At 37.5% G+C, this 72,089-nt stretch overlaps 2 protein-coding genes and 1 pseudogene across 2 annotated transcripts; all 3 read right to left on the reverse strand.

The window, feature by feature from the left end:
- Positions 1-6,062: 6,062 nt before the first annotated feature.
- LOC117149956 lies at positions 6,063-6,280 on the reverse strand (the record flags this gene model as incomplete). The annotated part of the gene is made up of 1 exon (XM_033316855.1): positions 6,063-6,280. A coding segment is annotated over one exon (204 nt), but the record flags the coding sequence as incomplete, so codon positions are not given.
- An 11,204-nt stretch (positions 6,281-17,484) lies between these two features.
- On the reverse strand, positions 17,485-17,707 carry LOC117149961 (annotated as a pseudogene).
- A 4,281-nt stretch (positions 17,708-21,988) lies between these two features.
- Positions 21,989-22,211, reverse strand: LOC117149962 (the record flags this gene model as incomplete). Its single annotated transcript, XM_033316860.1, has 1 exon — positions 21,989-22,211. A coding segment is annotated over one exon (204 nt), but the record flags the coding sequence as incomplete, so codon positions are not given.
- Between the last annotated feature and the right edge of the window lie 49,878 nt (positions 22,212-72,089).

The following is a 72,089-nucleotide window of genomic DNA, read 5'->3' on the forward strand; positions in this document are numbered from 1 at the left end:
TTATATTAGTTATGAAATATTATTATTATTGTGGTTGTGGCGTTGAATGTTATTAAATATGACCCGTCCAATTGAGAATTGTTTACATTATTATTTCCATTTATTAGAATGGCACCTTATTGAATAATATTTATATTCTTATTTTTTTCTCGTATTTTTGTTCAAATTGGGTTCTCTCCATTTAGTAAGCGGGTAAAACTTAAACTTAAAATACCACAGTTATTAAAAAGTTAATTCTTAAAATTAGATATTTCATAGAAAGTATTTTCGCATTTTGCGACCTGATTGCTTGTTAGTAATTTTCCATCGTTATGTGAAATGGACCTGGCATAATAAATTTCGCATCTATTAGTTATTACAGGGTATTTGATATAAATTATTAAGAGTTCGTTATGAAGTACAATTTTGAATACGCAGATATCCATTAGATCTGCAACAATTACAGGCTTTTGTTGTTGGTGATTTAATATTTCTTTAATGTCCTCATTATTTAACATTTTTGTATTAAATACATCTATTTTTGCCAGTGTAATAGTATCAATAATGTCTTGCAGTTTTGCAATTTTAAATTTTTGGATATTGTTTTCAATTAAGTCGTTAATTTTATTATGTATTGTAATGAAATCATCGTGATCCGGAGTCCCAGCTAACCATTTCCAAAGAGTGCCTAACTCATTTATTCCCCTTTTTGATCTAGTTGATAAAAGCTGTGACAAAATTAATTCTATTAATTGGAGTTCGTAAGTTATTTCTCATTGGGACTGCAGCCGACAAAACTGTGCAGTAGACTAAGCTCATATAATAATATAAGCCAAATTAGGCAGTGGTAGCAGTTGCGATGCCCATAGTGCAAACCGCTGCTCTCGCACGCATTTATCTGTACGGCGCTCATTCCTTGTTTGTTGTTGTTAGCTACCTACGTTTAGCTTGGGCGCTGCATTTCGGCTGCCTGCCCCGCCAATTGCCAATTCGTCGTGTTTCGGAAAAGACTAAGCTTAGGCCCTAGCTGCCTTAAACAATTCGCAAAATAAACAGTGTCGTAATATAAACAAACTTTCTTCGGTTTTATTTATTTTTCGCAACAGCTATTGAAAAAGCTCAATAGCTAAACATTTGGTGACCCCGACGTGATAGTGTTAATTTGCATGCATTAATTAATGCACTTATCCCGTTTATAAATAAATATAAGTACATTAAATCGCAATCGGTTGGACAAGTGAGTGGAGATTTCGGTGATAGTGGCTGTGTTTAAGCGAGCTAGCATTGCATATATACATACATTTCTACATAAATCGTTGCGTGCATTGACCCCGCTTGCATTTTCGGCATCTATTTTGTGCTCATCTTCCCGCTGAACCGAATCAAAGGCGATTTGTTGCTATGCCCGCTGAAGGTGAAAAAAACAGGGTGACCTTTTTAAAGCGCAAAGCCAATGCGCTGTTCAGCAGGTTGCAGAGGCTACAAACGTCGCTGTCTAATGAGACGCTAAGCGGATACGACGAACCCACTCTTACGGTGAGGCTGGAGCAGATTGATGAGCTGCAAAGTGCCTTCAATGTTCTGCATACGGAACTGGAGGAATTGGACTTCGACGAAATTGGCAGTGAAATGAGCGAGTCTTTCGATGAATTCATCGTTGAATTCAAGGCAAGTGTGCGCGCGGAAATAGCCAAACGCAATGTGCATTTCGCGCCGCACTCAACGCTTGCGGAAGGTGTTGTGCCTCACCAGTGTAGTGGTCCTCAAACGCAGCCGCGGCCGAGGCCGATGCCGTTGCCGCCGGTGCAGCTGCCAACGTTTGGCGGAGGCTACGCAAACTGGGCTGATTTTTACTCCGTGTTCACGAGTATAATCGACAGCCATCCGGACCTCTCCAACATTGAGAAATTTCAACATCTGCGGTCATGTTTGAGAGATTCAGCGCTGGAAACTATCCGATCATTGGAGATTTCAAACAGCAATTACGAAGCGGCTTTTGAGTTGCTTCAAAAAAGGTTTGATAATCGGCGTCTCGTTTTTCAGGCGCACATCACCGAGATTCTGGGTTTAAGGGTAGTACGGAATGGTTCAGTGGCATCGCTTCGGGAATTGTCGGACAAATTTAACGCTCACATTCGTGCGTTGAAGGGTTTGGGCACCACTGAGCAAATCGCTGGCTGCATCATAGTGCAAGTGCTGCTGCAAAAGCTGGATGCGGCGAGTCAAGCTAAGTGGGAGGAGCGCTTGGAGGATCCGGTCATTGCCAACCTTATTCCGTCGTGGGAATCGATGGCTGCATTCCTGGAACAGCGATGTAGGACTTTGGAGGCCGTGGATTCCGCCATGGCAACCTATGCGCCAAGCGTTCAGGTGGGCAGAAATCGCTCGACGCTAGTTGCTACCACCCAAAATTCTCTTGGTTGCATGCTTTGCCATAGTGCAGAGCATGCCATATATTATTGCCCGCAATTTAGAGACTTAGCGCCAGTAGATCGTCTGCGCGAGGCAAAGAGACTAGCCCTATGCCTAAATTGCCTAAAGGCAGGTCATCAGCTACGGCAATGCAGCTCGAGCCGCTGCCGCACCTGTGGAATCAGGCATCATACGCTGCTCCATCTAGATGGTCGGCCTTCCTCGCAGCCACGTGTTCCGGTGTCTTCAAGCTCCCACACTGAGCCTTCTGCCCCGCTTTCGAATTCTTCTACTCTAATTGCCCAGGATCTCGGTAGTGACCTTGTGCTGCTAGCCACTGCAACCGTTCTAGTGCAGAATCGATCGGGACTGTTCGTTCCCTGCAGGGCCTTGTTAGATTCTGGCTCTCAACTGCACTTGGTCACCTCTCGGTTTGCAAATCAACTGCAACTTAAGAGGTCGAGGTCGTCCGGCTCCGTCGCTGGAATCGGGGATTCCAATTTCGCGACTGATGGATTCTCGGTAGGAATTGCGATTCGGTCTGTCACTTCGGACTTCTCAACGAGCATAACAGCAGTTATCGCTCCCAATATCACGGATCGCCAGCCAAGTTCTAATGTGGACATTGGGGACTGGAAGATTCCAGAAAACCTGCAGCTCGCCGACCCGGAATTTCATAAAGCTCAGCGTGTTGACATGTTAATAGGAGCTAGCCTGTTTTATGAGCTGCTGTGCGTAGGTCAGATAAAGTTGTTGCCAGGACTGCCGCTGCTTCAAAAAACTCGTCTGGGCTGGATTGTGTCTGGAGGCTGCGCGCGCCCTTGCGGTAGTGCCTTAATAGCTTCACGCGTTCCTTCTTCAGCCAGCAAGGAAAACATATTTGTGGCAAATAGGGTTGCTGCCATTCAGGAGCTGACAGATGTCACGGCTTGGCGTTATGTTCCAACAGCGTTAAATCCGGCTGACATCTTATCCAGAGGATCCCTGCCGTCTGAGATTAGCGAATCGCCACTCTGGTCGCATGGATCCGCCTATCTTACGGAGCCTGAAAGAGATTGGCCAACAGCTGTTTGTCCTGACAAACCGGTGCTTGAGCTTCGTCGAAGTGTGTTCATCGTAAAGTCGCCGTACGTGGATGTAATTGCTAGCTCCAAATTTGCAAATTCTTACCCCTCACTGCAACGAGTATTTGCATACATTTAAAAATTTTGTAATGGAATTTGTCATCCTGGGCTCACCGTCGCACACATTCAAGAGGGTACTCATATGATGCTGTGGTTGGCGCGCATTTATGGGAGGACCTGCAGTCCCTAAAAACGCTGGGAAGAGTTTCCTCGTCTAGGCCCATATCATCGCTCTCGCCGTTCCTGGATCAATTTTGACTTCTTAGAGTAGGCGGTCGCCTCCGGAATTCGTCATTGGACTTTGATGGCCGCCACCCGAAAATCCTTCCAAGGTCCCATCCAGTGACTCTAGCAATTATCTCGCATTACCATGAAAGCAATCTTCATGCCGGACCTCGAGCTCTTCTGGGTGCAATTCGATCCCAATATTGGCCTATTGGGGGGAGGAAGACGGTTACCAAGGCCGTGAACAGGTGCATCAGATGTTTTCGGATTAAGCCGCGGCTGATAGAGCACATAATGGCGGACCTTCCCAAGGAGCGCTTGGAATGATCTCACGCTTTTGAGGTTGCTGGTATAGACTTCTGTGGACCCTTCTTTCACAAGTCGGATAGTCGCAACAAGCCCGCGGTTAAATGCTACGTCTGCGTATTTATATGCTTTGCAACCAAGGCAGTGCACCTGGAGCTGATCAAGGATCTCTCGACAGTTCCCATTTCAGAGAACCCTGCCGATCTGGATGTCCTCACTCCGGCGCATTTTCTCAATGGTGGTCCGCCTTCGTCGTTTGACGAGCCAGATACAACGGGCCTAAACTATAATAGGCTTGAATCTTGGCAGCGCATCTCCTTTCTTCAGCAAATATTTTGGTCGCGATGGAAGGAAGAATACTTGACGTTGCTCCAGCAGCGTTCCAAGTGGCGCACCCCAAAGCCTGGCGTAGCCGTTGACAACGTCGTTCTTGTTAAGGACGAGAATCTACCCCCAATGAGATGGCCTTTGGCGTGAGTCATGCAGTTGATTCCTGGCAGAGACGGCGTCGCTCGAGTTGCAGAATTGAGGACCGCGTCTGGAGTAATAAGGCGGGCAGTGAACAAGCTGTGCCTGCTTCCCCTTGAGGACTCTGTTGGAAGCCAAGCTTCCAATGGGGGGAGGATGTTGGGTCATGCAGCCGCCAAAACTGTGCAGTAGACTAAGCTCATATTCTTTAATATTATAAGCCAAATTAGGCAGTGGTAGCAGTTGCGATGCCCATAGTGCAAACCGCTGCTCTCGCACGCATTTATCTGTACGGCGCTCATTCTTTGTTTGTTGTTGTTAGCTACCTACGTTTAGCTTGGGCGCTGCATTTCGGCTGCCTGCCCCGCCAATTGCCAATTCGTCGTGTTTCGGAAAAGACTTAGCCTAGGAACTAGCTGCCTTAAACAATTCGCAAAATAAACAGTGTCGTAATATAAACAAACTTTCTTCGGTTTTATTTATTTTTCGCAACAGCTATTGAAAAAGCTCAATAGCTAAACAGTGACCTTTTATGTATCCTGATTCTAGGTTTATTATTTCTTTATAAAAACTTAAATTAGTTACGTGGAATAAGTCGGTATATGATTCATAAGTAATAACAACCTTTTTGTCTTTGAACTGGAAAAATTCGTATATTTCTTTTATATCTTGCTGATAATTTAGAATCAAATCGTGTGTTTATCTTAACATAAATTTCGCCGCCAATGTAATAGTTTTTTAATGTGTTACGTTTCTGGTTATGGTAATTGAAGTCTTTTTTCTGTTTGTCTATTAGTTTGTCTATGTTGTCAAGTCTAGTTTGTTCGTAAGCTTCGGGGTTGGTTGATACTGTTCTACCAAAGAACAATTCAAGTGGTCTTCTTTTTGTTACGGGATGAATGGTGTACACTGCTGTTTCTAGTTATTATGAAAAGTTTCTGTGGGTTCCATCTTTTTTGATACATCTCATTATTTCAGAGAGTGTCGAATGGAATCTTTTGACCTGACCGTTTACAGTGCTTTTGTGAGGTGGTGTTTGAAAAATGTCTATATTGAGTTGGTCTTTGAGCATAAAAGTTATGGAATGCGAATTTAAAGATTTTTCGTTGTAGAGGGTACGATTCGGATTCTTAATTCATATTGGGTTGCGTAAAGACGGTACAAAAAAGGTCGCTATATTCCCTCGACTCAATTACCACAATTTGTCTGTGTCCCACAAAAAAAAAAGAACAGAGAACACAGCGGCGAATAAACGGCTAAAACTACCTGCATTAAAATAAATAAAAAAGGCCAAAGATGCAGGAGGGAGAAGGAAAAAGGGCCAGAGGACAGGCCAAATTTGTTGATAAAGGGATAAAGAGAAGCAACAGATAAAGAAACAGTCGGGGATGCGTAGGAAACCAACTACAAATTTGAATGATTAATTCCCTTTCCAGCGAACTCCTCAACTGGTTATTGCTATATGCAGTACTGTTTTGTTACGAAATTCGATCAATAATATAGGAAATTTAAAAAGGGTATATACTACTAAACCACTATTCTCCGGGTGTCCACACCTCGAATCAGGCCAACGTATGGTGGTGCTTTTGGTCGGGATAGTTCTCTAAGAACTGAATGGATCGCGATGTGGCGGCGGTAATGGTTGACGATACGTCCATAAACCGATATTTCTTCTCATCGCGATAGAGTAAGGGGTAGCAAATGATGCCGTAGTAGAAGACGAGGCAGAGAAAGATAACGGTGAAGATGATGGCGATGACATTTTTAATTTATTTCGAATTTACGATTGAGCACGAACGCGGGTCGAAATCAGTTCGTTGCCACGAGAACGGGACACAGACGCAAAACAGAGACTCGAGAATCACACAAAGCAACAAGAAAACAAGACAAAAACCTTTGATGTCTTCATTATTTAAAATTTGTGTGTTGAATAAATCAATTTTTGGCTAGTGTGATAGTATCAATAATGTTTTGTAAGTCAAATGTTAATAAACGTAAACGATGTTTTCGTAACGGCAATTCTTTAAACAGTTTGGAGTTAATAATAAATTGTTGTTTATTGTTTTCAATTAAATCATTTATTTTATTCTGCATTTTAATGAATTCATGGTGATCCGGAGTTCCAGCTAACCATTTCGAAAAAGGTGCCTAACTCATTTATTCCCCTTTTTGATCTAGTTGGTATCAGTTGTGACAAAATTAATTCTAGTATCTGTATTTCGTAAGTAATTTCCCATTGTGTCCGTATAATTCTTCTTTTCTTACACATCCTGATTCTAGATCGATTATTTCTTTATAAAAATTTAAATTAGTTACGTGGGATAAGTCGGCAAATAATTCATAAGTAAGGATATCCTTTTTGTCTTTCAACAGGAAAAATTCGTGATTGGAGTAATCAATTATTTCTGAAGTGGTTATCATTACAAATGAAATAAATTTTCTGTAATTATAAAAGAAATATAATATTTTTTAAAACCTAATATTGTCTTTGTAAATAATTCTGTTTATACTATTGATTATTATTTTGGTAGGTAGGTTTTCCTTAGAAACCTGTTTCTTATAACTTGTTTTTAGTTTATTTCATAAAATGCTTGCCCTACATTATATTCTTTTTCCTTATTAACCTCAATATGTGTTTCTAACATTTTTTCTTGATTATTTTTTAAAATATTTTGTCTTTTATGTTCAATTTTATTATATAGGGTATTAAAAGGTTTTTGATTTGTTGTAGAATGAATGCTCTGATTGAATTCTTTTGCAACATTAATAATTATTTCTGAATATTCAATGAGACTAAATTCTTCTTTTATGCAACGAGCTAATTCTGTTAATGTAGAATGTGCCCTTTCAACTTGTCCGTTCGAGGTACTGTGACTGGGGTCTGCGAAATGTAGAGTTAAACCACATCTTTGTACAAAGGATTTAAATTGAGTAGATGTATTCTATTAATTTCATGAATACATTTGGCCAATAATAAAATTCATTGATTTGTTTATAATTTTCGTCTAGTCCTCTTTGGGCACGACAATGTTTTCTTCTATTATGATAGCCTTATCTTCATTATTCTCTACGTCCTGCAGTTCGACACCAACAGCAGTTGGCACACTCCGATTGGGAGCATTTTTTGGTGTTACCACCAAAGTAGGCCGCTATCCGTCAAGGAGACGGTCCTCAATTTGTCTTGCGACATTTCCCGCAGTCAAGGCCTGCGGTATTGTAGTATGTGCCTATGCAATATTAACAACAATTAAATAAAATAGCATATTAACATATGGCAGCACTTTGTTGCAGATGTAACATGATCGCCCACTTGAAGGCCAAAAAGTATAAGTGCATTGCCCACTCGAAGGCCACAAAGTATAAGTGCATGGTCAGCATTCCCACGCCGACCAAATGCATATTACATACGTACATACTTAGCTCGCTCTCCCGATAAGTCTAGATATATAAGATATACATAAGAACGCCGCTCCGCCGCTGGCGTACCCGGCAGCGCAGTTACGCGGATTAGCCTAAGTCCAAATATATTCAAAACTATAAAAGCAGACACTCTGTAGACGTTGAGCTGGCAGAACCATTTCTGCCTACTCTAAAATCAAAAGAATAAATTGAATAAATATAAGTCAGCCCGACGGCTGCATTCAACCTAAAACGGACTTGTGTTATTAATTGGAGTTCATCATTACATGGCGACCGTGACATTCGTGCAACGTTGGACGAATTGACCAAAGCTGGTGAAGACAAAGGAATACTGGACTGGAAGAAGACCCATCACAAGGAATAATTAAATGGAACTGCAAAAACCAAGGAAAAATCTGAGTGAGTAGAGTTCTATTGAGTATGGGCAAACACCGTGGCGGTTTGAAAACAAAGCTGAATAAACGTATAGCCCACGTGAGGTGGCTAATATACGGTCAGCAAACGCCACCGGTTTGCTCGAAAGCTCTAAAGCTACAAGCAGAGCTAGACCATTTGCTGCAATATTAGCAAGAATTAAAGACCCATAAACTCGAGAAAACTCACTCAGATAATATTAAAAATATAACCACAATTAATGAAGTTCCAAAATACCAGGCATGTCCAGCACCAGCAACAGCATTAACAAAACTAAAGAAGTCCTGCCCCACTGGCTGCGAAGGAATCTGGAGTCCTCACTGCTTGGGGACTTGTGAGCAGCCATCGACATCGTCAGCGACCAAACAATAGACAGTAGCGAGGGAGTGTCAGCGTGCCACCCCCGGCGACGCCCAGCTGACACCTGATGAGCATCAGCAGCAGCAGAAAATTAAATATATATACCATAATAAATATAAAATATAAATATAAGAAAAATTGTAAGAAATATTGTAAAACGGAGCGTATACTATTATGCCCTGTTATCCCAATATGGCCCGTGAAGCCATAGCTAGAAACAGGCAGGCAACAATGTAAAATACAATTTTTTTTTAAATCTTGCGAACATTGAAGAAAAAATTTTATAAATAAAAAATTTCATACATAAATGTCTATAGAGACAAATGGAATAAGTAAAAGTAAAAATATAAAAATATATATATGATAGAAGATTCCTTGCCAAGATATAAAATTAGTATAACCAAAATGGGTCTAATAGACACTAAAACTGTGGATTCTACAGCCAATGTCATAAATAAAGTTGAAGTCCAAAATGCAGATTTGTTCTGGATAACCATAATACTAATTGTAATCGCATTAATTATGGTATCCAATGCATTAATAAAAATATACAAATTGCATAACAAGTGTCTTAAGAAAAGATACCGTAGCACTGCTAACGGTTTAGATAATATTTAAGGAGGATCTTGAAGAGAATCAATTACGAATGAAAATAGGAGGAAAATTTTATGAGAAAATAATAATAAATAAAAAAAAACGTAATATTGAATTTATCTAAAAAAAAATACAAATGCATAAATTAGAAGATATGAGTATACCACAGCATGGACTGGGAAAAGCTTGTTGATCAGATAAAAAATCCAAATGAAAACTTCAGAAAATCTTATAAATGCTTAACGCAAAACAGATCAATACAAGCTGTAACAATTAATAAGAATGCCCAAGTCCTGGTAAATAGTTATAATGAAGTCAGAGAGCTGATCCAACAAAATACATAGAATTTGGACAGCAAACAGTGTGCTAAAGCTTTGGTGACATTAAGAGAAAAATTAATATTCATAAAAAATAAATTCAGTCTCCAGATAGAAATTCCAACCATAGTAAACACACCGCTAAGAATAAATTTAGATGAAGACAGCACTAACTCTGATGAAGAAGATATGACTAGAGTCAAAGAAGATATTAAAGAGGAAGATCTTCACGATCTAACTTTACCAGCAAAATTAATGCTGAGGGACGAGGATAAAACGAATAACGCAGCTGACTCCGAAAATAAAGTAACGATGGCAGAACAAGCAGCAGCCATTAGGTCGTACATCAAGGAAGTCGCTTGCACAGTGCCAGAATTTGATGGACAAAAGATCCATTTACAAAGATTCATAAAGGCAATCAAATTGGTAGACCTAGCTAAAGGACCATATGAAGACATTGCAATTGAGGTCATTAAGTCAAAAATAATTGGAACAACTTTGAACTCAGTTGAAAATGAAACAACGATTCCGGCAATTATAAACAAATTGCAGAAAGTAGTCGTAGGTGAAACATCCAGTAATGTCAAGGCAAAACTAGCAACAGTTCAGCAAAGAGGTAAAACTGCAATGCAATTTACCGCTGAAGTTGATAGGCTGAGAAAGCTACTAGAAGCTTCCTTTATCTATGAGGGTTTACCTCTCGAACATGCCACTGGTCTAAGCACTAAAGAGGCAATAGACACAATGATAAATCGTGCTGAGCACGAAAGTATAAAAACAGTACTGGAAGCAGGGACTTGCACCACTATGGATGCAGCGATAAGCGCATACATAAGAACGAGTGCAAGAGTTACCGGTGACATCAATAAAGTGATGTACTTTAGAGGTAACAGATCCAACAGAGGATACGGAAATGCCAATAGAGGTGGAAACCGAGGTAGAGGCTTCAATAACAATAGTAATAGAGGCAACTACAATAACGGTTACCAAAATAACGGTTACCAGAATAACGGTTATCAAAACCGCTATAATGGAAATAATAATAACCGCTATAATGGCTATAACAGAGGCCGCAATAATGGAAATAGAGGCCGTAATAACAATCAGAACAACTATAACGGAAATAATGCAAATGTACGAGTAATCCAAGATCAGGGAAACTCGCAACAGCCTTTAGGTACTCAGTAAAAGAAGATCGAAGAGTATACACCATCAATTATAATCTCAACATATTTTCTACTTTCATTCATGCCGAAACAGGCGTAAAACTATTTTTTCTTCTTGATACAGGTGCAGATATCTCTATTCTCAAAGAGAACTCTGACAAATTTTCTAATATTCAAATAACTAATGAAATAAACATTCAAGGCATAAGCCATCAGAAAATTCAGTCGCGAGGACAGACTTTTATTGAGATACAGACAGGTAAATACATTATCCCACACGACTTTCATTTAGTAGATAAAAATTTTCCCATACCGTGTGATGGAATAATAGGAATAGATTTCATTAAAAAATATAATTGCCAAATTGATTTAAACCCAGAAGAAGATTGGTTTATAATTAGACCAAACAATTTGAAATTTCCAATTTATATTCCCATAACATAAAGCTCTGGTATTAACACAACTTTATTACCAGCAAGATCCCAAGTTGTCCGAAGATTAATAGTATCATCCAAAGATGATAACATTTTAATTCCAAACCAGGAAATTCAAACTGGTATTAATGTTGCAAATACAATCGCAACATCAAGTAATACAGTTGTCCGAATTTTAAATACGACAGATTCTGACCAATTAGTTAATATGGACACATTAAAATATGAGCCACTTTCGAACTACAATGTAGTTCAGGTAAATAGTGAAAACAGAAATAAAACTGTCTTATCTCAATTAAAGAAAAATTTCCCCGAATTGTTCAAATCACAATTAGAAAATATATGCAGCGAATATATAGATATATTTGCATTAGAATCAGAACCAATAACGGTTAATAATTTTTATAAACAACAGTTGAGATTAAAAGATGATGAACCAGTATACACGAAAAATTATAGAAGTCCTCATAGTCAAGTAGAAGAAATACAAGCCCATGTTCAGAAATTAATAAAAGATAAAATAGTCGAACCATCAGTTTCACAGTACAATAGCCCTTTGCTATTAGTACCTAAAAAGTCAAGCCCAAATTCATATAAAAAGAAATGGAGATTAGTAATAGACTATCGCCAAATTAATAAGAAACTTTTAGCTGACAAATTTCCACTACCGAGAATAGATGATATTTTGGACCAACTTGGTCGAGCAAAATATTTCTCCTGCCTTGATTTAATGTCAGGTTTTCATCAAATCGAACTAGATGAAGGCTCGAGAGATATAACATCTTTCTCAACCAGCAATGGCTCCTATCATTTCACGCGATTGCCATTTGGCTTAAAAATATCGCCTAATTCATTCCAAAGAATGATGACTATAGCATTCTCCGGAATAGAACCGTCTCAGGCAATCCTTTATATGGATGACTTAATAGTCATAAGTTGTTCTGAAAAACATATGCTTAAAAACATCACTGAAGTTTTTGGTAAATGCAGGGAATACAACCTAAAGTTACATCCTGAAAAATGTTCATTTTTCATGCATGAAGTCACATTTTTGGGACATAAATGCACAGACAAAGGAATTTTGCCGGATGACAAAAAATATGATGTCATTCAGAACTAGCCAGTTCCACATGATGCGGACAGCGCTAGATGTTTTGTAGCATTTTGCAATTACTACAGACGTTTTATGAAAAATTTCGCCGACTATTCGCGGCACATAACAAGATTATGTAAAAAGATTGTTCCATTCAAGTGGACAGATGAATGTCAAAAAGCATTCATACATTTAAAATCTCAGCTAATTAACCCAACACTCTTGCAGTACTCAGACTTCAGCAAAGAATTTTGCATAATAACAGATGCAAGCAAGCAAGCGTGTGGCGCAGTTTTAACTCAAAACCATAATGGCTATCAACTCCCAGTTGCTTATGCATCAAGAGCTTTTACGAAAGGTGTAGGAGAGTACAAAAGAACAAGAGTTAGCAGCAATTCATTAGGCAATAGTACATTTTAGACCATACATTTACGGAAAGCACTTCACTGTGAAAACAGACCATAGACCATTGACATATTTATTCTCGATGGTGAACCCCAGTTCTAAATTAACAAGAATAAGGCTTGAATTAGAGGAATATAATTTTACGGTAGAGTATCTAAAGGGCAAAGACAATCACGTAGCTGATGCGTTATCAAGAATAACCATCAAAGAGCTAAAAGAAATAATTGGAAATATATTAAAAGTCACTACAAGATTTCAAAGTAGACAAAAATCCTGCGCAGGAAAAGAAAAATTGGATTTGCACAAACAAACCAAAGAAAAAGCTTCAGAGCCCAACGTATACGAAGTCATAACAAATGACGAGGTACGAAAAGTAGTGACATTGCAATTGAATGACACGATATGTTTATTTAAACATGGAAAGAAAATCATTGCAAGATATGATGTTGGTGATCTTTATACTAATGGAATTCTTGATTTAGATCAATTTTTCCAAAGGCTTGAATTGCAAGCCGGTATATATGATATCAGCCAAATCAAAATGGCACCGTGGAAGAAAATCTTTGAACACGTTTCAATAGATGAATTTAAAAATATGGGCAATAAAATATTAAAGAATTTAAAAGTAGCGCTACTTATCCCGGTGACCCAAATAAATAATGAAAAAGAAAAAGAAGTTATATTGTCTACACTACATGATGATCCAATACAAGGAGGGCATACAGGCATTATAAAATCCTTGGCCAAGGTCAGAAGACATTACTATTGGAAAAATATGAGTAAATACATAAAAGAGTACGTAAGAAAATGTCAAAAATGCCAAAAAGCAAAAACAACAAAGCATATAAAGACCCCAATGACTATAACCGACACACCAGAACATGCTTTCGATAGAGTTGTCGTGGACACAATTGGTCCACTACCTAAGTCAGAAAATGGTAACGAGTACGCAGTCACTCTCATATGTGATTTAACCAAGTACTTAGTTGCCATACCAATAGCAAATAAAAGCGCAAAAACAGTCGCAAAAGCTATATTTGAATCTTTTATTCTAAAGTACGGTCCAATGAAGACGTTCATAACGGACATGGGAACAGAGTATAAGAATTCAATAATTACTGACCTATGTAAATATTTGAAAATAAAAAATATAACATCAGCTCATCACCACCAGACAGTTGGAGTAGTAGAAAGAAGTCATAGAACTTTAAACGAGTATATACGATCCTACATATCGGCGGACAAAACCGATTGGGACGTATGGCTTCAATACTTCGTATACTGCTTCAACACTACCCCATCTATGGTACATAATTATTGTCCATATGAATTAGTTTTCGGTAGAACAAGTAATTTACCAAAACATTTTAATAAACTACATAGCATAGAACCAATATATAACATAGATGATTACGCTAAGGAGAGTAAATATAGGTTAGGAGTAGCATATGGTCGAGCAAGAAAACTGCTTGAAGCACATAAAGAGAAAAATAAGGAAAATTATGACTTAAAAGTAAATGACATAGAGTTAGAAGTAGGAGATAAAGTTTTACTAAGAAATGAGGTAGGTCATAAATTAGACTTTAAATACACAGGGCCCTATAAGATAGATAGCATAGGAGATAATAACAATATTACGATACTTACTAATAAAAATAAGAGGCAAGTAGTTCATAAAGATAGATTAAAGAAATTTCATTCATGATTGATTTTAAACTTATATTTTCCTTAATCATTATTACAAAATTTTCCATACACTATGTATATTTTTATCTTTGCATTACAAAATCAACTTTTATATTAATAATACTATTGTTGTTCAAACAAAAACACAAACAAAATTAAAAAAAAAAATTTAAAATAAAATAATTTGCATTTAATAATTAAAATAACTTCACTAGGTTACGTTATTTTTCAAAAGGAGGGAGATGTAGTATGTGCCTATGCAATATTAACAACAATTAAATAAAATAGCATATTAACATATGGCAGCACTTTGTTGCTATGTTTATGTTTATGTTTATGTTTATGCACGCAGTAAGGCCCAGGGCAGATGTAACATGATCGCCCACTTGAAGGCCAAAAAGTATAAGTGCATTGCCCACTCGAAGGCCACAAAGTATAAGTGCATGGTCAGCATTCCCACGCCGACAAAATGCATATTACATACGTACATACTTAGCTCGCTCTCCCGATAAGTCTAGATATATAAGATATACATAAGAACGCTGCTCCGCTGCTGGCGTACCCGGCAGCGCAGTTACGCGGATTAGCCTAAGTCCAAATATATTCAAAACTGTAAAAGCAGACACTCTGTAGACGTTGAGCTGGCAGAACCATTTCTGCCTACTCTAAAATCAAAAGAATAAATTGAATAAATATAAGTCAGCCCGACGGCTGCATTCAACCTAAAACGGACTTGTGTTATTAATTGGAGTTCATCATTACAGTATTTCAATATTTGTAGGTCTATTGTTCATATTTCCCACGAGTTGGAGAGAAATAAACTGTCCACCCGGGCAGAGATCCGCAGTACCCGGGTAAGGCTAACAATACCGGGCGGAAGCCACTTGCCCGGACTCTCCGTTAGCGACTGGGCTAGTTGTTTCCCGGGCCCACAGCCTGGCAGACTCTCCGGCCCGGATATGTGGAAATTTTTGAGAGTTGCCAGCTCCAGCCCAACTACGATTAGCCAGCACTCTTAGCAGAGACATGACCTTACTAAGAGCCTATTTCCAGCCGCCCTCGAGTGAAGAGTGTAGTTGCCCTTCCAGTAGTGTGTCACAATTACGGCGCGTTCCACCGTTGGTGGCGCGTTGATCCCCTTGTGATACCTACTGGCATGGCGGCCAATATTAGACACATTAAAAAAATTAATGAGAAGAAAATAGATAAAATAAATGAAGGCCGACAGGAATTAGACATTGACACTAATTAAAGAGAAGGTCCTCTACAAAAATTATAAATTCATTTTAAACCAACCAAAAATGTAGAACAGACAGACTCTGACCACTATTACAAAACACAATTCAAAAAAGAAATGAAAAATAATTAACTCTCAATTTTACAGGCTCCTGGTACCTGATAACACCACTGCTTATACTAATCACAGCGGTTCATGGACAGCGAATTCAAATTAATAATATTGACACCAACCGCGGATATCTCATTTTTTTGATAAGCCACCAAGATACCATCCTCCTTTGAACATCATTGCTTAAAAATCAATTTAACTGAAATAGACATCGTGGTTGACTAGTTTGAGCAAAGACTACGAACCGATTACCATGCAAATTAAATGCATTTTTTATTATTTAAAATTTATTCGGAGATAGACTTTTTCACTTCTATTAATAGACACTTTATTGGTAGCTTATCTTTGGCTTGAAGCTTTTACGATCTCGTCCCGATGCAGACTGTTCTTTTAATTATTAATCCTGATCCAAAATTAACCTCGGCCTTTTGATTCGAGCTTTTTGAACTTTTATGTTTAGGATAAAAGTTTTATGCTGAAGTTATTTCAAAGCATAGTGAAATTTAAATATGAGCAGCCTAAGTGTTGGCGACAAGTACAAGGGCAAAAATTGGAGTTTAATATTTGTTTATTAACTGGGGCAGATTGCTATATTTACGGGTTGGATAACTCTCCCCCTTCTAAAATGACGCGCCCCGCTTAATTTCGCTTAAACGTTATCTTAATTCTGTTAAAAATTCTTTTTCAGTATTTAGATTTTTGAGTTCTGGCCGCTTTTGTTTGGTTACAATTATAGTATTTCTAAATTTTATTATTAATGTAGTAAACAAATACAAAATGATTCAAATTAGTTATATTACTAACATAATTGGAGTTCGTAAGTTATTTCTCATTGTGACCTTTTATGTATCCTGATTCTAGGTCGATTATTTCTTTATAAAAACTTAAATTAGTTACGTGGAATAAGTCGGTATATGATTCATAAGTAATAACAACCTTTTTGTCTTTGAACTGGAAAAATTCGTATATTTCTTTTATATCTTGCTGATAATTTAGAATCAAATCGTGTGTTTATCTTAACATAAATTTCGCCGCCAATGTTATAGTTTCTTAATGTGTTACGTTTCTGGTTATGGTAATTGAAGTCTTTTTTCTGTTTGTCTATTAGTTTGTCTATGTTCTCAAGTCTAGTTTGTTCGAAAGCTTCGGGTTTGGTTGATACTGTTCTACCAAAGAACACTTCAAGTGGTCTTCTTTTTGTTACGGGATGAATGGTGTAGTTATATTCGTACACTGCTGTTTCTAGTTATTAAGAAAAGTTTCTGTGGGTTCCATCTTTTTTGATACATCTCATTATTTTAGAGAGTGTCGAATGCAAATAAATAAACGGCTAAAACTACCTGCATTAAAATAAATAAAAAAGGCCAAAGATGCAGGAGGGAGAAGGAAAAAGGGCCAGAGGACAGGCCAAATTTGTTGATAAGGGGATAAAGAGAAGCAACAGATAAAGAAACAGTCGGGGATGCGTAGTTAACCAACTAGAAATTTGAATGATTAATTCCCTTTCCAGCGAACTCCTCAACTGGTTATTGCTATATGCAGTACTGTTTTGTTACGAAATTCGATCAATAATATAGGAAATATAAAAAGGGTATATAGAGATAAAATTCGACATATTTTTTGTTAAGATTTAGGACCTAAATCTGTAGTCATACTAATGGATTTTCGTTTCTGGCTGCCATTTAAGTCTTTTTCGCGTTACTAAATAGAAGTACTACTAAACCACTATTCTCCGGGTGTCCACACCTCGAATCAGGCCAACGTATGGTGGTGCTTTTGGTCGGGATAGTTCTCTATGGACTGAATGGATCGCGATGTGGCGGCGGTAATGGTTGACGATACGTCCATAAACCGATATTTCTTCTCATCGCGATAGAGTAAGGGGTAGCAAATGATGCCTTAGTAGAAGACGAGGCAGAGAAAGATAACGGTGAAGATGATGGCGATGACATTTTTAATTTATTTCGAATTTACGATTGAGCACGAACGCGGGTCGAAATCAGTTCGTTGGAGTAAGGACATCCTTTTTGTCTTTCAACAGGAAAAAATCGTGATTGGAGTAATCAATTATTTCTGAAGTGGTTATCATTACAAATTAAATAAATTTTCTGTAATTATAAAAGAAATATAATATATTTTAAAACTTAATATCGTCTTTGTAAATAATTCTGTTTCTACTATTGATTATTATTTTGGTAGGTAGGTTTTCCTTAACAACCTGTTTCTTATAACTTGTTTTTAGTTTATTTCATAAACTGCTTGCCCTACATTATATTCTTTTTCCTTATTAACCTCAATATGTGTTTCTAACATTTTTATTTTTTTTTTTTTTATTATTTTTTAAAATATTTTGTCTTTTATGTTCAATTTTATTATATAGGGTATCAAAAGGTTTTTGATTTGTTGTAGAATGAATGCTCTGATTGAATTCTTTTGCAACATTAATAATTATTTCTGAATATTCAATGAGACTAAATTTTTCTTTTATGCAACGAGCTAATTCTGTTAATGTAGAATGTGCCCTTTCAACTTGTCCGTTCGAGGTACTGTGTCTGGGGTCTGCGAAATGTAGAGTTAAACCACATCTTTGTACAAAGGATTTAAATTGAGTAGATATATTCCATTAATTTCATGAATACATTTGGCCAATAATAAAATTCATTGATTTGTTTATGATTTTCGTCTAGTCCTCTTTGAGCACGACAATGTTTTCTTCTATTATGATAGCCTTATCTTCATTATTCTCTACGTCCTGCAGTTCGACACCAACAGCCGTTGGCACACTCCGATTGGGAGCATTTTTTGGTGTTACCACCAAAGTAGGCCGCTATCCGTCAAGGAGACGGTCCTCAAATTGTCTTGCGACATTTCCCGCAGTCAAGGCCTGCGGTATTTCAATATTTGTAGGTCTTTTGTTCATATTTCCCACGAGTTGGAGAGAAATAAACTGTCCACCCGGGCAGAGATCCGCAGTACCCGGGTAAGGCTAACAATACCGGGCGGAAGCCACTTGCCCGGACTCTCCGTTAGCGACTGGGCTAGTTGTTTCCCGGGCCCACAGCCTGGCAGACTCTCCGGCCCGGATATGTGGAAATTTTTGAGAGTTGCCAGCTCCAGCCCAACTACGATTAGCCAGCACTCTTAGCAGAGACTTGACCTTACTAAGAGCCTATTTCCAACCGCCCTCGAGTGGAGAGTGTAGTTGCCCTTCCAGATACCCTTGTGATACCTACTGGCATGGCGGCCAATATTAGACACATTAAAAAAATTAATGAGAAGAAAATAGATAAAATAAATGAAGGCCGACAGGAATTAGACATTGACACTAATTAAAGAGAAGGTCCTCTACAAAAATTAGAAATTCATTTTAAACCAACCAAAAATGTAGAACAGACAGACTCTGACCACTATTACAAAACACAATTCAAAAAAAAAATGAAAAATAATTAACTCTCAATTTTACAGACTCCTGGTACCTGATAACACCACTGCTTATACTAATCACAGCGGTTCATGGACAGCGAATTCAAATTAATAATATTGACACCAACCACGGATATCTAATTTTTTTTGATAAGCCACCAAGATACCATCCTCCTTTGAACATCATTGCTTAAAAATCAATTTAACTGAAATAGACATCGTGGTTGACTAGTTTGTGCAAAGACTACGAACCGATTACCATGCAAATTAAATGCATTTTTTATTATTTAAAATTTATTCGGAGATAGACTTTTTCACTTCTATTAATAGACACTTTATTGGTAGCTTATCTTTGGCTTGAAGCTTTTACGATCTCGTCCCGATGCAGACTGTTCTTTTAATTATTAATCCTGATCCAAAATTAACCTCGGCCTTTTGATTCGAGCTTTTTGAACTTTTATGTTTAGGATAAAAGTTTTATGCTGAAGTTATTTCAAAGCATAGTGAAATTTAAATATGAGCGGCCTAAGTGTTGGCGACAAGTACAAGGGCAAAAATTGGAGTTTAATATTTGTTTATTAACTGGGGCAGATTGCTATATTTACGGGTTGGATAACTCTCCCCCTTCTAAAATGACGCGCCCCGCTTAATTTCGTTTAAAAGTTATCTTAATTCTGTTAAAAATTCTTTTTCAGTATTTAGATTTTTGAGTTCTGGCCGCTTTTGTTTGGTTACAATTATAGTTTTTCTGAATTTTATTATTAATGTAGTAAACAAATACAACATGATTCAAATTAGTAATATAAATGAAATTGATATTTTCCAATTGTAAATTTCAATAAATGGGTTTAAAATATTATTGTTGTCAAGAGTAAGTTCTGAGTTGTTGGATTTTATGTAATCTGATATTTCCAGATTCTTAAAGTGGTTGGTGGGTATGTACTCAAGTATTTTTTTTTCTATATTAGTTATGAAATATTATTTATTGTGGTTGCGGCGTTGAATGTTATCAAATATGACCCGTCCAATTGAGAATTGTTTACATTATTATTTCCATTTATTAGAATGGCACCTTATTGAATAATATTTATATTCTAATTTTTTCTCGTATTTTTGTTCAATTTGGGTTCTCTCCATTTAGTAAGCGGGTAAAACTTAAACTTAAAATACCACAGTTATTAAAAAGTTAATTCTTAAAATTAGATATTTCATAGAAAGTATTTTCGCATTTTGCGACCTGATTGCTTATTAGTAATTTTTCATCGTTATGTGAAATGGACCTGGCATAATAAATTTCGCATCTATTAGTTATTACAGGGTATTTTATATAAATTATTAAGAGTTCGTTATGTAGTACAATTTTGAATACGCAGATATCCATTAGATCTGCAACTATTACAGGCTTTTGTTGTTGGTGATTTAATATTTCTTTAATGTCTTCATTATTTAACATTTTTGTATTAAATACATCTATTTTTGCCAGTGTAATAGTATCAATAATGTTTTGCACTTTTGCAATTTTAAATTTTTGGTTATTGTTTTCAATTAAGTCGTTAATTTTATTATGTATTGTAATGAAATCATCGTGATCCGGAGTTCCAGCTAACCATTTCCAAAGAGTGCCTAACTCATTTATTCCCCTTTTTGATCTAGTTGATAAAAGCTGTGACAAAATTAATTCTATTAATTGGAGTTCGTAAGTTATTTCTCATTGTGACCTTTTATGTATCCTGATTCTAGGTCGATTATTTCTTTATAAAAACTTAAATTAGTTACGTGGAATAAATCGGTATATGATTCATAAGTAATAACAACCTTTTTGTCTTTGAACTGTTAAAATTCGTATATTTCTTTTATATCTTGCTGATAATTTATAATCAAATCGTGTGTTTATCTTAACATAAATTTCGCCGCCAATGTTATAGTTTTTTAATGTGTTACGTTTCTGTTACGTTTATCTTAACATAAATTTCGCCGCCAATGTTATAGTTTTTTAATGTGTTACGTTTCTGGTTATGGTAATTGAAGTCTTTTTTCTGTTTGTCTATTAGTTTGTCTATGTTGTCAAGTCTAGTTTGTTCGAAAGCTTCGGGTTTGGTTGATACTGTTCTACCAAAGAACACTTCAAGTGGTCGTCTTTTTGTTGCGGGATGAATGGTGTAGTTATATTCTTACACTGCTCTTTCTAGTTATTAAGAAAAGTTTCTGTGGATTCCATCTTTTTTGATACATCTCATGATTTCAGAGAGTGTCGAATGCAATCTTTTGACCTGACCGTTTACAGTGCTTTTGTGAGGTGGTGTTTGAAAAATGTCTATATTGAGTTGGTCTTTGAGCATAAAAGTTATGGAATGTGAATTTAAAGATTTTTCGTTGTAGAGGGTACGATTCGGATTCTTAATTCATATTGGGTTGCGTAAAGACGGTACAAAAAAGGTCGCTATATTCCCTCGACTCAATTACCACAATTTGGCTGTGTCCCACAAAAAAAAAAAAAAGAACAGAGAACACAGCTGTGAATAAACGGCTAAAACTACCTGCATTAAAATAAATAAAAAAGGCCAAAGATGCAGGAGGGAGAAGGAAGAAGGGCCAGAGGACAGGCCAAATTTGTTGATAAAGGGATAAAGAGAAGCAACAGATAAAGAAACAGTCGGGGATGCGTAGGAAACCAACTACAAATTTTAATGATTAATTCCCTTTCCAGCGAACTCCTCAACTGGTTATTGATATATGCAGTACTGTTTTGTTACGAAATTCGATCAATAATATAGGAAATTTAAAAAGGGTATATACTACTAAACCACTATTCTCCGGGTGTCCACACCTCGAATCAGGCCAACGTATGATGGTGCTTTTGGTTGGGATAGTTCTCTATGAACTGAATGGATCGTGATGTGGCGGCGGTAATGGTTGACGATACGTCCATAAACCGATATTTCTTCTCATCGCGATAGAGTAAGGGGTAGCAAATGATGCCGTAGTAGAAGACGAGGCAGAGAAAGATAACGGTGAAGATGATGGCGATGACATTTTTAATTTATTTCAAATTTACGATTGAGCACGAACGCGGGTCGAAATCAATTCGTTGCCACGAGAACGGGACGCAGACGCAAAACAGAGACTCGAGAATCACACAAAGCTACAAGAAAACAAGACAAAAACCTTTGATGTCTTCATTATTTAAAATTTGTGTGTTGAATAAATCAATTTTTGGCTAGTGTGATAGTATCAATAATGTTTTGTAAGTCAAATGTTAATAAACGTAAACGATGTTTTCGTAACGGCAATTCTTTAAACAATTTGGAGTTAATAATAAATTGTTGTTTATTGTTTTAAATTAAATCATTTATTTTATTCTGCATTTTAATGAATTCATGGTGATCCGGAGTTCCAGCTAACCATTTCGAAAAAGGTGCCTAACTCATTTATTCCTCTTTTTGATTTAGTTGGTATCAGTTGTGACAAAATTAATTCTAGTATCTGTATTTCGTAAGTAATTTCCCATTGTGCCCGTATATTTCTTCTTTTCTTACACATCCTGATTCTAGATCGATTATTTCTTTATAAAAATTTAAATTAGTTACGTGGGATAAGTCGGCAAATAATTCATAAGTAAGGACATCCTTTTTGTCTTTCAACAGGAAAAAATCGTGATTGGAGTAATCAATTATTTCTGAAGTGGTTATCATTACAAATGAAATAAATTTTCTGTAATTATAAAAGAAATATAATATATTTTAAAACTTAATATCGTCTTTGTAAATAATTCTGTTTCTACTATTGATTATTATTTTGGTAGGTAGGTTTTCCTTAACAACCTGTTTCTTATAACTTGTTTTTAGTTTATTTCATAAACTGCTTGCCCTACATTATATTCTTTTTCCTTATTAACCTCAATATGTGTTTCTAACATTTTTATTTTTTTTTTTTTTTATTATTTTTTAAAATATTTTGTCTTTTATGTTCAATTTTATTATATAGGGTATCAAAAGGTTTTTGATTTGTTTTTGCAACATTAATAATTATTTCTGAATATTCAATGAGACTAAATTCTTCTTTTATGCAACGAGCTAATTCTTTTAATGTAGAATGTGCCCTTTCAACTTGTCCGTTCGAGGTACTGTGTCTGGGGTCTGCGAAATGTAGAGTTAAACCACATCTTTGTACAAAGGATTTAAATTGAGTAGATAAATTCCATTAATTTCATGAATACATTTGGCCAATAATAAAATTCATTGATTTGTTTATAATTTTCGTCTAGTCCTCTTTGAGCACGACAATGTTTTCTTCTATTATGATAGCCTTATCTTCATTATTCTCTACGTCCTGCAGTTCGACACCAACAGCAGTTGGCACACTCCGATTGGGAGCATTTTTTGGTGTTACCACCAAAGTAGTCGGCTATCCGTCAAGGAGACGGTCCTTAAATTGTCTTGCGACATTTCCCGCAGTCAAGGCCTGCGGTATTTCAATATTTGTAGGTCTATTGTTCATATTTCCCACGAGTTGAAGAGAAATAAACTGTCCACCCGGGCAGAGATCCGCAGTACCCGGGTAAGGCTAACAATACCGGGCGGAAGCCACTTGCCCGGACTCTCCGTTAGGGACTGGGCTAGTTGTTTCCCGGGCCCACAGCCTGGCAGACTCTCCGGCCCGGATATGTGGAAATTTTTGAGAGTTGCCAGCTCCAGCCCAACTACGATTAGCCAGCACTCTTAGCAGAGACATGACCTTACTAAGAGCCTATTTCCAGCCGCCCTCGAGTGGAGAGTGTAGTTGCCCTTCCAGTAGTGTGTCACAATTACGGCGCGTTCCACCGTTGGTGGCGCGTTGATCCCCTTGTGATACCTACTGGCATGGCGGCCAATATTAGACACATTAAAAAATTAATGAGAAGAAAATAGATAAAATAAATGAAGGCCGACAGGAATTAGACATTGACACTAATTAAAGAGAAGGTCCTCTACAAGAATTAGAAATTCATTTTAAACCAACCAAAAATGTAGAACAGACAGACTCTGACCACTATTATAAAACACAATTCAAAAAACAAATGAAAAATAATTAACTCTCAATTTTACAGGCTCCTGGTACCTGATAACACCACTGCTTATACTAATCACAGCGGTTCATGGACAGCGAATTCAAATTAATAATATTGACACCAACCACGGATATCTCATTTTTTTTGATAAGCCACCAAGATACCATCCTCCTTTTAACATCATTGCTTAAAAATCAATTTAACTGAAATAGACATCGTGGTTGACTAGTTTGAGCAAAGACTACGAACCGATTACCATGCAAATTAAATGCATTTTTTATTATTTAAAATTTATTCGGAGATAGACTTTTTCACTTCTATTAATAGACACTTTATTGGTAGCTTATCTTTGGCTTGAAGCTTTTACGATCTCGTCCCGATTCAGACTGTTCTTATAATTATTAATCCTGATCCAAAATTAACCTCGGCCTTTTGATTCGAGCTTTTTGAACTTTTATGTTTAGGATAAAAGTTTTATGCTGAAGTTATTTCAAAGCATAGTGCAATTTAAATATGAGCAGCCTAATTGTTGGCGACAAGTACAAGGGCAAAAATTGGAGTTTAATATTTGTTTATTAACTGGGGCAGATTGCTATATTTACGGGTTGGATAACTCTCCCCCTTCTAAAATAACGCGCCCCGCTTAATTTCGCTTAATCGTTATCTCAATTCTGTTAAAAATTCTTTTTCAGTATTTAGATTTTTGAGTTCTGGCCGCTTTTGTTTGGTTACAATTATAGTTTTTCTGAATTTTATTATTAATGTAGTAAACAAATACAAAATGATTCAAATTAGTAATATAAATGAAATTGATATTTTCCAATTGTAAATTTCAATAAATGGGTTTAAAATATTATTGTTGTCAAGAGTAAGTTCTGAGTTGTTGGATTTTATGTAATCTGATATTTCCAGATTCTTAAAGTGGTTGGTGGGTATGTACTCAAGTATTTTTTTTTCTATATTAGTTATGAAATATTATTTATTGTGGTTGCGGCGTTGAATGTTATCAAATATGACCCGTCCAATTGAGAATTGTTTACATTATTATTTCCATTTATTAGAATGGCACCTTATTGAATAATATTTATATTCTAATTTTTTCTCGTATTTTTGTTCAATTTGGGTTCTCTCCATTTAGTAAGCGGGTAAAACTTAAACTTAAAATACAACAGTTATTAAAAAGTTAATTCTTAAAATTAGATATTTCATAGAAAGTATTTTCGCATTTTGCGACCTGATTGCTTATTAGTAATTTTCCATCGTTATGTGAAATGGACCTGGCATAATAAATTTCGCATCTATTAGTTATTACAGGGTATTTTATATAAATTATTAAGAGTTCGTTATGTAGTACAATTTTGAATACGCAGATATCCATTAGATCTGCAACAATTACAGGCTTTTGTTGTTGGTGATTTAATATTTCTTTAATGTCTTCATTATTTAACATTTTTGTATTAAATACATCTATTTTTGGCAGTGTAATAGTATCAATAATGTTTTTCAGTTTTGCAATTTTAAATTTTTGGTTATTGTTTTCAATTAAGTCGTTAATTGGGGATAGTATCCAAGTTTCGTAATAGCGTTGAAGAGATGGCATAAGGTCAGAACCGCACACGGTGGGAGTCCAGGTGATTTTTTGGGATTAAGATCTTTTATGATAGATGCTATCTCACTTTGGCTGAATGTTACTGGATTTATAGGGGGCAAGCTTTTAGTTACTACAGGGAGGACAAATGAGTTGCTAGCAGGATTTGGTTGGAATACTTTCTGAAGGTGATCGGCGAACGCATTAGCTCTATCTTCGTCGCTGCGTATCCAGCTTTCAGAGGGACCTCGCAGTGGAACGACTGTTTCTGCCGGTGGCTGAATGCTTTTGTGTGCTTTCCACAAAGGGTTCCTTTTGCTGGTGGGCGATAGTTGTTTGATATATAGATGCTGGGCGTTGGCTTCCTCAAGCTTAAGTGCCCTGGTTAGTTTACGTGTTGCTATTTTTAGATGTTCTTTAGCCGTTGTGGATCTATGATTCTGCCATTCTCTTCTTAGTCTTCGTTTTTCAAGTACTAGCTGTTCGATTTCACGATTTGTCTTGCTATGATTTGTCATTTTGTGTGTGTCTGGAGGTGTAGAGGCCTTGGCTGCAGCAACAAGTGTTTCCTCTATCGATTTAACCAGGCGATCAACATCCTCGTCGGTTAATACTGTTTGAGTTGGTTCCATGTGAGTACAAACATATTTCGCGTACCTTGCCCAGTTGGTCCTGTTGCCTGTCAGCCTGTAGGGCCGCTCAGTTATATGTGGTCGGTGCCAGAGAGTAAGTAGAACTGGAGAGTGATCAGATGATAGTTCTGCAAGTGACTCGGCCGTAATATTATTTCTTGGAATCTTTCTTGTTATTGCGAAGTCAATGAGATCCGGTAGCTTATTTGGATCTGCTGGCCAGTATGTAGGCCTACCCGGAGTCACTTAATCGAGCTTGTTTCGCGGCTTAATGAGCGCGTTGTAAAGTTGTTTGCCCTTTGGGGTCAGAAGACGTGATCCCCAGTGCGTATGCTTGGCATTGTAGTCACCGGCCGCTATGAATCGCTCACCGAGTGAGTTGAAAAATTCCGAGAATTGGTCCTCAGAAACTACAAAACGAGGTGGGCAGTAGACTGCGGCCAGAGTGACGGGGCCGCTGCTGGATTGCATGCTTATGGAAGTGGATTGCAGGTAGTCCATTTCAGTTCTGTTATAAAGGTGGTGTTTAATGCGACTTCTGATAAGTATACCAGTGCCCCCATGGGCTTTGCCGTCCGGATGGTTTGTGGCGTAGAATAAGTATCCTGGGGTATGGAAGTTGTGCTTGTCTGTTAGATGTGTCTCGGAGAGGAGCATGACGTCAATATTTTTTTCGAATAAGAACTGGGCAAGTTCGTTTTTATGCCGTGAAACGCCATTCGCGTTCCACATAGATATTTGAAGTGGAGACATTATATTTATTGGGATGACAGAAGAAGCTGTATCAGCAAATTTTGGTTTCGCATAAGCTCTGGCATTGTGGTTTGCATGAATGTCATAAACTCTTTTAGGGTTTGCTGGAGTGAGATCATCATCGTTTCAATGCCAGTTGATATATGCTGCGTTTGTTCGTTCAAGGTAGTTATTTTCTGTTCTTCCCGAGTAGAAGTCGACTTTTGTGTTCACGGATTTAATTCCCGATTTTAAGGCACTAGCGAAGGAAACGCTAGGACTGGTACGATGTGTAGGGGGGGGTGCAGTGTAGGACGGGCCCGATTGTGGCGGAGTGTGAGCGATGTGGGTGGTCTGAGCGCGTATTGATTCTCCGCGTTTGTTAAGGCGGTTCTTTAGTTCCTTGTATACTACACAGCCACGCCAGTTCCCTGTGTGACTTTCAACGCAGTTGCTGCACATTTTAACAGAGATGTCTTCCTTGTTCTTATGGCAGTTCGCTGTGCTATGAGCTTCACTACAGACTACGCAAATAGATTTCAGCGTACAGTACGCCTTAGTGTGGCCATATTCTTGGCAGTTAGTGCACTGCACTGGGCGATTGCGCTTGTGTGGCTCTTCCACTGTGATACGCCGATGCAGTAGGAGCTGTAACTTGTAGATTGGATGAACTTCATTTTTTTTCAGTGTCTGGCGCTCTGGCTCCAACTCGATTTTGAACATTGGTTGTGGTTCCTTATTTTTGTTTAATAAGTTCATGACCATTTTTGCACTAAAGTTCTTTTCCTTGAGCGCTTCTACGATTTCAGTGATCGAAACAGTTGCCTCAATCCCTTTGAGAACAACCTGTAGGCCCCTTGCGCTTATTAGTTGGTATGTATAAAAGTTTTTTCCTGCTTCATCCAAGAATTTGGTTAGTAGACGATGGCTATCCTCGGTTTCAGTTTGAACCTTTGTTTCATTTATGTTCCTTCCCTTTTCTTAAAATGAGTTTTCTCCTATAAGTGTGTGTTTAGCTATTGAGCTTTTTCAATAGCTGTTGCGAATAATAAAAAACCGAAGAAAGTTTGCTTTTATAACGACAGTTTTTATTTTGCGAATAGTTATTCCTTTACGATAGCGATAATTGAAGGCGTAAGTTTGGTCTTTTCCGAAACACGAAGAATTGGCAACTGGCGGGGCAGGCAGCCGAAATGCAGCGCCCAAGCTAAACGTAGGTAGCTAACAACAACAAACAAGGAATAAGCGCCGTACAGATAAATGCGTGCGAGAGCAGCGGTTTGCACTATGGGCATCGCAACTGCTACCACTGCCTAATTTGGCTTATAATATTAAAGAATATGAGCTTAGTCTACTGCACAGTTTTGCCGGCTGCATGACCCAACATCCTATCCCCATCGGAAGCTTGGCTTCCAACAGAGTCCTCAAGGGGAAGCAGACACAGCTTGTCCACTGCCCGACATATTACTCCAGACGCGGTCCTCAAATCTGCAACTCGAGCGACGCCGTCTCTGCCAGGAATCAACTGCATGACTCTCGCCAAAGGCCATCTCAAAGCGTGAGATTCTTCCAAGCGCTCCTTGGGAAGGTCTGCCATTATGTGCTCTATCAGCCGCGGCTTACTCCGAAAACATCTGATGCACCTGTTCACGGCCTTGGTAACCGTCTTCCTCCCCCCAATAGGCCAATATTGGGATCGAATTGCACCCAGAAGAGCTCGAGGTCCGGCATGAAGATTGCTTTCAAGGTAATGCGAGATAATTGCTAGAGTCACCGGATGGGACCTTGGAAGGATTTTCGGGTGGCGGCCATCAAAGTCCAATGACGAATTCCGGAGGCGACCGCCTACTCTAAGAAGTCCAAATTGATCCAGGAACGGCGAGAGCGATGATATGGGACTAGACGAGGAAACTCTTCCCAGCGTTTTTAGGGACTGCAGGTCCTCCCATAAATGCGCGCGCTGCACCAACCGCAGCATCATATGAGTACCCTCTTGAATGTGTGCGACGGTGAGCCCAGGATGACGAATTCCATTACAAAATTTGCAAATGTATGCAAATACTCGTTGCAGTGAGGGGTAAGAATTTGCAAATTTGGAGCTAGCAATTACATCCACGTACGGCGACTTTACGATGAACACACTTCGACGAAGCTCAAGCACCGGTTTGTAAGGACAAACAGCTGTTGGCCAATCTCTTTCAGGCTCCGTAAGATAGGCGGATCCATGCGACCAGAGTGGCGATTCGCTAATCTCAGACGGCAGGGATCCTCTGGATAAGATGTCAGCCGGATTTAACGCTGTTGGAACATAACGCCAAGCCGTGACATCTGTCAGCTCCTGAATGGCAGCAACCCTATTTGCCACAACTATGTTTTCTTGCTGGCTGAAGAAGGAACGCGTGAAGCTATTAAGGCGCTACCGCAAGGGCGCGCGCAGCCTCCAGACACAACCCAGCCCAGGCGAGTTTTTTGAAGCAGGGGCAGTCCTGGCAACAACTTTATCTGACCTACGCACAGCAGCTCATAAAACAGGCTAGCTCCTATTAACATGTCAACACGCTGAGCTTTATGAAATTCCGGGTCGGCGAGCTGCAGGTTTTCTGGAATCTTCCAGTCCCCAATGTCCACATTAGAACTTGGCTGGCGATCCGTGATATTGGGAGCGATAACTGCTGTTATGCTCGTTGAGAAGTCCGAAGTGACAGACCGAATCGCAATTCCTACCGAGAATCCATCAGTCGCGAAATTGGAATCCCCGATTCCAGCGACGGAGCCGGACGACCTCGACCTCTTAAGTTGCAGTTGATTTGCAAACCGAGAGGTGACCAAGTGCAGTTGAGAGCCAGAATCTAACAAGGCCCTGCAGGGAACGAACAGTCCCGATCGATTCTGCACTAGAACGGTTGCAGTGGCTAGCAGCACAAGGTCACTACCGAGATCGCAGACGATCTACTGGCGCTAAGTCTCTAAATTGCGGGCAATAATATATGGCATGCTCTGCACTATGGCAAAGCATGCAACCAAGAGAATTTTGGGTGGTAGCAACTAGCGTCGAGCGATTTCTGCCCACCTGAACGCTTGGCGCATAGGTTGCCATGGCGCAATCCACGGCCTCCAAAGTCCTACATCGCTGTTCCAGGAATGCAGCCATCGATTCCCACGACGGAATAAGGTTGGCAACGACCGGATCCTCCAAGCGCTCCTCCCACTTAGCTTGACTCGCCGCATCCAGCTTTTGCAGTAGCACTTGCACTATGATGCAGCCAGCGATTTGCTCAGTGGTGCCCAAACCCTTCAACGCACGAATGTGAGCGTTAAATTTGTCCGACAATTCCCGAAGCGATGCCACTGAACCATTCCGTACTACCCTTAAACCCAGAATCTCGGTGATGTGCGCCTGAAAAACGAGACGCCGATTATCAAACCTTTTTTGAAGCAACTCTAAAGCCGCTTCGTAATTGCTGTTTGAAATCTCCAATGATCGGATAGTTTCCAGCGCTGAATCTCTCAAACATGACCGCAGATGTTGAAATTTCTCAATGTTGGAGAGGTCCGGATGGCTGTCGATTATACTCGTGAACACGGAGTAAAAATCAGCCCAGTTTGCGTAGCCTCCGCCAAACGTTGGCAGCTGCACCGGCGGCAACGGCATCGGCCTCGGCCATGGCTGCGTTTGAGGACCACTACACTGGTGAGGCACAACACCTTCCGCAAGCGTTGAGTGCGGCGCGAAATGCACATTGCGTTTGGCTATTTCCGCGCGCACACTTGCCTTGAATTCAACGATGAATTCATCGAAAGACTCGCTCATTTCACTGCCAATTTCGTCGAAGTCCAATTCCTCCAGTTCTGTATGCAGAACATTGAAGGCACTTTGCAGCTCATCAATCTGCTCCAGCCTCACCGTAAGAGTGGGTTCGTCGTATCCGCTTAGCGTCTCATTAGACAGCGACGTTTGTAGCCTCTGCAACCTGCTGAACAGCGCATTGGCTTTGCGCTTTAAAAAGGTCACCCTGTTTTTTTCACCTTCAGCGGGCATAGCAACAAATCGCCTTTGATTCGGTTCAGCGGGAAGATGAGCACAAAATAGATGCCGAAAATGCAAGCGGGGTCAATGCACGCAACGATTTATGTAGAAATGTATGTATATATGCAATTCTAGCTCGCTTAAACACAGCCACTATCACCGAAATCTCCACTCACTTGTCCAACCGATTGCGATTTAAGGTATTTATATTTATTTATAAACGGGATAAGTGCATTAATTAATGCATGCAAATTAACACGATCACGTCGGGATCACCAAAGGTTTAGCTATTGAGCTTTTTCAATAGCTGTTGCGAATAATAAAAAACCGAAGAAAGTTTGCTTTTATAACGACAGTTTTTATTTTGCGAATAGTTATTCCTTTACGATAGCGATAATTGAAGGCGTAAGTTTGGTCTTTTCCGAAACACGAAGAATTGGCAACTGGCGGGGCAGGCAGCCGAAATGCAGCGCCCAAGCTAAACGTAGGTAGCTAACAACAACAAACAAGGAATGAGCGCCGTACAGATAAATGCGTGCGAGAGCAGCGGTTTGCACTATGGGCATCGCAACTGCTACCACTGCCTAATTTGGCTTATAATATTAAAGAATATGAGCTTAGTCTACTGCACAGTTTTGCCGGCTGCATGACCCAACAGTGTGGCTATTTTGTTCACTAATGCACTTGAGCTTTTTTCGCGAATGTATATTGGAGGAGGCTTGACCTTCTTAGGTGACTTTGCCGGTTGTATACTTTCATCAGTAGAATTTGCCAGCAGCTCAAATCTGTTGGTGTTTTCTGGCGTTTTGTTAGTGAGCATGTTAGCATTGTCGCGTGTAATTTTTGATTTGTTTTCGGTTTGTTGACTTTTGTAATTTTGAGGGCTAAGTTTTCTTTTTATTGTTATGTAGCGATCCATTCCAGTCTGTATGGTGGACCCGGCGTTCTTGTTTACGTTTTGGCTTGCTGGCTCAGTAGGAGCAAATGCTTGCGTCGACGAAATTGAGCGAGCTGACGATACCGTTCCAGTTGTTGTTGTGATTGCAGTTGCAGTGGTTGTTGTTGTCACAGTACTAGTCACCGTAGGTAAGCGTAAAGAAATTTCGCAAGTGTTTGGAGATTGGGGGTTTTGTGACAGTAGTGAGGGAGAGCAAGAACGCGCTCTTTCTTGAGTTGTTGGCAATGGTAAACTTGTCGGGTTATGGGTGATTGACCGCTCGCTGTCTGCAGAAGTCACGGAGACATAAGGGAAGTACGCGTTGTTTCGTTGCAATGAGAGCTGGCGATTGTCTTGCTCGCGTTGTCGCTGAACGCGAGAGTCTTTCTGGCTCATAGTGTAAAACTACTTGCTTATACTATTTCAAACACAGAATATGTATTCGAGCGATGGTGCATCGCACAGAGCGTCTCTTTCGCTTTCGATTTATTTGTTTGTATTATATTAATAACCATTCACTTCACTAAAAACAACCGATTTTATACGGAGCTCGATGAAAACACGTCTTCACACGTCAGCGACCATATATCGTGTGCCCTAGTAAATAATGCCGAAAAGTTGTTGTGGCCCAAAATGTGGCGAGTAATTCCTTTTCGATAGCACTGTAATTTAATTCGTGATCGTTAAATGTTCGACTAATAAAATATATACGATTCCCGTTTTGAGAAAGGACAGCCCCGAGGGCCAACTTACTTGCGCCTGTGGTTAAAACTAATTTATTTTTAAAATCAGGTAATTGTAAAATTGGGTCTCGAATTATCAAAGCCTTAAGTTTTTCGATTGCCTCTATGTACTCAAGTTTTTGCGTATCTATCTTTGCTCCTTTTTTAAGCAGCTGGTCATGGGTTTGGCTATGTCTGCGTATTTTGGAATAAATTTGCGATAATAAGCTGTTAATCCGACGAAAGCTCTAACCTCTTACTTTTTTCGTAATTTGGTATGGTACTGTGGCTTTAACTTTAAAATGATTTTGTTTAATACCATCAGGACTTACTTTGTGACTAAGAAAGTTAGCTTCCTTTTTTTAAGAACTTACATTTGTGTAGTTACAATTTTAAATTTGCTTCTGAAAGCTTTGAAAAAACTAATTGTATTGAATTCAAATACAATAATATATATATAATATTATATATATTAATATATATATATATAATATTAAATAATAATATAATCCAGATGTTTTTTAAGCAGCGGTCGAAGTATATTATTCATTCACCTTTGAAAAGTAGCGGGTGCTAAATGGCATTCGAACTTTTTCGTAATGACCGCTTTTGGTGGAGAATGCAGTTTTAGGAATTGATTCCTCGTACGTTTCTATGTGGTGAAATCCTTTTGCCAGATCGATTGTTGTAAAATATTGTCATTTACCCAGCTTACCAAGAATTTTGTCCATATTTGGAATTGGATATCTGTCAGGTAAGGTTATTTCATTTAGCTTTCTATAATCAATTACTACCCTATAATTCATTATGCCAGAAGCATCTGTTTTTTTTTGGTACAACCCAAGTAGGACTACTGTATGGTGAATTACTTTCCCTAATTATTAATCCCTGATTCCTGAACTTGGTTTTCTTCTTCAATTTCGTGTGTTTGCGCAAGTGTTTATTGTTTCGAATAAATTTAATGGTATTTGTAAAAGTTAATTTGTCTCCTAAATTATATTCAAGATTTCTAAATTTAATTAATAAGCCATTAAACTTTAAAGATTCCTCCTGATGTAGGTAATCTAATCGAAACTGTGAAAAATCTAATTTTTTTATAGATTTGCAATTGGTTATGATGTCTTTTGGATATAAAATGGTTCGGTTTTTTTTTGAAAATACTATTTCTGGGTAACAAGGTAATAGGGCATCTGCAAAACTTGTCAACAAAGGTACTTGGGGTCGCACCAGCGTCCGGTGCTAAGCATACGTTGCATCTGCACAACATAAAAGTGCAGACGTAGCTTATGCCCAATTTCCGTGAGAATAGGATAGCAGCACCGACGCCAACAGCATAGGTGGGCAGGCGAATTTAGGTAGGTACAAAGTTGTAAAGCTAAAATCAGTTCGGTTTTCGCTATTAATTAATAAAGATTATTATTTTTATATTAATTGAAACTTTCTTTTGTTTCTTTTGATTTAACTTATATATATTTTATATGGTCCGAAACGCTTCCTTCTGCCTGTTACATACTTTTCAATGAATCAAGTATACCTTTTAACTCGGCCATAAAAACTCACCTGACTTCAGGACGTCGAGTTATAAGTGTTCATAGAAACAGCAACTTTCTTTTATTTATATAGATAATTACTTTTGGGGTCTGTTTAATATTTTTATGTTTTTCTTTTTCGTTTTCTAGTTGAAGTTCTTCAAGGCCTAAATGCGCAACTGGATCAAGTGGATGTTCAACAAATTATAAGAGTTCTACGAAGTACCCATTCAGTGTATATTAAACAGATCGATGAACTTATTTACGAATCTAAACATGAACTGATGGAAGCTATGGCAAACATCAAATTTTTACACTTATTAATGCAACCATGTTCAGAACTAGATTTATCTGAAAGCCCAACTTTTGTCTCACAACTTATTCCCCGAACAATTCACTTGATACGATTTATTTGGTTAAACTCTGAGCAATACAACCGCCGTGATTTAATAACTGGTATATTTAGGAACTTAAGTAATCAGATTATACGATTTTGTACTGAAATGGTAAATGTTGAAAAAATTTTATCAGGAAGTTCAAGGTTTGGAATCAAAATTTGTAATATGTGTATAGATTGTTGCCTAACTTATAAAGGAATATATGATATGATGTCAAAAACACATGTAAATATAAATATACAAATAGGTTGGAGCCTTGACAATGCAATGATTTTTAATCATGTTGATGCCTTTATGGAGCGTCTCAATGATGTTATTGACATATGTGAATCAATGATGGTTTTCGGAAGACTTGACGAATCAGAGAGTATACCTAAACCCCAATTCGGGGGTACTAGTGGTACAGAATTTGAAGCTACAGCCGACAACGTTGAAAATGAATTTTTGCTGACTCTTACGGCACTATGTACGGATTCCAAAGAGATTATTTTAAATGTTCACAAAAACGAGTGGTACGAGGAAGTAATTAAATATCGCCGAACAGTGCAAAGTATGGAAGAAACAGTTCAGCGATTAATGTCCAATGTTTTTCAACATATATGTAATGTTGAGGAAGCACTAGAGTCCTTAAATGTCATGATATTTTATTCATATCGTAGTACCATAAGAAAGACGTTTCTAAGGCAGGTGTCAAGTGCTTGGGTTTTTTTTTCAAATGAGATAGATAGTTCAGTTCACATGTTAATGGATCGTTCTAGAATGCATGAGTCATGGGTCCCTTATTACGCATCTCGTGCTCTAGGATATCGAATCCATTTGGATCGATTAGTTTGGCTTTGTAACAGATTACACTCTTCAGATTGGTTGCCCAGTGTGAGTGAAGCGTCTGTAGTTTTAAAAAAATTTGAAAGTGTTCGCAGAGAATTCGATAAAGAAGTAAAAAAATCATTTGACGAATGGCAAAAAAACTGCTGCAGTTTGCTTTTAAACCAAAAACTGGATAGATTCCTTCTTATAAGAAGTAAAAAAAAGAAGGGCTTAATTGAATGTAATATTGACAGAACCATATTAACCATATGTGAACAGGCACAACACTTTGAGCGGCTTGGGCTTGGAGTACCAGGAATAGTTCGAAAAATATATGAAAAACATGAAACACTACGGTTTGTGTACAATAGTGTGGTACAAGTCTGTCTAAACTACAATCATATACTGTCTGCGCTTTCTGAGCAGGAACGAAAGCTTTTTCGAGCCCTAATTCAAGCGTGCGATCGGAAGATAGCACCAGGAGTTTTTAAATTAACTTACGGCGGCGAGCTAAGCGACGCATACATAGCAGATTGCGCAAAACATACAAACAAACTGCAAGAAACTATGGATATTTACAAGCGAGCAAATCAAAATATTGCTCGGTTGTGCGAAAAAATTTGTGATACCCCCATGCTAAAATTTAATTTTTCTGGAGCTGTAACTATTTCAATATTCGAACATCACCTGTCAAGTTATTTAAGACGTGTTAGCAATATTCTTCGAGCACTTTACAGCACAATTACGGACCTTATTTTTGCAGTTTTTAAAGAATTTCAGGCAGTAATAGAAGATGTAAGTGTAAACTCATAAAAAACTTAATTTCATGAAATATTATACGCTTTAACGAAGTTCTTTGGCCCAGATAGTACCTCAGTCGTGGCCAGGGAGCCAATAATAAATGTGTATATAGAGGGAGTGGAACCTGTAGTCAGAAATTTGCGAATGAGCGTATGTTATGGTTGATACCGAATGAATCAGCTCACATCTGCGGCGATAGTAGAAGGAGATATTTCGTATTATCCTTCTGAAGGATTGGCTCGATCGCGCCACCTGGTCGAGCTTGTGTGTTTTTCAACAAGCGACTGTCCGCGCTGAAATTAAATCAATGAGTCCCTGGCGTTCGGCGGCGGTATAATTATGTCGAAGCGATCTCAAGCGGTGGGAAAAGGCGCGAGGAGTGTGGGATTTCTTCTCTATGGCATGCACATGCAAGGAGGGTCACAGAGGGGAAAAGAGGCTCCAGTTCGTCAAGCTCTGACCAATCGTGCAGGTTTCACGTGCCAAGTTAGGTTTCATGCAAAAATAGAAAAGAGGAGGAGGGGGGATGCAGGGAGGAATGAAAATGCGAGTACACTGCGAAACATGTGGCTTGCTACTTGCGCCGAGTTCCACGGGGACTGCGGCCTTGACCCAGGGTAGTTACAACGCAAATGAAAATATGTTTCTGATATTTCAATAAGCTTAATTTGGAAAAAAAAATACACAGAAAACATTATTATTTCTGAATATTTAATCATATTTGCGTTATATCGATGCAACCACCCCCTTTGGATGTCTCGTAGATCAGCGTAAGCTAGCGATGATTAAAGACGGAATCCGATTCTGTGTTTTGCAACACACTAATCGGTTAGGCAGGCTTGCATTAGCGTTAACGCTATAAAACATTCCGTAGTCCATTTCTAGAGAGCGAACACATGGTAAATCGAAGAGAGCAGAGAGCAGCCTTCATCTTTCAGATTCTGATTCGCGACATGATCGGTGGCTTGGCGCTGCTGGTAACAGAAGTCTCCAGCCAACACTTTTGCAAATATATTAGTTCGCACACATTGCGCTTGAGTTAGCGATTTCAAAGAAAATTATGGTGAAACCCTTTTGTGACGATCAGATATTGTATGGCCTTCCACCTGAGCTGCTTTCCGTACAGCGTATCGGCCGTTTCTTTTTACCTTAGTTACTTCATATGGCCCGAGAAAACTGCTGGCTAGTTTTTTGCCAGTCACAAACTGAGTTTGTTTAATAGCCACCAGATATCCTTCTTTATATGTACGCTCGTCCTTGCGTTTGCAATCATAGCCGTCTTTATACTTATGCTGCGCCTGCTGAATATGAGTTTTTACCTCCTTGCGTAATTCAGCTCTCTCGGTGGTCAGCAACTTGGCCAGGTGCTCGCGCTCTGCCTGCAGACGCTTGAACTCCTCTGGGTTGCGATTGCTCTTTTAAACCAGCGCATTGGCCTTGACCTTGCACTCGGCCTCATTGCTCAACGCCTGTAGTTCCTCCTTGGCGGCCTTTGCTTCCTCGGCGTCGCGCAGCGCGTCCTTGACTTGAGGTTGCAGCTGAGTGACGGCTTGGTTGATGACGAAATGGGCATTCAGTGTAGTTTTTGGCTGGCTTGTACTCTGCTATCATTGACTCGATCATCGGCTTGTACTGTGGAGAAGCATCTATGTTACTACCAGTCTCAACAATATTGTACATACTTAGCTCTTTTGATTCAGCGCATTCCGGCCGTTCTGACGCCTTTGTAAAGGGACAATTTGAAGATATATGACCGCTGCCTGTACATTTACAACACTTTGTTTCTGCCTTGCAGTCTTTTCTCATGTGTTCATTAGAGCCGCAGTTGTAGCAACGAATACTTTTTCCATCGGTTATATTTTTTCTGCCACTATATAAGCGATAATAGATTCAACATCGACTTGTAAAAGCGATGCAATTTTTTTCATTGTTAGCATGTGCGTCAACTTTGCATGTACATTGGCACTTTTCGACGCGCGCTTAAATTCGCCAATAAGGGCAATCTTAAGTTGCTCATATGTGCTCAACAACTCTGACTCCAGAAACAACTTGGCCATTTTAACCATTTTTCCTCGTGCCTGCATATATCGTTGTTTTTCCGTAAGCTCATACGCATCTGCATTCTGCTCAAAATTTTCTAGCCAAACCTTCACTGGTCTCAATGATTCTCAAAGATGTTATTGATATATGTAAATCAATGATGGTTTTCGGAAGACTTGACGAATCAGAGAGTATACCTAAACCCCTATTCGGGGGTACTAGTGGTACAGAATTTGAAGATACAGTTGAAAATAAATTTTTGCTGACTCTTACGGCACTATGTACGGATTCCAAAGATATTATTTTAAATGTTCACAAAATCGAGTGGTACAATGAAGTAATTAAATATCGCCGAACAGTGCACAGTATGGAAGAAACAGTTCAGCGATTAATGTCCAATGTTTTTCAACATATATGTAATGTTGAGGAAGCACTAGAGTCCTTAAATGTCATGATATTTTATTCATATCGTAGTACCATAAGAAACACGTTTCAAAGGCAGGTCTCAAGTGCTTGGGTTTTTTCTTCCACTGAGATAGATAGTTCAGTTCACATGTTAATGGATCGTTCTGGAATGCATGAGTCATGGGTCCCTTATTACGCATCTCGTGCTCTAGGATATCGAATCCATTTGGATCGATTAGTTTGTTTAATTTAATTTTTCTGGAGCTGTAACTATTTCCATATTCGAACATCACCTGTCAAGTTATTTAAGACGTGTTAGCAATATTCTTCGAGCATTTTACAGCACAATTACGGACCTTATTTTATCAGTTTTTAAAGAATTTTAGGCAGTAATAGAAGATGTAAGTTTAAACTCATAAAAAACTTAATTTCATGAAATATTATACGCTTTAACGAAGTTCTTTGGCCCAGATAGTACCTCAGTCGTGGCCAGGGAGCCAATAAAAAATGTGTATATAGAGGGAGTGGAACCTGTAGTCAGAAATTTGCGAATGAGCGTATGTTATGGTTGATACCGAATGAATCAGCTCACATCTGCGGCGATAGTAGAAGGAGATATTTCGTATTATCCTTCTGAAGGATTGGCTCGATCGCGCCACCTGGTCGAGCTTGTGTGTTTTTCAACAAGCGACTGTCCGCGCTGAAATTAAATCAATGAGTCCCTGGCGTTCGGCGGCGGTATAATTATGTCGAAGCGATCTCAAGCGGTGGGAAAAGGCGCGAGGAGTGTGGGATTTCTTCTCTATGGTATGCACATGCAAGGAGGGTCACAGAGGGGAAAAGAGGCTCCAGTTCGTCAAGCTCTGACCAATCGTGCAGGTTTCACGTGCCAAGTTAGGTTTCATGCAAAAATAGAAAAGAGGAGGAGGGGGGATGCAGGGAGGAATGAAAATGCGAGTACACTGCGAAACATGTGGCTTGCTACTTGCGCCGAGTTCCACGGGGACTGCGGCCTTGACCCAGGGTAGTTACAACGCAAATGAAAATATGTTTCTGATATTTCAATAAGCTTAATTTGGAAAAAAAAATACACAGAAAACATTATTATTTCTGAATATTTAATCATATTTGCGTTATATCGATGCAACCACCCCCTTTGGATGTCTCGTAGATCAGCGTAAGCTAGCGATGATTAAAGACGGAATCCGATTCTGTGTTTTGCAAAACACTAATCGGTTAGGCAGGCTTGCATTAGCGTTAACGCTATAAAACATTCCGTAGTCCATTTCTAGAGAGCGAACACATGGTAAATCGAAGAGAGCAGAGAGCAGCCTTCATCTTTCAGATTCTGATTCGCGACATGATCGGTGGCTTGGCGCTGCTGGTAACAGAAGTCTCCAGCCAACACTTTTGCAAATATATTAGTTCGCACACATTGCGCTTGAGTTAGCGATTTCAAAGAAAATTATGGTGAAACCCTTTTGTGACGATCAGATATTGTATGGCCTTCCACCTGAGCTGCTTTCCGTACAGCGTATCGGCCGTTTCTTTTTACCTTAGTTACTTCATATGGCCCGAGAAAACTGCTGGCTAGTTTTTTGCCAGTCACAAACTGAGTTTGTTTAATAGCCACCAGATATCCTTCTTTATATGTACGCTCGTCCTTGCGTTTGCAATCATAGCCGTCTTTATACTTATGCTGCGCCTGCTGAATATGAGTTTTTACCTCCTTGCGTAATTCAGCTCTCTCGGTGGTCAGCAACTTGGCCAGGTGCTCGCGCTCTGCCTGCAGACGCTTGAACTCCTCTGGGTTGCGATTGCTCTTTTAAACCAGCGCATTGGCCTTGACCTTGCACTCGGCCTCATTGCTCAACGCCTGTAGTTCCTCCTTGGCGGCCTTTGCTTCCTCGGCGTCGCGCAGCGCGTCCTTGACTTGAGGTTGCAGCTGAGTGACGGCTTGGTTGATGACGAAATGGGCATTCAGTGTAGTTTTTGGCTGGCTTGTACTCTGCTATCATTGACTCGATCATCGGCTTGTACTGTGGAGAAGCATCTATGTTACTACCAGTCTCAACAATATTGTACATACTTAGCTCTTTTGATTCAGCGCATTCCGGCCGTTCTGACGCCTTTGTAAAGGGACAATTTGAAGATATATGACCGCTGCCTGTACATTTACAACACTTTGTTTCTGCCTTGCAGTCTTTTCTCATGTGTTCATTAGAGCCGCAGTTGTAGCAACGAATACTTTTTCCATCGGTTATATTTTTTCTGCCACTATATAAGCGATAATAGATTCAACATCGACTTGTAAAAGCGATGCAATTTTTTTCATTGTTAGCATGTGCGTCAACTTTGCATGTACATTGGCACTTTTCGACGCGCGCTTAAATTCGCCAATAAGGGCAATCTTAAGTTGCTCATATGTGCTCAACAACTCTGACTCCAGAAACAACTTGGCCATTTTAACCATTTTTCCTCGTGCCTGCATATATCGTTGTTTTTCCGTAAGCTCATACGCATCTGCATTCTGCTCAAAATTTTCTAGCCAAACCTTCACTGGTCTCAATGATTCTCAAAGATGTTATTGATATATGTAAATCAATGATGGTTTTCGGAAGACTTGACGAATCAGAGAGTATACCTAAACCCCTATTCGGGGGTACTAGTGGTACAGAATTTGAAGATACAGTTGAAAATAAATTTTTGCTGACTCTTACGGCACTATGTACGGATTCCAAAGATATTATTTTAAATGTTCACAAAATCGAGTGGTACAATGAAGTAATTAAATATCGCCGAACAGTGCACAGTATGGAAGAAACAGTTCAGCGATTAATGTCCAATGTTTTTCAACATATATGTAATGTTGAGGAAGCACTAGAGTCCTTAAATGTCATGATATTTTATTCATATCGTAGTACCATAAGAAACACGTTTCAAAGGCAGGTCTCAAGTGCTTGGGTTTTTTCTTCCACTGAGATAGATAGTTCAGTTCACATGTTAATGGATCGTTCTGGAATGCATGAGTCATGGGTCCCTTATTACGCATCTCGTGCTCTAGGATATCGAATCCATTTGGATCGATTAGTTTGTTTAATTTAATTTTTCTGGAGCTGTAACTATTTCCATATTCGAACATCACCTGTCAAGTTATTTAAGACGTGTTAGCAATATTCTTCGAGCATTTTACAGCACAATTACGGACCTTATTTTATCAGTTTTTAAAGAATTTTAGGCAGTAATAGAAGATGTAAGTTTAAACTCATAAAAAACTTAATTTCATGAAATATTATACGCTTTAACGAAGTTCTTTGGCCCAGATAGTACCTCAGTCGTGGTCAGGCAACCAATACTAAAATGTGTATATAGATGGAGTGGAACCTGTAGTCAGAAATTTGCGAATGAGCGTATGTGATGGTTGATACCGAATGAACCAGCTAACATCTGCGGCGATAGTAGCAGCAGATATTTTGTATTATCCTTCTGAAGGGTTGGCTCGATCGCGCCACCTGGCCGAGCGTGGGTCCCTGCGAATGAGTCCCTGGCGTTCGGCGGCGGTATAATTATGTCGAAGCGATCTTAAACGGTGGGAAAAGGCGCGAGGAGTGTGGGATTCCTTCTCTATGGTATGCACATGCAAGGAGGGTCTCAGAGGGGAAAAGAGTCTCCAGTTCGTCAAGCTCTGACCAAGCGTGCATGTTTCGCGTGCCAAGATAGGTTTCATGCAAAAATAGAAAAGAGGAGGAGGGGGGATACAGGGAGGAATGAAAATGCGAGTACACTGCGAAACATGTGGCTTGCTACACGCGCCGAGTTCCACGGGGACTGCGTCCCTGACACAGGGTAATTACAACTCAAAGGAAAATACGTTTCTGATATTTTCAATAAGCTTAATTTGGAAAAAACAATAGGCAACAAACATTATTATTTCTGAATATTTAATCATATTAGCGTTATATCGATTCAACCACCCCCTTGTAACGTGTAACGAATTTAAGTGATGGAAGACTAGAGTACCTGTACCTGTACACGCTTTAGAGGCCGGCTCTTGCTCATGGCGTTGGGTGTGGTGGTCTTGCTTGTATTTCGTTACATGTAATAATGAATAAGACCAAGAAATTGAGTATAGAGCTAGTATACAAAATTAAAGGAAGCAAATTAATACATTCGGAAGCGGGCAGTTCTAGAACAGGAGGAAAAGTTTGAGAATTTTGTCGCCTGCGAAACACCGGTGGAATCGTGCTCGCGTATTGCCCTACCCTACCTACTTTCCTTAAGAGCATGGCTCTAGTGGTCCCTTCAGTACCCTACGTCCGGAGAAACATCAGCCGAGTTAGTATTTAGGTTTTTTTGGAAATTCATATTTTCAATATTCAATGTTGCCTAATAATTAATTACAATAATTATATCTAAAAATAAGTACATACTAAAGGAAGCAAGTAAATATGGAAATACAAACTAGAGTAATTCAAAAGAATCTAAAGCAAGCTCTTTCTTAGTTGCGAGATCAGAAAAGGAAGGTTTAAGTCGTTATTCGAGACCATTACAATTAAAGATTTAAAGTTACTAGCGGCTAAATACATTTAAGGGAAGGAACAAAGCATTCATTTAAATCTTCCATAATATTTAGAGTGTGTTCTCTCTATAATCTTGTTACATGAATTATTTTTTTATTGTTTTAAAGAATTCTTAAAGAGAAGAAAAAATAATTTTCTTTGAGAGTAAGCCGCGAGTAAATTCGGTTAGATTTTCTCCTTTCTTTTTTTTTTTATATTTCAAACGGCTGCTCTCGCCACTCCATTAGGATTAATTGTTTATTAGCAGTGTGTATAAAGATAGATGATACTTGGCACACAATAAAAAAAAGATGACCTTCAGTAAAATTTTATCGGTATACTCCTCGGCGAAAGACCGATCTCCCGGCGCAGATGAGCTGAAACGAAAGTGTGGCATTTTCCGCAACTACTTCGAGAAAGTATAATTTCGGATCACACGACGGCGAACAAACTCTCATGAATTCTTACTCGAAAATTCGAAGGAGCACTCTCAGAAAATGAACTCTTCTAAAGAAATGATTAGCTTATGTTAGCTTACCTACTATATAAAAAGTTTAAGTACTAATGGGAATTCAATTTAAATGCAAGAAAAATTACAAAACGGCATGACTGAGTCTCCTAATTGAGTACACATTTTTATAGCTTATTGTTAAACTTAAAAGACAAAAAAAATTTAACTTCTTTCTCTCTCTAAGTTCAAGATGGCGGTTCGGGAATTAATACATTCGAGTACACGTTAGCTCAGATATCTAGCGTTTTCCCGCATAAATTCAGAATTAAGATCAACTTAAACTCTATATAGTTCTTAATTTTTTTTAGGTCCATTTTGGCCTACTAATCGCGCTATAAATGTAACTTCAGTTTGTGCACTGTGCATTCTGGACTAAATCCCGCTAAATTTTCCGCGGCTTTAACCTCACTTTCGGAGTTGTTGCCTTTTGCCTATTTATTTAAACAATCATGCTAGGGTCCCGGTTTACGGCGGTTGCAGTCCTGCTACTGCGACTGGTCCTTCGCTCCTCCTCGCTGGGAAGGCGCTCCACTTCACGGCCTGGCGTAGTTATCGTCTTTCCTTCTGCCCGCCGGTGGCGGCCCTGTAGAACCGTGGGACCAGGGCAGTGATGCGGATACGTAAAAGGTGCCAAGCGAAGACTCCTGCCTTCAATTTCAGCTGTGATTGTATTTACCGCATCTAACCACAGTTCACCTTTTTCTGAAGTTTACTGACCTGTGATTGACCCAGTCGAAACTGGGGTCTGGCGACATGGCGGCGGCGAGATGTCTGCGCCAAACGACGATCTTTTCGGCTTAAAAAATATTTCGTTTTTATTGCCGTGAAACACGCGCCGGACTTATCTCGCGCACCAATATTGTCGAAGAAACGCAGTTACAACTTTTCAAAACGCACTTTCGCAACTTGACTCATCGACTGTTCTATTCGAAAAGAAAGCAAACAGGAAACACACGCCGAGGCGTAGGCCATCGGCGGCAATCACGATCAGCTGAACCACACTTTTTTCCCGATAACCGAATTATCCCAAACTTATCGGGTGCAGCTTATAAGGGTTGCATCCCGTCTGGTATATTCCAGCTACTTCATATTGCATCTGGTATGACCTTACATTGGTGTGTCACAGCTGACCGCAAGCCCACTATCGATTATTCATCGAGATTGTATTACCCACTGCTTTAGTCGCCTCTACACCCTTTGGATGTCACGTAGATCAGCGTAAGCTAGCGATGATTAAAGACGGAATCCGATTCTATGTTTTGCAACACACTAATCGATTAGTCAGGCTTGCATTAGCGTTAACGCTATAAATCATTCCGTAGTCCATTTCTAGAGAGCGAACACATGGTAAATCGAAGAGAGCAGAGAGCAGCCTTCATCTTCATCTTTCAGATTATGATTCTCGACATGATCGGTGGCTTAACGCTGCTGGTAACAGAAGTCTCCAGACACCACGGTTGCAAATATATTAGTTCGTGCACATTCCCCTTGAGTTAGCGATTTCCCAAAGAAAATTTTGGTGAAACCCTTTTGTGACGATCAAATTCCGATTCGTTGAGCCAAAGCTTGAAAAGTTTTCTTTTTCTCGCTATGCAATTTAACTAAACGAGGAAGTATCCATTATTATATATGTCGGAGCACAATTATTATTCTCCATTTCGCGCAGCGAGTTTCGAACGCACCGAAGTTCTACACACAATTAATTTGTGTCACTCACATCTTCTCCGTGCTAACCTTCGAACCACACTCGGCGACAGCGACCACACGCTGCCGCCGCGCTGTAACGGGAGATGCCAAAGCTACAAAAATACAGCCGACCAATAGCAACGCAGTATGCAATAATGTAATATGACGAAATACCAATGATTTCCCCGAAATGATGAAATTACTGTACTTCTGGAATATTCTAACACATAATTCAATATGATGACATACCAATGATTTCACACTCTCTATGCTTGTCCTATTTTCTTATATCTACTTGCGCTCACGACAATACCCTTTGCGATGATTATCGATCATCGAATATCGATAACTATGGGCCATCCTGATCACTGTCTTCTGACCCAGATGACCATAGATCTTCATTTGTAGACGCATACTTCCATAGCTTCATATTTTCTGCACATGTTGCAGTTATTGAAGGGCCTTCCACCTGAGCTGCTTTCCGTACATCGTATTGGTCTTTTCTTTTTACCTTAGTTACTTCATAAATCCCGAGAAAACTGCTATCTGGTTTTTTGCCAGTCACAAACTGAGTTCGTTTAATAGTCACCAGATCTCCTTCTTTATATGTACGCTCGCCCTTGCGTTTGCAATCATAGCCGTCTTTATACTCTTGCTGCGCCTGCTGAATATGTGTTTTTACCTCCAGCTCTCTCGGCGGTCAGCAACTTGGCCAGGTGCTCGCGCTCTGAACTCCTCTGGGTTGCGATTGCTCTTCTCCACCAGCGCATTAACACGCTGCCACCACTTGATTGCTTCGGTGCGGAGCGAGGTGTTCTCCGCATTAATCTCCTCGATCTTCGATGTCAGTTCCTTGTTGCTGCATTGCAGCGGGAACAGTTCCTTTTCCACGCTGCTGATACGATCAGTGAGTTCGGCGACGCGAAGAGTTACAACGTTACGCTCCTCTTAAGCAGCACGTCGCGCCCTCTCTGAGCTGGCCAAATCTTCAGTTAGCTGTAATACCTCTGCCTCCAGGGCCTTGACCTTGCACTCGGCCTCATTGTTCAACGCCTGTAGTTCCTCCTTGGCGGCTTTTGCTTCCTCGGCGTCGCGTAGCGCGTCCTTGACTTGTGCTTGCAGCTGAGTGACGGCTTGGTTGATGACGAAATGGGCATTCCATTTTTTTCATTGTTAGCATTTTCATTGTATTCGTACATGCTTTCGTCGCTCTTCTTCTTCCTGTCCGGACATACGACGACTACACAACTTTGCCTTACTCCGGACACGACAACTTTTGGCTTTAAGATCTTTTAACTACACAACTTTCAACTCGCTGCTCTACTTCGACTCTCTCTATGCTTGTCCTATTTTCTTATATCTACTTGCGCTCACGACGCTACCCTTCGCGATGATTATCGATCATCGCATAACGATAACTATCGTTACATATATATAAGAATATATTAATTAAAGTACACAATTCGTGCTAAGAACATATACGTTCAATATAGAACTATACCTATTATCGAATTAACATATATGCGCATTTTGCTATTTTAACTTGAAATAAAAATATACAAAATTAAAATGTATTGTATAAATATTTTTGAAATTACTCCTATAAAGTAGACCATTTGTATAGTATGGGCCAATGCAGAACAAATTTTCAATCGCGTTGACCATGGCATGGTGGGCAATTTTCACCTCCACTGACATCTTATGGTGTGCACTGAGAGAAACTCCCTATCTATCCTACTATCTTTTCGAGTGAACACGCATAGAATTTTAATACGTATAGTTATGTAGATATAGATTCGCTGACGAGAATGCGTGCGTGTTCAGCGGTAGGGAATACCACCAGCTTAACGTTGTTCGTTATAAGAATAATTATAAATAATATCTTAAGAATTATGGCGCTCAACTTGGGGCCTCGAAGAGATGGCCAAGGAAAGTTACAAACAAATAACATCATGTTTAATGGGGCGTCCGCATTGTAGAGCTCCACAAAAAAAGAAATAGTTATGCAACTCCTATACTATCCCATTACCATTATCACCTTTCTACCTTCACTAATCATTTCAATCATTCCTTCGCATTGTATTGAAAGCCTCCCTTTTTTATTGGTATATTGTCCTTTGCTTTGGATTCAGAACAGCGAGAATATAAGATTGGCTCATCTGACCGCAATATACAAAATGATAGCATATCCCTCTGAAGGATGTTATCCAGACCAACATAAAGCTACTCCAGGAGCTTGCCAAAGTAAGAAAGCTACGCTGAGTGTTGCCTCTTCAATTTCTCTTTTTCTATTCTTTCTATGTCTCTTTCAAATAATATTAAAGCAATTGGTCGAAGAACTCTTGGTTAAGCATGAAGTTAAAGAAACTCCGTTAATTACACAATATGAAATATACTTTAGAAGTTATATTTTACGTGTACATAGCCAAATAAAGGATGCTGTCGCTAATTCTTCTTTGCGCTCACCTTCCCGCTTGAACCGAATTTCTAGTCGCTATTTTTGCCGGTTTGTTGTTGTTGATTTTGATATGACTGCTGGAAATTATGGAAACGTTACCGCTGATGTAAGCGCAAGGCGGCTGCAATATAAAATGAGATGAAACGATTAACGGATTGTTTGCCAAGTATTGCGTTAACTTCGTTTGATAATTACGTTCTTCATGTAAGGTTGGAGCTACAACAAACATTTAAAAAAATCTCAACGAGCTCGAAGAACTTGATTTTGATAAAATCACAATAAATAATATCAAAATAATGACATTCTCGTAATACTTAAATCCTCTATTCGCACTTAACTTTTGCTGACGGCAGTGCTCCGTATGCCCCCTCCGTTAACATGCCCCCTCTCTCCGGCCACTCATTACTGCAAACGAAGATCGCCAATACGAACTCGTACGAAGACTCATTTGGGAGAAGCATATAAGCTTTGTAATAAAGAGATTTATTCTCATTCCATACCCCAAAGCTGCTCAGTTGTTATACTAGATACTAGATTAGGTATACTAGATTCGTTGAAAAGTATGTAACAGACAGAAGAAAGCGTTTCCGACTGTATAAGGTATATATATTCTTGATCGGTATCAATAGCCGAGTAGATCTGGTCCATGTCCGTCTGTTCGCATGAACGTCGAGATTTCACGAACTATATAAGCTAGAAGGTTCAGATTAAGCATACAGATTCTTGAGACGTAGACGACGCGCAAGTTTGTTTATCCATCTCTCTCTAATGCCACTAAACCCCAAAGAACTGCCACGCTCACACTTCTGAAAAATGTGTGCAAGTTATCCAACCCATGAACATAGCTCCCTTCCACAATTTATAAACAAATTCCAATTCTCAATCTCGTCGGAATTGCCCTTGTCTTTGTTTTTGTCATTGCCTTTGCCAGCACTCAGCTACCCGCTAACATAAGCAACCCAAAACTTAACGTAAACACAGCTTCCGCTTGGAGACCAAGCCACGGCCGACTTATTGCGTATCAATCAAAAATTGCATCGATCAGCATAATTGAATTTCACAATGCAGTGGAAAATTTCTAGCATAAAGCTTTTATCGAAAGTTCGGTAATTTTCCGAAAGAAAAGCTTCTGGCCGAGGTTGATTGGATTAGGACTTAGAATTTGAAGATCAGTCTGAATCGGGAGTCTGAATCGGGAGTCTGAATCGGGAGTCTGAATCGGGAGTCTGAAAGAATCGGGACGAGATCGTCAACAGCTCGAAGTTAAACATAAGTTACCAAGTGTCTCGTAATAGTATAAGTGAAAAAGTTTATCACCAAATAAATGTTAAATAATAAAAAATAAAATTTATTTTTTAAATAAATAAAGAGTAACAATTTTAATTGGCGCCCAACGTGGGGCGGCGTATTCAAAAGTTCTAAATAAATATTAACGATAATAAGTTAAAAATAAAACGGAACTCGCGCCGCCAACAATCCATATTTTTAGTGGAAAAATTAAAACATCCACAACAATACAACGACGCCTAACTAATGTGAAAGTGATCGTGATAAAAAACTTAATTGGAAATCAATAAATGCAATAATCCAATTAAGTATTTAACATAAAAAGGTGGACTGAATACTTAATACAAATTACGAGAACATAATAAATAATAATAAACATAACATAAACATAACATAATAATAAAGATTCAGAACTCAACTACGAAACCAAAGAAATTCAAACAAATTCAATTTCAAAATTCAAATTCAAAAATAAAAAGGCTATATAAAAAATTGAAGGAAGACCCCAATAAATAATTATCAAGACGACCCAATTGAAGGAAGACTCCAAAAAAGAATTATAAGGAACAACCAATTGAAGGAAGACACCAAAAAAGAATTACTAAGAACAACCAATTGAAGGAAGACCCCTACCCTCCACCAACTACGCTGAAGGAAGAACTCCCACGGAAAGTATCGTGAGCAGATAAAAACAACTTTAAGTCTTTAAATAAAATTTAAAAAATTAAGATTAAGATACAGAGAATACTACTTTGAAATTAAATATTACAATATCAATTTAATTTAAAACAATCTGGAAGATTTGATAAATAGTTTTGATAATTTAAATTTAAAAATGGCAACCGGAGGTTCAGTATCAACCCTTTCGGGCGGGATATCCAGCGCCAGTAATCTGACAATGGAATTAATAAACAGATTAATAAATGTACAGTTGAGTGAAGTAACCAGAAAACTTGAAGGGTTAGAAGAGCAGTTAGCCGCTAACAAAAATGAGGTAGAAGACTATAAGATCCAAACAATAGACCGAACCATAAAATGCGAAACTACATTAGAAGTAATTAAATCCTTACCAAAGTTCACAGGAGAAATAACCCAATATGTAGGCTGGAGAGAAGCGGCGGAAACCGCAATGAGTCTATATAAAATTGAAAGTGAACAATATTTTATCCCTTTAACAATTTTACGTAATAAAATCATGGGAGCAGCACATGATGCTCTAACCAACCATGGTACCGTTTTAAACTTTCAAGCGATTCTTTCTAGATTGGATTTTATCTATAGCGATAAAAGACCAATCCATATACTCGAAACAGAATTAAGCATCTTAAGACAGGGACGCATGACCATTAACGAATTCTACAACGAAGTAAATAAGAAAATGACGTTACTTATAAATAAAACTATAATGACTTATGGAAAGGACAGCCTAATAACCAAGGAAACAAATAAAACAATTAGGAGCAACGCGCTAAGAATTTTTATTTCTGGATTAAACGGTTCAATCTCAGAAACACTCTTCTCTCTCAACCCACCAGATTTGCCAAATGCTTTGGCAAAGTGTCAGGAATTAGAGTCTAACAACTTTAGAGCTCAATTTACAAATAGGTATAATGGATTTAGGAGTGAAAACAGAAATCAAGGAAACAACCTTAGATTTGCCCCTAGACAGATTAATAATACACCAAATAGGATAAATAATAATTGGCCGCAAAACGGGAACTTCGGAGCGAATAACAATTGGAATTTTAATAATAATTCCAAAGTTCAACCACCACCACACCACAACTTCGGAACGAATAACAATTGGAATTTTAATAATAATTCCAAAGTTCAACCACCACCAGAACCTATGGAAGTAGACGACTCCATAAGAGTTCAAAATCGTCCGTTTAAAAATTATAATCATCCTAGGAATAATAACAACCAGTGGAGTTATAATAATAACCGACACAATTTTAATAATAATTTCCAAAGAAATAATTATAATCAATACCCAGCGCAAAAACAAAACACAAGCGCAGGTCTTGTAAATCAGTCCGAAACACACCCCCCGATAAAACGGGAATCAACGGGAACAGTCAACCAGCCAGCTCATAAAACAATGAGAGTAAATAATATCAACGAGAACCATTTTTTAGATCAGCACCTTACAGAGGGATGCCTCATATCACAAGGGTAGACAGAAAAACTAAAAGACAATTCAAAATATTAATAGACACAGGAGCCACCGCGTGTTATATAAAAAAGGGTATTTATGAGAATAAAAGGGAATTATCAATACACAAAAGAGTATCTACAGTTCATGGATATTCAATCATAAAATATTATCATTTGATAAATATATTTGGGGAACAACATTTATTCTATTAAATTGAGGGTTTAGAATCTGATCTATTAATTGGATTCAATTTGTTAAGAAAGATTGGAGCTAAATTAGATATCGAGAAAGGAATCATGGAGTATAAGGGAAATAAAGAGAAACTCCAATATTTTGATGAGGATCAAAACGATTTGTGTTTAATTGAGGAAAAAAATATTCTTCCATTAAAAGAATATATAATTAAAAAATATTTAGATGAGCAAAAGATATATAAAACCGAAACAGTAATTGCTGAAGGCAGTTTATATAGTTTGGGATCAAAAAATCCTGAGCACGCCAGCGTAGATTTATCCGCTAATAAACAATATATCAGTTTGGGATCAAAAAATCCTGAGCACGCCAGCGTAGATTTATCCGCTAATAAACAATATATCAGTTTGGGATCAAAAAATCCTGAGCACGCCAGCGTAGATTTATCCGCTAATAAAAAATATATCAGTTTGGGATTAAAAAATCCTGAACAAGCCGACGATGTTAATTCCGTCAGTCTTAAATCAAATAGCTTGGAATCCACAAATACCGAGCACGCAGTCGTTGAGTTTTCCGACAAAGAAAAAATTCATAACCTAAATATTATTTCAAATCAAATAAAAGAATTTGAAAATAAAGTTATGAATAAAATTGAAAAGGAGCATTCTAAAATAAATACGCAAATTCCTTTTCGTACCGATATTCGAGGAGAAATAAATACAGTCAATGACAGAGCAATTTATAGCAAACAATATCCTTATGCCATGTCGGTCTCAGATTTCGTTAATAATGAAATCGATAGAATGTTAAAAGAACAAATTATAAGACCAAGTAGAAGCCCCTACAATTCACCAGTTTTAGTAGTGCCTAAAAAAGGTCAAAACGAAGATGGATCTCCAAAACATCGATTAGTTATTGACTACAAAAAATTAAATGAAAGCACAATACCTGACAGATATCCGATGCAAGATCCGTCTGTAATATTATCTAACTTAGGGAAGTCAAAATATTTCTCAACCATTGATCTGGAATCAGGATTCCACCAAATTTTAATGAAAAATTCAGATATTGAAAAAACAGCATTCTCTATAAATAACGGAAAATTTGAATTCTTACGTATGCCATTTGGGTTAACAAACGCCCCTAGAATATTTCAAAGAGCAATGGATGACATATTGAGAGAACAAGTCGGAAAAACTTGTCATGTTTATATGGATGATATAATAATATTTTCTAATACAATTGAACAACATTACACAGATTTAATTCAAATAATAAATATTTTACAACAAGCTAATATGAAAATTTCTCTAGAAAAATCCAAATTCTTTAAATTAGAAACAGCATTTCTAGGTTATATAGTATCTCACAATGTAATTAAAACAGATCCTGAGAAAATCTCCACAATTATGAAGTATCCGATTCCACAAAACATTAGAGAACTTCGAAGTTTTCTAGGCCTCACCGGCTATTACCGTAAATTTGTCCGAAATTATGCAAAAATTGCAAAACCTTTAACCAAATACCTAGGAGGAGATAATGGAAAAATTTCTAGGAGAATGTCTACAAAAATTACAATACAGTTAGACGACCCAGCTGTTAAAGCTTTTAAAGAACTTAAAGATAATTTAATAGCACAAGTGGAATTAGTTCAACCAGATTATAACAAAAAATTCACTTTAACGACAGACGCATCAGATGTAGCTATCGGAGCAGTTTTATCACAGGATAATAAACCAATTACTTTCATATCCAAAACTTTAAATAAAACCGAACAACTTTATGCCACAAATAAAAAAGAATTGTTGGCAATAGTTTGGGCTCTTAAAAATCTCAGGAATTACTTATATGGTGTAATTGGTATAGAAATACAAACAGACCATCAATCTTTATCTTTCACAATCTCAGATAAAAACCCGAACGTAGAAATGAAAAGATGGTACTCCTTTATAGAAAGTTTCACCCCGAAAATAATATATAAACCCGGAACAACTAATGTCGTAGCCGACGCATTATCTCGAATAAAAATAAATAATATTACTAACAGCGACTTAGAACAATCAAACTCAGATCAAAATACACAGCATTCTGCCGAAAGTAGTTTTGAAAATGTAATACAAGAGACCCGAAAACCGTTAAATCAGTTTCAACAACAACTGTTATTAACAAAGGGGAGGTATACAATACATGAGTCATTGAATGTTTTTGATAAGACTAGACATATAATTGAATATGATACGCCAGAAAACTTAATAGAAATATTAAGAGAATATCTAAAACCAAACATAACGGTAGGAATTCATTGTACTTTAGAAGATCTTTATCATATTCAATTACCATTAAAAAATAACTTTAACAACAAATTTCTTTATACTAAAATATTTCTACAAGACGTGGAAAATAACGAAGATAAGGCTATCATAATAGAAGAAACACATAGTCGTGCTCACAGAGGATTAGAAGAAAATTATAAACAAATTAATAGATTATTTTATTGGCCAAATTTATATATCAAATTAAAGGAATACATAAAAAATTGTACAATTTGCAACGAAAATAAATACAACCGGCATCCTATTAAAATCCCTATTGGAGAAGCTCCTATTCCAACTAAAGAAGGAGAGAATTTACACATCGACATTTTTTACGCGCAAAGTCTTATTTTCTTAACCTGTATTGACGCATATTCAAAATTCCTGGTTGTAAAAGAAATTCAAAATAAACTAAACATCGAAAATAAAGTAATGGAATTACTCCAACATTTTCCCCACGCCAAAGTAATTATGACAGATAATGAACCGAGCTTCACCTCTGCTCAATTTAAATCCTTTGCACAAAGATGTGGTTTAACTCTACATTTCCGACCCCAGACACAGTACCTCGAACGGACAAGTAGAAAGAGCACATTCAACATTAACAGAATTAGCTCGTTGTATAAAAGAAGAATTTAATCTTACTGACTATTCTGAAATAATTATTAGAGCCGCAAAAGAATTCAATCAAAGCATTCATTCTACAACAAACCAAAAACCCTTTGATATTCTATATAATAAAATTAATCACGAAAACATTTCAAGAATTCTAAAGAACACACAAGAAAAAATGTTAGTAACACACAATGAAGGTCGCAGAGAAAAAGAATATCACGTAGGTCAAGTTGTTTATGAGAAAAAACACGGCGAAAGAAATAAGCTAAAAACTAGATATAAAAAACAGGTTGTTAAGGAAAACTTACCTAACAAAGTTATAATAAATAGTAGAAACAGGACTATTCACAAAGACAACATTAAGTTTTAACAAATAATATATTTTTTTTATTAAATTACAGAAAATGCATTTCGTATTACTTTTAATAACATTCGTAATGATAACCACTTCAGAAATAATTGATTACTCCAATCACGAATTTTTCCTGTTCAAAGACAAAAAGGATGTCCTTACCTATGAATCATATGCTGACTTATACCACGTAACTAACTTAAGTTTTTATAAAGAAATAATCAATCTAGAATCAGGATATGTAAGAAAAGATAAAAATACACGGACACAATGGGAAATTACTTACGAAATACAGATAATAGAATTAATTTTGTCACAACTGATACCAACTAGATCAAAAAGGGGAATAAATGAGTTAGGCACTGTTTGGAAATGGTTAGCTGGAACTCCGGATCACGATGATTTCATTAAAATACAGAATAAAATAAATGATTTAATTGAAAACAATAACCAACAATTTATTATTAATTCCAAATTGTTTAAAGAGATAAAATCACTTTCCGATCATTTTAAAAACATTTTTATCGATCAAGAATTGCCATTAAGAAAACATCGCCTACGTTTATTAACATTTGACTTACAAAACATTATTGATACTATCACACTGGCCAAAATTGATTTATTCAACACAAAAATTTTAAACAATGAAGACATCAAAGAAATATTAGATCACGAACAACAGCCTGTACTTATTGCAGACTTAATGGACATCGCCATATTCAAAATTGTATTGCATAAAGAACTCTTAATAATTTATATAAAATACCCCGTTATAACAAACAGATGCGAAATTTACTATGCCAGATCCATTTCACATAATGATGGAAAATTACTTATAAGTAATCAGGTCGCAAAATGCGAAAATACCTATTATGAAATATCTAATTTTAAGAACGAACTTTTGAACAACTATTGTATTATAAGTAAAGATAAGACTTGTTTTACCCGCTTACTAAATGGAGAAAAATCAATTTGCACTAAAATTCTAGAAAAGAATAAGAATATAGATATCATTCAAGAAGGAGCCATTCTAATAAATGGAAATAATATTGTGAACAATTCTCATTTAAATGGGTCATATTTAATAACATTTAACAGCACAACTACAATAAATAATATTTCATACACCAATTCAGAAAACAAAATACTTGAGTACATAACTACCAACCACTTTAAAAACTTAGAAATATCAGAATATATATAATCAAACCATTCAGAACTTTCTCTTGACAACATTAATATTTTAAACCCATTTATTGAAATTTACAATTGGAAAATTTCAATTTCATTTATATTATTAATTTTAATCATTTTGTATTTCATTACTATATTAATAATAAAAATCAGGTATTATATATTTGTAACCAAACAAAAACGGCCAGAACCAGAAAAACAAAATAATGATGTAGAATTTTTAACAGAATTAAATGAACGTTTGAACGAAATTAATAATGAAGCGGGACGCGTCATTTTAGAGGGGGGAGAGTTATCCAACCCATGAACATAGCTCCCTTCCACAATTTATAAACAAATTCCAATTCTCAATCTCGTCGGAATTGCCCTTGTCTTTGTTTTTGTCATTGCCTTTGCCAGCACTCAGCTACCCGCTAACATAAGCAACCCAAAACTTAACGTAAACACAGCTTCCGCTTGGAGACCAAGCCACGGCCGACTTATTGCGTATCAATCAAAAATTGCATCGATCAGCATAATTGAATTTCACAATGCAGTGGAAAATTTCCAGCATAAAGCTTTTATCGAAAGTTCGGTAATTTTCCGAAAGAAAAGCTTCTGGCCGAGGTTGATTGGATTAGGACTTAGAATTTGAAGATCAGTCTGAATCGGGAGTCTGAATCGGGAGTCTGAAAGAATCGGGACGAGATCGTCAACAGCTCGAAGTTAAACATAAGTTACCAAGTGTCTCGTAATAGTATAAGTGAAAAAGTTTATCACCAAATAAATGTTAAATAATAAAAAATAAAATTTATTTTTTAAATAAATAAAGAGTAACAATTTTAATTTGCATAATTTTTCATAATTGTATTAGTCGTGTAAATTTCTATCGATTTTTCAATAACTTCTTAACGTCTTAAAGCCGCATTCACACTAGCTGAGTAACGGGTATCTGATTGTCGAGGAAATCGAAAATAGCATACCCTCTTGTTTTTCTATATTTTTAGATTTTAAAATGTTTGGCAAAAAATATTTAAATTTATCGTACGCACTTCCACTAGGTAAGAAACGGAGAATTCAATGGAGCGCTCTCTCTATCATTTTGACAATTGTCTATTTCTTTTTTCCAGATGCCCATCGAATGGTACGGATTTGTTAATGTGTTTGATGATATGTTAGCTACCGCGTTTCTTACAAGTTCTAAATATTCGTTAAATATGTTAACAAATGCATTGCACCGTGACGCTGATATGGCAGCTGCTCCTATCCTTGTAATGGAATCCGATGTAAAGAAGAGGTCTATTGTGCTTACTCCGGACATAGATGTCATCGCTAATTTACTTAGCGGCTATATAGACCGAATTCATAATATTCTTGAACAGTTTCCACGTATAGGAATTAAGATGAAACTACCTAAAGAGCACCAATATGATTCGTTTTCAAAAGCTTTTCTTGAAGATTCAGAGAGCGCACAGCTTATTTGTAATATAGAAGCTGAAATTAATCATGAAAGAGAAGAAATCGATGGGTATATAACTTTTTGGAATAGTCACCGAATGTTATGGGAAACAACTGAATTGGAATTTACCAAACGCGTTAAAGCCACTCAGATGACTGCTGATATTTTTGAAGCAAGCATTGAATATTACAGTGCCATGGCTGACGACATATCATATGTGGACGCAATTACTCATGTTTACTTTATATTAATGAATCAAAACTATATTAAAAGTTCAATTCTAGACTGTATTGAAAAATGGCAAGCATTAAACATAAAAATACTTTTAAGCCATTCGTTTTCCTTAATTAGAGGTAAAAAAACTTTTATTATCCTGTGAATAAAATTTAAAATATTTCTACCTAAAGCTATTTATAGATATATGCGCAAAAACGAAAGAAAAATTATGATGGTGCCACGTACTTTAAAGGAATCATTACTTGCAAAACAATTTTTTGAACGAATAATAAACGAAGTTCCTCTTAAGCAAGCGGGTTTCCCACCGACGCTAGAACTCTTCGCAATACTAGAAAAATATCAAGTGGAAATACCTGAGGAAATTCGCGTAAAAGTGATAGGTCTTGAAGCTGCCTGGCATCATTATCTCAAAAAATTGGGAGAAGCGGATGAAATGTTAGATAACAACCGGGAAGAGTTCAAAAAAATTTTAGTTCAACAAGCTGAAAAATTTAAAATAATATTAAAGGAATTTCTCGACGATTTTTTTTTTAAACTACCAACATCTGCAAACATGTAAATATCTCTAATTGTTAATATTGTTTTTTTATGCGATACTATTCTCATTAATCTTTTTTGTATAGTGATGGAAGATGATGGAATAATTAGAATCAAAAAACATTTCTATAATTTTTAATGTCTTGTAAATTTCTATGGATTTTCCAAAAAACTTTTTGCCACATCCACTCTTATGCCCTAAAACTGCCACTGATATATTTTCATTATAAGTCGCGAAAATTTTTATCGATTTGCAAAAAAACTTAAAGCCACCAAACCGGTCACGCCCACACTTTTGAAAATTTTTTCTGATTTTATTTCCAATTATCTATCGAGAATTCGCATTAACACTAGCTCAGTAAAGGGTATCTGATAGTCGGGGAACTGCACTATAGCATTCTCTCTTGTTTCTCATAAATTAATTAGTCTTGTAAATTTCTATCGATTTGCAAAAAACTTTTTGCCACGCCTACTCTAACGCCCACAAGCCGCCCAAAACTACTACGTTCACGGATTTGCAAAATATTTTGACTTTCGTTCGTTATATTGTATGTCTTGCCAATTTCTATCGGTTTACTAAAAGCACTTTGGTCACGCCCCTCATAACAGCTACAAGCCAAACAAAACGGACATTCCAAAACTTTTGAACAATATTAATTTTTTTTTTAATTTTCTTTCCCAATATCTATCTATATCCCAGAAAAATTATGAAATTTGTCGTTTGCATTGAGTAACTTGAAAGTTATTCCCGTTACTTTTACCCTAAAAGGGTATATTATATTCGTTTTCAATGACATAATGGCAGATCTATGTGCTTATTGGCAGCCAGAACAAAGAAAATTATTTTGTTACATAATTCAATAATACGTGGTCTTTTTTTCCAGAAATCCAAGAATTGCTTTAAAGTTTCTTAGAATTATAACACTAAAGATTGAAGACTGCTTTACTTTTGAAGAAAGCCTGATGAGAGACCTCGCAGTGTTTAACGTAAATCAACCTGAAATCAACTATTCTCATTAATCTTTTTTGTATAGTGATGGAAGATGATGGAATAATTAGAATCAAAAAACATTTCTATAATTTTTAATGTCTTGTAAATTTCTATGGATTTTCCAAAAAACTTTTTGCCACATCCACTCTTATGCCCTAAAACTGCCACTGATATATTTTCATTATAAGTCGCGCAAATTTTTATCGATTTGCAAAAAAACTTAAAGCCACCAAACCGGTCACGCCCACACTTTTGAAAATTTTTTCTGATTTTATTTCCAATTATCTATCGAGAATTCGCATTAACACTAGCTCAGTAAAGGGTATCTGATAGTCGGGGAACTGCACTATAGCATTCTCTCTTGTTTCTCATAAATTAATTAGTCTTGTAAATTTCTATCGATTTGCAAAAAACTTTTTGCCAAGCCTACTCTAACGCCCACAAGCCGCGCAAAACTACTACGTTCACGGATTTGCAAAATATTTTGACTTTCGTTCGTTATATTGTATGTCTTGCCAATTTCTATCGGTTTACTAAAAGCACTTTGGTCACGCCCCTCATAACAGCTACAAGCCAAACAAAACGGACATTCCAAAACTTTTGAACAATATTATTTTTTTTTTTAATTTTCTTTCCCAATATCTATCTATATCCCAGAAAAATTATGAAATTTGTCGTTTGCATTGAGTAACTTGAAAGTTATTCCCGTTACTTTTACCCTAAAAGGGTATATTATATTCGTTTTCAATGACATAATGGCAGATCTATGTGCTTATTGGCAGCCAGAACAAAGAAAATTATTTTGTTACATAATTCAATAATACGTGGTCTTTTTTTCCAGAAATCCAAGAATTGCTTTAAAGTTTCTTAGAATTATAACACTAAAGATTGAAGACTGCTTTACTTTTGAAGAAAGCCTTATGAGAGACCTCGCAGTGTTTAACGTAAATCAACCTGAAAGTATTGACCTGCGAAAGTTAGATTTCGAAGTTAAAATAGTGAAAAATATATGGGAACTTATATTTGAATGGCAAACAAATTGGGAAGGATGGAAAAAAGGGTACTTTTGGAAAATGAATATAAATGAAATGGAAGATACTGCTTTAAGTTTATACAAAGAATTTACCACCTTAAATAAAAAATTTTATGATCGTCACTGGGAGATGCTTGAGGCGACTACGAAAAGTGTAGATAGTTTTCGTCGAACATTGCCCTTAATTACAGCTCTGAAGAACCCGTGTATGCGTGAGCGCCATTGGAATCGAGTTCGCGATGTAATCCACGTGTAAGTAAGAATAAAAGTAGAAAAAGGGTTTTTAAATTTGTATTGTTGATATTCATTTAATTTAATTTTATTTTATAAAGGACGAGGCAGTCGACTACAGCGTTCCCTTTTGATTTAATAGTTCTGTCCCCTGTAGATTCCAGATTTCCATTCCCAAATTTCTGTGTCTTTGCCCCATCTTTTTCGTTTATTATTATATTTCCCTCTCAGTTCTATTGGCATACCAGAACATAGCATTCTCTCTTGTAATACCCGTTACTCAAAGATTAAAAGGTATACTAGATTCGTTGAAAAGTATGTACCAGGCAGAAGGAAGCGTTTCCGGCCATATAAAGTATATGTCGCAGCGTTGGCATTTTCTTGAGCCTGATCTTCCATATTGGCAAATAAACTTTTCGAGTGAAGCGAATTCCAACCGGCGTGCGCGATCGTCTGTATGCAACTGATCGTATTTTCTACGCATCGATCTATCCTTTACACACCCTAGCTGGACTACACTTGGCGACAGCGCGACAACGCCGTCGCCTCACTAGTAACGGTACTTTGGCGCCAGTCATATTCTACGTTGTAGTCAAATTCTAAGAATGACCTCTCAATATACCAAACTCATTGCGCAGCTGCGTCTTGCAAGCACAGTGGTCAAACCATGCTAATAATATGACAGACACGTACAGTGGTCAAAATACATTCGTAATGCGACACGGCCTTCCTGACATAATGCACGTCCTCGTGTGTAGTCTTAAATCTACCACATAAGTGATAACACTTCAGGATTCAAAGACTCTCTGGATATTTCAAAGAATTATTTCCATTCAATCCATTTCTGATTCAAATTAGTTTCAACTTTAGTCTTATCATAACATGACTAAATTACTTAAATTTTCGTAACACAACTCAAATTTAACAAATCATACCACTCGTGTAATTCCTTTAACACATTTTTCTCTTAATCTTTCAAATCAAACTAATTTTGTAGTTCCTTTTACAAATAATTAACTTATCTTTTGTGTAGTTCCTTTTACACATAATAAACTTATCTTTAGTGTAGTTCCTTTTACAAATAATTAACTTATATTTTGTGTAGTTCCTTTTACACATACTGAACTTATATTTTGTGTAGTTCCTTTTACACAAACTGAACTTATATTTTGTGTAGTTCCTTTTACACAAACTGAACTTATATTTTGTGTAGTTCCTTTTATACAAACGACCCCCGCCATAACAAGTCTCTTCTGCTATGGTGCGGTCTTCAGTTTCTCTATTGGGCAACAGACACAACTCCTATTGTGCTGCCCCTGACTTTACATAACTCATCTTTATCGTATTCTGCTTGAGCTTTCATGTTCTTTTTAAGAAAAGCAGCAGGCAGTACATGCAGAGGCTTCAAGACCACCCAAACAACCTGGCACAAGACCTGCTGGACACCAGTCAACGCACCAGGAGGCTGCACCGATCACACCCTTTGGACCTCTCTGGGATTAGACACGCAAATTAAATTAAATTATATACATACATTATTATATACATCATACATACAATATCGACAGTTATTGTAAAGTTTCGCAACAATTTATGTAATCCATTAATTCTCTACCGTTAAGTTTAGTCATCAAATTTATTGATTGTCCGCGAAGGACAGTTTTAAATTAATACATCAAAAAAAAAAAAAAAATTTTCTTTTTAGCCTCCTTTCTCAAATTTTCTATGTCTACCTCATCATCGTTTTTACCAATCAATAATTCTAGTCACACGATTAATCGTGCCATTCATTGCTAGCTGCACTTCAGCCAACGCAACCAGCCAGATCTCTGACTAGACTCGGCTTCTATTTTAGGAATAGGATGAAGCTCAGCCTGCACTTTTCCCGCTAGTGGCTTAGAAACTTTACATGTAATGCAATCTTCCACGAATCCACGCACTCATTTAGACATATTTTCGAACCGATAGACTTTGTCCAGCGTCTTTTCCCATCCAAGATGCATAATAACGTAATTCATTATTCTTTAACTTTACAATTATATCTTGTATCTCAGTATCTCGCTGTTCTTCTGAAACCAACCAGTTATCAGATACCTCGGTCAAATTGATTTGTAACTCTGAAATCTTATTCATACCTTTCTGTTGTTCAAGCACTGGATTTCGAGAGAGAAAATCCACATGCGCCATTCGCTCACCTTTTCTATACTCTATACGAAATCAAATGCCTGTAAAAACGCCCACCATGCACCCTCGGTGTTAAATCTAATCAATTTTATGTAACAGGTTCGCTCCATAACCAATACAACTTGCGTCAGTATCGCCCTCTCGTTGCTTTCCTTATATTCCTCAACTTCACTTCATTATTTCATCAATTTCCGAAACATTTTTATCAAATAACATATCGGCATCCCTTGCCTTGCTCAAGCTTTTTTTTTTTTTGCAATTTACATTTTATGACTTCATTTCTTTTGATCTAACAGTAATCGTATCTCTTGCCTCACTTCTTTCTTTTTTCTTTCTTTACCTTACCATTCTCTCTCTTTTGTCTCTATTATGTCACACTGTCAGGCTCTTGCTGCACTCCTTGCAACGATCTCACGCATCCTCATGCGTCATGGTCTCTCCGGACCCTCATAGCTGTAGCCTTGTGAATAATTAACTCAGAGTATATGGTCTCTACGAGTGCCTCAGACGGCGATCTCTCGCAGTGGTCTCTACGAGTGCCTCAGTCGGCGATCTCTCACATTGGTCTCTACGAGTGCCTCAGTCGGCGATCTCTCGCATTGGTCTGCGTCTACCTCAACAGGCATCGACCATAACTATTCGTGGGCCTACTATACGTTCTCTTGTTTGTCAAAAATCTCAACACATATCGGTCACCATGAAGCTTTTCCGCCATTACATATGGCCCCAAACCTTGGGTTTAGCTTTGTTTGATGCCACTCTTCACTCTTGAGCAAGACATGGTCGCCTACATTGAATCACATTTCTTACATTGAATATTTTTTTATTTACCATATAAAATTAAAATTACAAATCTTTACGTAGCTAGAATTTGCCACTCATAAGCACAGCACCACTAATTAATCCTTCCATGAACACATCCGGTAATCCCTCTTTCAATATGGAATCAAAAAAATTATGGAACGGACTCACCGGTTGAACTTCTTACTATTCCTGATGGTGGAGCTACAGTACAGATGTCAACACGTTTCTCGGTTACTTGGTCGTTTCCTCGTGATCGTCCTTTTGGACAGGCGGATGCGAAGTGCCAAAGCTCGTTGCAATTGAAACATTTGACTGTTAATCGGTCTTTTGATCCTTGCGTTGAACTTCCGTTGTGACTTCTTCCTTGATTTTGTGACCTTTTGCCGAGCACGACATTCATCATATTTATGTCCAGTCTTTCCACAATAATTGCATTCCACTTGAGAGAGATACTTAGACTTTTTACGCTCCGGGTCTGTTGTAGATGCGTCGTCATCAAGGTTCCGTTTTTTAAAAGTGTGCGCTTGTAGTTGTTGTTGCATGTCATTTCGAGTTTTAATATTGTTTGTAAAAACCCAGCGCGACAATTTGTCATCAATTTGTGCCATGTGAGCCAGAGTCAGTGAAACCGCAATTTCCTCCAGATCAATAGATTTAAATTTGGACATAAGTAAGGTGACGATTCGGCTTCAATATTCGGTGTAACTTTCTCCAGACTTTGGTCGCCCGTTCAAAATTTTCATCAGTGTGGCTGCAGACGTTTCGATACCGACGAAGCGTTGAACGAAGAGTTCTTTAAATTGTGGCCATGTGATGCCAGCAAAGCATATTTGGGACAGCCATTGTGATGCACTTCCCTCTAGCGCCTTACTTAAAGTTATCATCAGGCCGCTACCTTCGGGCATTTTATCAGCAAAAATGAGATCCACTGTAAACCAAGCTGAGGCATCTGCACCAGCTCCCTCAGGATGAAACTTTGGGAGAGTTATATGTTTTCCCTTTTCATCAGTTGCCGATGCCTTTGGTGTCTGCATATTTTTGATGATCTCCAATAGGTTGTTGTTTTGCACTTGTAAAGCTGCCAGGTATGCATCGGTGATATTTGTAGGCAAAGCAGATCCCACTTCTGATGTCGCAGCGTTGGCATTTTCTTGAGCCTGATCTTCCATATTGGCAAATAAACTTTTCGAGTGAAGCGAATTCCAACCGGCGTGCGCGATCGTCTGTATGCAACTGATCGTATTTTCTACGCATCGATCTATCCTTTACACACCCTAGCTGGACTACACTTGGCGACAGCGCGACAACGCCGTCGCCTCACTCGTAACGGTACTTTGGCGCCAGTCAAATATATATATATATATTTATGTTAATAATTAATTATATGTAATATATGTAATAATCGGTACCCAGGGGGAGGCTTTTACAATTGTAGTGGGGTCGTATATTTATAAGGCCTTCGAGTCGACTTGAAATATTTTAATGTTTAACATTAAAACATTTACATGTTCCCCAATTAAGTTATTTTTCTAACTATTGTTTCTTTTTTATATTTTGCGTCCACTTTTCAGTCGCCAATTCTTTAAATATAGCTCTTTTTTTATTTATGAGATAGAATGCTGAGCTTAGCTTGTTTTTTTGTCTATTAGCTGTCATCGCAGTCCACTTGCTAAGCTTAAAAAGCAAAACTTTTATAAGTTTGTTTAACAGATCTGATCTATGTGCATAACATTCATTATTTTCATAAAACCATAATGAGAAGGCACTACTTTCATTTGTGCACTTAATGCATTGCTCAACAATAAATTCTTTTATACACATTTGTTTTTTTATATTTTTAAAAATATTTTTAAAAACTTTAATGTGTATTTTGCAAATATAAAAAAATAAATCAGATGGTGCCTTTAATTTCCCAAGTCCGAGGCACGAAGTGCGGTCACAAGCACTCAACAATCACTGCCTTAATAGCCTAATGAAAGTATTCTAATATAAAGTCATTTTCGAAATTTTTTTGTGATGTACATAGATTCGGCTATTACTATTTCTAAACTTTATTTAAATAATAATAACGTTAAGGCAATGCAAAACAAGAATTTTTCGCATGGTGCCAATTGATAAAATATAATATAGATTTAAAGTCAACGAACTTCTTAGGTGAAGGGCAAATTTTGTCAAATTTACAATGCATGAGCATAAGTGTGCACACATACAGTTGTCTGCTATCACTGTATGCGTAGAAAAGAGCGGTTTGCTGTAGCGCTTTCCGCTCTTTCTCTCTCGAACAAAAAATCGGGAGAGCCTGGAGCCACCTCAAGAGCCACGGCCAAAAAATCGCGTGCCAAAAAATCGTATGGCGAGATTAAAATCCAAGAACTGTCTTGGTAATCTACCAAAGACTAGTTCGTGTGGACAGTATTCATGCATGACTGATGGTGTTGTGTTAAAACAATAGGTAAAATATTGTATCCAAACGTACCAATCAGTTTTGTCTGCAGAAATGTATGAAAGATTTATTCATTGAATGTTCTATGACTTCGTTCGATTGTCCCTAAAGTCTGGTGGTGATATGCGGTTGATATAAGATTTTCAACTTTCATATATTTACACATATCTTTAATTACCTTGTTTTTATACTCGGTATAAATGTCTGAAATGAACGTCTTCATTGAACCGTACTTTAGTATAACATTTTCGAATAAAGCTTTTGCGACAGTATTTGCGCTCTTGTTCGCGTCAGGTATGGCTACCAGATATTTTTTGAAATCACATATTAGTGTGACGATATATTCATTGACATATTCTGTTTTCAGTAGTGGACCAAAGGTGTCCAATATCACTATATCGAAAGCATTTGTTAGGGTCTCTGTGTTACTCATTGGGGTCTTTGTGTGTGTCGTTGTTTTTGAAATTTGGCATTTATGGCATCTACGAATGTAATCTTTTATATGACGAGTCGTCCTAGTGTTGCTTAACTCAACATAAACTTCATTGTATCTCTTTGTTCTTCATTTTACTAATGTATCGCTTGACTTCATCACTCATATCATTCAACTTACCTTTCCGTAGCAAATTTTCTTACACTTCTTGTGTCTTCAAATATTAGGTTGGCGGGATAAACCTTCTCAATCTCCTCTAGAGTCAACGCTGTCTTCCGCACAAGCCCAACAATTTGGCTATCAACCATACATTTCATCAGAGATTAGCTTAGTAGGATATTCTTCAACTTAACGCTTAGAGTACAGGCTCTCTTCTACTCAAGCTCAATCGTCTGGCTATCTGTCGTCAAATGTCAGTTTAGCAAGCTATACACTTTCCAATTGGAGTACACGCTCCCTTCTGCACAAACTCGACCATTTGGATACCAATCCGCTTACAACTCATTATCGGATTCTTTTTCTACGTTTTCTTCTCTGTTGCCGTCGTCAAGCTCTTCTATTAACTCACGAGGCTCTCTTTCATCGGGCAAACTGCGTACAAAATCATGTGGATACTTGTACATTCGTTTAGTCGTTAATGATTTCAACATGTAACGATCTCCATCTAGCAACTCTACTATAACAAATGGTCCTTTGCATTTAAGATCTAATTTCGTTTGGTGTCTTTCTCCACTCTTTAATAACACATGATCACCAATGTCAATGCCTCCTGCCACGAACGTTCGCTAGTCTCTACTGCTATTAACATCCCTTTTAGTACACTCATTACTCGCTCACAATATTTGATATATTTTCATCGCGCTGCTGCTCGGATACTAGCCAGTTGTGTGTGATAGTTGCCAAGTCAACTCGTACTTCCACAGCTTTACTTGTATTTGGCTGTGCTTCTACAGCTACAGGATTCCTTGATAAACAATCAACATGAGCCATTTGGCTTCCTTTACGACATTCAACGTGTAACCACCATCGATGCACTCGCGGGATCAATACCGCCTTGTCCTGACTCTCCTTAATAGAATTGCAAGGCATTGGCTAAGACCTTCAGTGATATAGGCGCCTTCAAGGGCCTTTGTCAGTTTCTCCACCTCTTGGGTGTATTGGTTAGCCGTTTTGTTTTTTTTGTTGTAGATTGAGAAGCTGGCAGATATAACTTCTTTCCTTTTACTGTAATTGACAGTGTGATAATGATTGCAGCAATTGTCTGCTCATTACCTATAAGTTTCCTTGCATGGTGCGTGTCTAATAGACCTAGAGCATCTAAAAAACTTTGTAAGTTTTTGTGCCTACCATCAAACTCTGGTATCAGAGATGTGTCTAGCCTGATAAATTCTGTCATTATCTGTGCCATTTCAGAAATTTTTATTGTTTCTTATATTCAACTCGATCGCTTCCTTCTAGTGTTTCAATGTCACTATCGGTCACTTGATTGAATAGATTCGTCTAGTCCTTTGAACTGGTCCGGATCGAATCCCGACAATTGACTTAGTCTTTCTGGCACGTTAATCAGAATATATCTTATTTTTCTAACATCAGTTAATCTTGTGTTTAGGGATTTTATTACCCTTAAACATTTGTTAAAGTGCTCAGGTGTAAATAAATTTTTATACTTACTTACTAAGGTAACTATATTATTATATTCTCCTACTACTATCTCTGTATGTTTTTTAATGTTTGTATTTGTATATTTTTATATATTTTTGTATATTTATATATATTATGACAAAGTGACACAATGTATTGACGCTAAGTTATACCCAATCATTTATTGTATTGGTAGGGTAGATTAGTCCAATATGCTACACTATCGATAGCTTGCTCTTGTCTAGGGTAGCGTTTTAATCAGGGCTGCAATGTAGAAGTATCGAAAGATCTAAGACTTATTACCACTGCGAGTATTCTTACTCGAACCAATTCCCACAATCGGCCCTCCTGGCAGGACATTTGCAACGAATGGCTAAAGCCATGGTTTCATATTCTCTGCAACTGTAATTCTTTAAATAAGACCTTTATTGTCACCTATCATTTCAACCTCATATCTCGCATGATCTTTGACCTCAACCACTTTATATGGGCATACAAATTTACCTTTCAGCTTAAGACCTACTCCGTACTTAGTCCTTTTTATGGCTACCAAATCTTTTTAAATCAAATGCTTTTTTATTTTCTTTCTGTCTATCCCCAATGTTTTCAAGAGCTTCTGGCCGCAAATTTAAACGCTTTTCTTCTTCTATCTCTCTAATAATGAATTCGATTACTAAACCTTTAGCTCCTTATTATCAATATTTATTTATTGCTGAACTTGTCCTAAATTATTTTACCATAATCCTGGATTGTCATTACTTAACTTAAACAACATTGGAACTACAAGCTTGTGCATCCGTTCCACCTGACCATTTCCACGAGATACACCGGTGGCAATGTGCAAATGCTGAATATTTTCATTTTCACAATATTCTTTAAAGGAATTCGAGGTAAATGCCGAACCTGTGTCCGAGACAATTCTGTAGGGGTTCCCAAAATTAACTGCTTGTTTTTTCAAGCACTCTATAACCTCTTCGACTCCTGTACTACTGGTTGGATACAAGCAAACATATTTCGAAAACCCATCTACCACAACTAAAATAGGATTATATAGCTTATTAGTTAGTTCCATTGGGCCAACATGGTCAATGTGGAATCGACTGTTGTCAAAACCCTTTATTTTTTCCAGATTTCGCGTTAATTATTATGCAACGAACACAACTTTCTGCAACACGAGAAACTTTTCTTTTCAATTTTGGAATGTAATACGATTTTTTCACTAAATCTTGGGTTTTTGCAGCCCAAAAATGACCAGGTACTACTGTGTGCTATATATTTGTGTCCTTAAATAGAACCTGATTTTGAATATAAAAATCTTCATATGAATCTTTGGCGACCTATTCTCTAACCCCTCTTATCCACTCATCTTGCGGTTGGCCTCTCTCAATCGATGGATCAAATTATCTGTTATAAAAAAGCACAAACAGTTTAGCCGCTCCTGTAAGCTTCTGTTTCGAATAGATTAAAAGTCTCAAATCCCTCCACTGGACATTAGTTGAACAACTTTATAACTCATCGATCCATTGTTCTACATCAGGACTTCCTTGTCCTTCTACATCTTTGAGAGTGAACCATGACCTGCCATTGTCTACTCTTTGATCTGCAACTAAATTTCGCTCTGTTACCACGGATTGAACTTTATATTAATCGCTTTCCTCTTCATCCTAAATTCAAAAATGTGTAAGCAATCTATACTGCAATTCTAGTTTCCTTCCACTTGTTGCTAGCGCCAACTCTGCCTACTTTAACCTATTTATCTGCTACGCGAAGTTCCAAAATCTCGTCATGTTGCATCTTGAAATGGTTAGAAAACAATAAAAATTACTAAAAGTATACTACACAATACTACTGTTAGTTAACGTAACCTTACACTAGTAATGACTATGTCGATGCTCGCGCCAGCTCTGCCTCTGTTGACGCACACACAAGCTTTGCCTCTGAAGTTTCACGTATTAGCGCTGCCTCTGCCGACGATCGTATTAAGCTCTGCCTCTGTCGACGCAAACACCAGCACTGCCTCTGTCGACGCAAACACCAGCTGTGCCTCTGAAGTTTCATGCAACAGCGCTGCCTCTGCCAAGCTTTGCCTCTGTCGAAGTTCGCACCAAGTTCTGCTTCTGTCTACTCACGCAGAAACGCTGCTTATGGAGACGCAAACAGCAACTCTGCCTCTGTCGACTGTACGTACCAGTTCTGCCTCGATTTAATGCAGCAATTCGAAATCTGCTGACGTTCGCTCTAAGCTCTGCTTCTGACGACGCAAACAGCAGCTTTACTTCTGCTGCAAACAACAACTCCGCCTCTGCCGACGCACGCTACAGCTCTGCTTTTACCAACTTAATCAGCAACTTTGCCTCTGCCGACGTATGCACTAACTCTGCTTCAGTCAACTTAAGCAGCCACTTTGCCTCTGCCGACGTATGCACCAGTTCTGCCTCTCTCAATTTAAGCAGCAACTTTGTTTTGCCGACTCTCTAAACTTCTTCGAGAATTCTGTATTCTTTTGCTCGAGTTTGTTCCAGCGTCGATCATGAAACGGTTCTATTTTACCGTTCACTAGTTGCTACCAAAACGAACTGCCTCATATGCACAAATTTTGTTTTTACACTTAAGCTCATCCCGGTTGACCCACGAATTTGTAGTTCTTCGTTTATGTAGTTTTTATTAAACAAGCAGTAGAGCTTAAAAGTGTAACAAATTATTTATGTTCTTCAAGATTTCACATTTAATTATTTAGACTTCTGACGGTAATTTATTATTTAGATTTAGGAACAACGGCCCTATCAAACTTTTGCACTCCACTTGAGTATTCTTACTCAAACCAATTCCCACATATATAAGAACAAATCCACGGTAATTTATTAAGAAAAAATATAATATTTATTCAAATAATATTACAAGTGTAGAAGCGGAGACAATTCACGTCTCATTTGCGAAGCAAAAGCATAGCAACCCCTTGGCTGAGACTAAACCGCGTAAGCGGTTTTGACCAGTTGGTGGGAGTGGCTGTGGATATTTATATTTATTGTCACCAAAATTGTCAAGATTGTCACCAATCAAAGGCATTCTATAATTTGGTTTATGGCTGTTGCTATTTAGTAATGTATGTGTGTGTGCGTGTGTAAGTATGTAAGTATGTAAGTATGTAGTCAAGTGTTATACTATGGTACAAATGCTACTTCCCAATCCCTAAAATATTAGCCTTTCCTTAGGCGGATAACTTATGATACAAAATCGGGTTCTCATTATTTTGAATTTCTATTAGAGGGTGCTTGATTTTTGAACTTGATTATAAATTTCTTAGGTATGTTCATATATTTATAAATATATAAAAATATTATTGTGACAACTAAGATTATTAATTTTAATTTTAATTATTTGAAATGTATTATTTGTCTTATTATGGATTTTAAAAATGTCTTTTGCTTGTATATAAGAAAGAGCATCTTATTTAGTTATATTATAACAAATCGACAAACGGTTTGTGTGTAATATAACATTGTATTTTAAGTTCAGATGTCATCAAATTGTATGGAAAAATTAGAACCTTTTATTATGTTATCTCCCTCTTTTATTATATCTCTATTTGTGCAATTTTGGTTGAGTATGGTTTTCGGTAAATTCCAGGTTAATATTACGTTCGACATAAGTGATTTCAAATTTCTTATGATTTACATATGTACATTCTGTATTGAAATCATTAAGTTTGACAGTTAAACATTTATTTATTATCAAAATTTTTTAAGATTCTAAGTTTGATTATTTTGAACATAAAATTTATTTTCTACATTTTCTATTAATATGTTTTGATCACTATATATATATGGAATTATTAATAAGATTGGGGTTTTAGTCATTTCTTTTGGAATATGGGAAAATATAAGGATTTCATTTGTATCTGTTTTCAACCAAGTGGAAGTTTTGATATGGAAAAGTTTTTCGGAATTTATATGC

Source organism: Drosophila mauritiana, unplaced genomic scaffold (assembly GCF_004382145.1).
Source record: "Drosophila mauritiana strain mau12 unplaced genomic scaffold, ASM438214v1 Y_05, whole genome shotgun sequence".
NCBI classification, from domain to species: Eukaryota; Metazoa; Arthropoda; class Insecta; order Diptera; family Drosophilidae; genus Drosophila; species Drosophila mauritiana.